At 42.1% G+C, this 72,089-nt stretch overlaps 1 protein-coding gene across 2 annotated transcripts; it reads left to right on the top strand.

The window, feature by feature from the left end:
• Positions 1-32,098: 32,098 nt before the first annotated feature.
• IGFBP3 (insulin like growth factor binding protein 3) lies at positions 32,099-63,007 on the top strand. Of its 2 annotated transcripts, none has more exons than XM_072153123.1 (5): positions 32,099-32,334; positions 32,475-32,848; positions 55,852-56,069; positions 59,127-59,246; positions 62,370-63,007. In XM_072153123.1, the coding sequence occupies exons 2-5, from the start codon at positions 32,500-32,502 to the stop codon at positions 62,493-62,495; spliced, it is 813 nt and encodes a 270-aa protein (XP_072009224.1). In that variant the 5' UTR covers positions 32,099-32,334; positions 32,475-32,499; the 3' UTR covers positions 62,496-63,007. The 2 variants fall into 2 exon arrangements, with proteins under 2 accessions (XP_072009224.1, XP_072009223.1); XM_072153122.1 differs by having other exon boundaries at positions 32,103-32,396.
• Positions 63,008-72,089: the final 9,082 nt, after the last annotated feature.

Genomic DNA, 72,089 nt, shown 5'->3' with positions numbered 1-72,089 from the left:
ATCGGATTGTGGCGCATGGGCACTGGCTTTCACGCGTCAGAAATCGAGGACGTGGTCATCGGAAAACCCGACGGATTCAGAAAAAAGCGCTGAATTTAAAATACGAAGTGTGTTGCAAAATCAAGCACTCACATGCATCGAGAAGAACCAGGTGACCCCGGCGGACCTCGGCGCAGCAGCGACACCTGGTGGACATCGGGCGCACGACCTTAGTGAATCGCCGGAAGACCCGAATCCTCGTCGGAGAACGCGCCGCTGGATCGCGACAGGACAGGGTAAGTGGTTATGAGCAGAGCAGTGCAGACAGTGAAATCTATGTTTAATTCAATCCTGGCCAACCAGAAATAGGTACCCCCTTGATCACGTGCACTAAGGGTGCAGCTAGCTCACAGCTGCCATAGATTCAAGGACACTGGGCAGTGTGCACATTGGCCCAGATATTTTAAGGTGCTTTTGCCAGTTTTTTGTCTAAAAAGAACATCTTTGGAGGTTGCACATGTATTTATGAAGTGTTTGCACCACTTCTGTGTGACAATTGCACTTTGTCTGACAGTTAAGAAAACTCTGCAATAGAGATGAGCGAGCACTAAAATGCTCGGGTGCTCGTTATTCGAGACAAACTTTTCCTGATGCTCGAGTGCTTATCTTGAATAACGAACCCCATTGAAGTCAATGGGAGACTCGTGTATTTTTCAAGGGGACCAAGGGTCTGCACAGGGAAGCTTGGCCAAACACCTGGAAACCTCAGAAAATGATGGAAACAAATGCATGGATGCCTCTGAGGCGGCTTAATCGCACCATTATGCCAAAATTATGGGCAACAGCATGGCGATGACAGAGTGACCGAATAAGGCTAGATAGCATCTAAAACATAAAAAAAATTTTGAACGAACCAAAACAATAGGGAAAAATGTATATGTTTTACTATGTATATGCGCTGTGGCTTATACTATGACCCTATGTGATTTATCACCATGTGGTTTGTTGGGAACAATGAAAACAGCCTATTGTTCTTCCTAGCTACAAGGAAGAGTTTTTAATCCAACAAAAACGAAAAGATAATAATACCAAAAAAAACTATGTAAGTAGTCAGAGATTGTAAAATCCAAAATGTTTATTAGTAAAGCAAAAGTACTGGTTAAAAAACTTGCCCCAGCGCAGGGGGACACAAGGCAAAAAAGTTGAATTCCAGACAAACAGATCAGGTAGATAAACAGCATAAGTAGATAATAAGGCTACAATAGCCGTAAACATATATGCACAGTGTGGAATGGGAAGCATAAAGAGGTAGCAACATAATTAAAAACACAATGGGGCAGATTTACTTACCCGGCCCATTCGCGATCCAGCGGCGCGTTCCCTGCACAGCATTCGGGTCCGGACGAGATTTATGAAGGTAGTTCCTCCGCCGTCCACCAGCTGCGCTGAAAATCATCTCAACGCGCCGGAATGCACCACCTCGGACCAGGTGAAGGTAAGCGCTTCCCAAGCGACACTTTTTCGGTTTTTAAATGCGGCGGTTTTTCCGAATACGTCGGGTTTTTGTTCGGCCACGCCCCCCGATTCCCGTCGCGCGCAAGCCGGCGCCGATGTGCCACAATCCGATCGCGTGCGCCAAAATCCCGGGGGAATTCAGGTACATTCGGCGCAAATCGGAAATATTCGGGTAACACGTTGGGAAAACGCGAATCGGGCCTTTAGTAAATGACCCCCAATATGTTATTATAACACTCATATGAATTTTTTATATATATGTCATATATCAGGTATTTACATCTTGTTTTGCACATAATGGATTTTTATGTATAATAATAATATAATAGTGTTCAATAACTCTATCCAACAAGATAGATCGTATTCTTTTATCCTATTCTTCACAATAGTCAAAACTACTTATGTCTCATGTCTACATTATATTTATCACTTTTATGCACTTTATTACTGTATATACTGGTTTTATATACAGCCTCTTGATGAGCATATGCATTTCTTCCCCTCTTTTTTCGCACAGGGGGTTTGATGATGCCCTGCCCCTTATGGACTTAATAGGGGAAGACATCCTGTTTTTATTCATAATAAATTTTCTATTCTAGGCACTTTAAATTGCTCATTATAACATCTGTATGTGAAATTTTCCATTGCAACAACTTACCTTTACCTACGTGTCAGCCACCCTTCGATTTCTTTCGTTCTCCCGCAATGCGCATGCGCAGCGTGCTAAGACTCGCGACACACGTGCGCCACAGAATGATCATTATCCCGGGACGACCAGACGCCTGGCCATATACGCATGCGCGGTGCGAAAACAAACACGGGACACTTTAACGATTATGGCGTGATCAATTCTTTGACTCAGTCACGTGACAACCATCATGACCCGGTCACGTGCCAACCAACTTGGATTTTCATTGGCTGCAATAAGATTTTTAATGTGGCTCGCTGCCCTGGAGACTCCAACCCCAGACGAAGGCTGTGAACCAGCCGAAACACGCTTCGGGGCTGTTGTCTTCCAGGCAGCGATCAGGTTTAAACATGGGTAAGCCACTTTTATATAAATGATTATCATATCACTGTTATTTGTTTATAATTATGTTGCTACCTCTTTATGCTTCCCATTCCACACTGTGCATATATGTTTACGGCTATTGTAGCCATATTATCTACTTATGCTGTTTATCTACCTGATCTGTTTGTCTGGAATTCAACTTTTTTGCCTTGTGTCCCCCTGCGCTGGGGCCAAGTTTTTTAACCAGTACTTTTGCTTTACTAATAAACATTTTGGATTTAACAATCTCTGACTACTTACATAGTTTTTTTGGCATTATTATCTTTTCGTTTTTTGTTGGATTAAAAACTCTTCCTTGTAGCATCTAAAACATCCAATAATTGACCCTGACACTATAGAAGACGGCATGCAGAGGCAGCGGCAGGCTAGCCTGGACTCAGGCTTCAAACCAATTTAAAAAATTCCTTTTGGCGAGGAAAACGTGTAGCACTGTATGTATCAGTATTTTGCCTGGTTAAGGCGGCAGAGAGGAACCAAAGGAGGTGAGCAAGAAGCGCTGAAATGATTTCCTATGTGAACAAAAGGTTGACAGTATATTTAGTCGATAACACAGCATGGTGGCGACATAGTGACCAAGTTCCATAACATATCTGGTGAAACACCTGAAAAATGAGCCTGACACAGCTCGTTTGCTAAGGGGACGACATGTGGAGGCAGCCATGGAGACGACTTCCATGATTAAGAGCGACAGTATGGGGCATCCACATTGCGCTGCTATGATTGAAACTTCAGGTCTCCAGCATGGCGGCGACAGATGCGCCGAGTTCCATTATGTATCTGGTGAAACACCTGAAAATTCTGCCTGACACAGCTCGTTTGATAAGGGGATGATGTGCTGTATTTCCTCTCGCGCTCCAGCGTCTTGGGTATAGACAATTGAAAGTTGCGCATGGAGACATTGGTGGACGCTATGGAAGATCATGGAGGCGAAATGGACAGGAAACAGCAGGGGCAGTATGCATGGATGCCTCTGAGGCTGCCTAAGCTTAGGATGGAGCTGGCCGTCCGCTGCCAGGTGAGCTTTCGCCTGTCCAAGCCCCTGTCTCTCGGCTCCTCCCCACCCAAAATGGGCCTGGGGGCCAGAAGCGTTTACTTTGAAAAAATTACAATTTTCAAAGCAGGCGGGGTCGTTTGAAATTTCATCTAGGAATAATGGAATAGCATAGCGGTTCTATTTTCAATTGTTTTTTCAGAAATGGTTCCATGATTAAGAGTGACAGTATGGGGCATCCATATTGCGCTGCTATGATTGAAACTTCAGGTCTCCAGCATGGCGGCGACAGATGGGCCGAGTTCCATTATGTATCTGGTGAAACACCCGAAAATTCTTCCTGACACAGCTCGTTTGATAAGGGGACAATGTATGAAGGCAGTAAAGTAGTAGTTAAAGGTGCTACAGTTAAAACTATGTTAGTTGGATCTTGGGATGGAGCTGGCGGTCCGCTGCCAGACGAGCTTTCTCCTGTCCAAGCCCCTGCCTCTCGGCTCCTCCCCACCCAAAATGGGCCTGGGGGCCAGAAGCGTTTACTTTGAAAAAATTATAATTTTCAAAGCAGGCGGGGGGTACAAACAGCACTTCTAAGAACCTTTTATATAAGATCAAGTATAGTACTGTTCTTATAAGTAATTGGCTTGGTTATGGCGGTTATTCAGGTTGAGCTTCTTTCACCTGGTGGAGAATGGAAATCCTGAGAAATCCAGGCTTTATTCATCTTGATAAGCGTCAGCCTGTCAGCGCTGTCAGTCGACAGGTGTGTACGCTTATCGGTTATGATGCCACCAGCTGCACTGAAAACCCGCTCGGACAACACGCCAGCGGCAGGGCAGGCAAGAACCTCCAAGGCGTACAGCGCCAGTTCGTGCCACATGTCCAGCTTTGAAACCCAGTAGTTGTAGGGAGCTGTGTGATCATTTAGGACGATGGTATGGTCCGCTACGTACTCCCTCACCATCTTTCTGTAAAGATCAGCCCTACTCTGCCGAGACTGGGGACAGGTGACAGTGTCTTGCTGGGGTGACATAAAACTGGCAAAGACCTTGTAAAGCGTACCCCTGCCAGTGCTGGACAAGCTGCCTGCTCTTCTACTCTCCCTCGCTACTTGTCCCGCAGAAGTACGCCCTCTGCCGCTAGCGCTGTCAGAAGGGAAATACTGTTTCAGCTTGTGCACCAGGGTCTGCTGGTATTCATGCATTCTCAGACTCCTTTCCTCTCCATGGATGAGAGTGGAAAGATTTTGCTTGTACCGTGGGTCCAGGAGAGTGAATACCCAGTAATCGGTGCTGGAATAAATTCTTTGAACGCGAGGGTCACGGGATAGGCAGCCTAGCATGAAATCTGCCATATGCGCCAGAGTACCAACGCACAAGAATTCACTCCCCTCACTGGCCTGACTCTCCATTTCCTCCTCCTCCAACTCCTCTTCTTCTGCCCATACATGCTGAACAGTGAAGGACTGAACAATGGTCCCCTCTTCTGTCTCGCCAACATTCTCCTCCTCTTCCTCCTCATCCTCCTCCACCTCGTCCGATATGCGCTGAGAAACAGACCTGAGGGTGCTTTGGCTATCAACAAGGGAATCTTCTTCCCCCGTCTCTTGTGACGAGCGCAAAGCTTCCGACTTCATGCTGACCAGAGAGTTTTTCAATAGGCCAAGCAGCGGGATGGTGAGGCTGATGATGGCGGCATCGCCACTGACCATCTGTGTTGACTTCTCAAAGTTACTCAGCACCTGACAGATATCAGACATACACGTCCACTCCTCATTGTAGACTTGAGGAAGCTGACTGACCTGACTACCAGTTCTGGTGGAAGTTGACATCTGGCAGTCTACAATCGTTCTGCGCTGCTGGTAAACTCTGGATAACATGGTTAATGTTGAATTCCACCTTGTGGGCACGTCGCACAACAGTCGGTGAGCGGTCAGTTGGAGGCGGTGCTGCACTGCCCTGAGAGTGGCAGCATCTGTGCTGGACTTCCTGAAATGTGCACAGATGTGGCGCACCTTCGTGAGCAAATCAGACAGATTGGGGTATGTCTTGAGGAACCGCTGAACTATGAGATTTAACACATGGGCCAGGCATGGCACATGTGTCAGTCTGCCGAGTTGCAGACCCGCCACACACAACAATGCCTGGCTTCAGGTTCAGCAGTGCCAGCCACAGATCAGTCTGCGCCGTGATGCCCTGTAATAGCTCTTGGGCGGTGTGCCTTTTATCGCCTAGGCTCAGCAGTTTGAGCTGGTAGTGGTGGAACCCCTGCTGATCCTGGTGTAGCACAGGTTGCACACCACAGTCCGTCGGTCATCCGGTGTTTCTTTAAAGAACCTAAAAACTTCCGAAAATCTAGCCCTCGCCACGGGAGCTTCACTACGTGAAACATTTGGCGCTGAAGCACCAGCTCTGTCCCTGCCTCGCCATCTGGCCTCACCACTGCCTCTTCCAACCTGTTCTCGTTGAGGACTCGCCTCCGTCTCAGAAGCACTGTGTTCACCCGGCCTATCAACCCAGCTTGGGTCTGTCACCTCATCATCCTCCGATCCCTCAGTCTGCTCCCCCCTCGGACTTCCTGCCCTGACAACAACTTCACCACTGTCTGACAACTGTGTCTCCTCATCGTCCGACACCTCTTTACACACTTCTTCCACTACGTCAACAATGTCATCATCACCCACAGACTGCGACCGGTGGAAAACCTGGGCATCGGGAAAGAGCTCAGCAGCAACCGGACAAGTGGTTTGTGACTCTGGGAAGGGTCCAGAAAACAGTTCCCCAGAGTATGCTGTTCAAATGCCAAATTTTCCTGGGAGGGGGCAGACTGGGGGGAAGGAGGCTGAGGTGGAGGAGCTGGAAGAGTGCTGATTTCGGTGACATGGGTGGACTGCGTGGAAGACTGACTGGTGGACAAATGGCTAGAAGCATTGTCCGCAATCCACGACATCACCTGTTCGCACTGTTCTGGTGAACAATATGAACCTGCAACTTATTGTTTTGAAGGAAAAGTATTTCTTTCCTGGATGTTACTTTCCTGGAGAAAAGTAGAGTAAAAATCAATCCCTTTAGCAAAGAAAGCTCTAGAAACACTACTCTTTCTGCCACCTCATGCCATCCAGCCAATATACAGTATGGAGAAATTGCAGTGAAGATTGCAGAGATTCATGGGATATAAATAAGGTGTAAGATAGAATTAATAATTAAATTAAACAAAATGTGCTACTAGAGGATAAACAAACAATACCATAGGAACTGTCTTTTTTGCAACCAACCATCTAGTCAAACATGGTTGAATTATCCTGGTAATTTTAAATGCGGGCACAGGCAGTGCAAAGCCTGCACCTATATTACAGTGGGTGATACTTTTAAGTCCTAAGTATCAGAATCATTAAATGATATCTGAATTACAATTCATATAATGCAATGCAATGACTGTAACATACAATATGTGGGGCATACCAGTCAACCGCTTAAAGTTAGGATCAGGAGTAATTTATTGATTATACGCGTTTCTTATACTTAAGTACTGTTGTTGGGACATGCTTTTATTGGAATGAAGTGTTAATTTTGAAGACTCCATGGAATGCATCATGAGTGCAGGATTTGTCAATTTTTTTTTATAGAGCACTTATTGGGTCTGGTACTTAATAAAGTGAGGTGGGTAGTCTAATTTATCCTCCCTTTCTTCAAAAGGGACCTCAGCAAGGAAGCTTGGACTTGGCACATGTACTGTTTGGTATGGAAGGTACTGTGAACCATAGGTACTGAGAACCATCTTTTCCTCATCCTCTTTCCCTAGCTAACTTGCTGGCCATGTGCTAATTTCAAGAAACAGTCCCTACCCTAAATAAGTGCAAAGTAATGGTAGAAAAACATACACAGACAAATGCATAAGAGCAGTCAAATAAACCAGGTCTTGACCAAGAGGGCTGCAGAAGCATAAAACATCATATAAAAGAAAAACTGGAATTCAAGGAAGAAGTTCGATGAGACAGAAAAGGCGCAGAGTCAAAAATGATCCAAGTCACAATAGGGCATACAGGATCAAATAATCTTAAAGCTAAGCTTAGAAACTCTGCAACGTCAGGAAATTGGTAGATAACCAGGAACCCCTCCACTGCCTGTGACAGGAAGAGTCAGATTGACTGACAGACTGTATACTCAATCTAGATTCTTCAGTAATTATCTGCTGTTGCCATGGCAGCTATCAGGGAATATGAAATACTGGGACTCCGGTCATAGCCCCCCCCCCCCCCCCGGTTTTACAATGAAGGGAGGGGCCCGGAAGGGCAGTATTCCAGCTCTCTGATCAATTGATTGGTGCAAAAGATTATCAGAACCTCAGCCTGTCCCATCTTTATGACCCAGGAGGTGCAGGAAAAAACATGTTTTGCTTCAGGTGCTGCTAGCAGAGTGGTCTGTAGAAGACAGTCAAGTCCTGCTACAGTAACCCCTTGATGCTTGGCATGCTTGCAATATTTATGACCATGTGATATTTTTAGTTTCGCTTGTTTAATAAATTAGCGAAAAAATCTTACCAATTTGCTGCAATGAAGCAAACAGTGAAAAATGTAAAGGCGTCTGAATACTTTCCGTACCCACTGTATATCCACTGGTCTCAGTGGATATTTTGCACACTCTGTATAACTACATTTCTTTTATTTTAGCTTTAATATTTGCATGTTTTTTTATGTATTTACTAACACATCAATTTCATTGTCTACATGCTCAGATTAATTTTCTCTTCTCAACTATTTTCTCCTCTGACTCTATTTTGTTTTAACTGGAGAAGTGGAAAATGTTCTGTTCTACATTATACTAACAATTATGAGATGTTAAAAATTCCATTGCTGAAAGGTTTGTAATATAGTTCAAATCGACAGATGTTACTATAGCAATAATGGGAAACAAACATTTATAGGGAAAAATATGTTAAAAAACAGCTAAACAGCTGCAAATCACAACATTTTGGATTAGGGGCATAACTAGAAATGACTGAGCCCCAAAGCAAAAATTTCATCTAAGCACACTCTTCCCTTACACAGGACTGCTGCTACTACGTCCATTTACAGCCTTTTACAGACAGTCTTTTGTTCTCCCCTCCAGTTATCTGTGGAGGGAGAAGCAGCAGTCCTATGTAAGTTACAGATTAAATGAAAATATGATGTTGACTGGATATCACAATTTGGGGCTCTTATGGGGTCGGGCAGTGTAGGCTTTTGCCATGAATGTAAAAGTAGACTTCAGACGAAATTTTATTAAAGTTGGAGTGCCGATCACCTTCCCTTTTTTACTTCTTCCTAATACAGCTATAATGCCCTATATTGGCAATATACTTCAATAAAATTGTACTGCAGTCTATACCACGGGACAAATTGTCTATACTAGGGAGCTAATAACATGATAATGTATATGCCACCACAGCAACTAGGCTTGGACTCCCCTCCTTTGCTCAAAAAACCCTCTGACTGATAACCCCTTCTTTTTCTCTTAAAGGGGTGATTGGAGGGGAACTGAGGAGCTTGGCTTAAAAAACAAAGAATGGCTAAACTAAATTACCGACTCCATCGCATATCAGCTCTACAGCTACTTAATAAACGCTCCACATGTCTAGCCAACTAACAAGCTTAAGAAATTAACTCTTAGACCACCTCAACATTAAAGATCCAAAACTATTCCAATATGTTAGGTTCAAATACTATGCACATGGTGAAAAGGGGAATAGGCAGAAGTCATTTTTATTGAAAAAGGATAGGGAAAACACATTTGTTCCTTTTATTACCACACCTACAGGCAACAAAACCACTAAAACAACAAAAATAGCTGAAGCTTTCCAGGTCTTCTACCAGGACTTATACAACATATCTAACACGAACAAGGAAACTACAGTTTATGGCAGAATTTTTGAACAACCTCACCCTGCCCACCTTAGATGAACAAACGAGAGCAAAACTCCTCATAAACACTGATGAAATATCTGAAATTCTTAAATCCCTACCAATGGACAAAAGCCCTGGACCCAACGGGCTATTAGCTGGATACTATAAAAAATTCTCTAAAGAGTTGCTCCCTCATTTAACTGCCTGGTGCAACTCACTGCTGGCTGGAGGTTAATTATCACGACAAGCGTTAATGGCCACTGTTACTGTCCTATCCAAGCCGGAGAAACACCCCGAACAATGCGGCAGTTACAGGCCCATCTTGTTATTAAATCTAGATATTAAAATCTATGCTAAGCTTCTTGCTAGATACCTCAGCCCTTACCTGCCAACCTTAATACAACCAGAGCAGGCAGGATTTGTCCCAGGCAGGGAGGGTAATAACAACTCCTCTAGAATAGCTCATGCTGTCCATTATGCTAACTCTAAACTGGTACCCGTAGTCTTACTCTGAACAGATGCAGAAAAAGTGTTCAACCAGGTCGACTGGTCTTACATTAAGGCCACACTATCCTCCTTTGGCACACCACCACAATTTGTAACCGCTATCATGACTTCATATACAAACCCAAGCGCCACAATTAAAGCTAACAACATACTTTCTGACCCCTTCAAAATTTTCATTGGTACGTGCCAAGGGTGCACTCTATTCCCCACCCTCTTCATTTTGGTGATGGAGACTGTACTCCAAGCCATCGGACACCATCCACATATAATAGGCCTGACAATCGGGAAACAGGCACACCTCAATGCCGCATTTGAGGACAACCTTTTATTACTACTTTTAGACCCCCTGACAGCCTTTCCACATGTAATTGACTTATTCACAGAACTCAGACTCTTCTCTAACTTTAAAGTGAATGCATCTAAATTTGAGGTACTCAACATATCCTGCCCACAATGAACCACTGAAACCCTTAAAAAGACTACCCTTTTATTTGGATATTAACTAAAATGAAATATTTAGTGATCTATGTAACTAAGAAAAGTGTTAGGTTATATAAGGAAAACTACCTACCTCTACTAGCCCAGATCACTAATTCACTGAATTCCTTAGCTCTTCTGTAGGTTTCCTGGATGGGTAGAAAAAATCTTTTAAAGACATTTATAATGCCTGAGTTGTTATACCTTTTACAAACCCTACCAATAAGGGTCCCAAGAACCATTTTCTTAAGGCTCAAATCTTTGTTTATTTCCTTTCTTTGGAAAGGTAAGAAGGCAAGAGTCCCATATGACAGGCTGAAGCTTAAAAAACTGTTTGGCGGATTCGGCCTCCCAGGCGCTTACACTTATTACAGAGCAGTACATCTTAAGTGTTGGGTGCTGCTCCATAACAATCACCTGACTGACCCACGCTTATGTCTAGAAAGGGAGTTACTGATCACAGGTCAAAAAGCCCAACTGTGGAACATAGAAACCCCTAGATACCTCTATCACCAGAGGTACTATGCAAACAATAAAAACTTTAGCACAAGATATTCGTCTTATAGGGCACCCTACCCCCTTATGCCGACTACTCCCAATTCTGCTTAGTGCGGGAAAAGGAGAACACCCTGGCAGGCACTAGAGAACACCCCAATCAGAAAATTTCATAAACAACAATTGCTGGATATCAGGGAAGCTGTACTAAGACATGCTCACACATTAAACTTTTTGAGAGGAGGAAGAACTTAAAGAGAACCCGTCATGCAAAATAACCCCCCTAAACTAAATATATTTTCATAAACTGCCATTAGAGAGCATTGCCTCTATCCCTTCATTGTCCCTCTACATGCCTGTAAACCTTAGCAATGAGGTCCTAAAGCTGTATGCAAATGACCTGTGAAATGTCCAATGAAGCATTAGCAAATTCAAGCTGTCCACTCTATTCATGAGTGGGAGGCACAGCCACACCCCCAGTGCTTGACTGACAGCCTGTATAATGGTGTGAGGCTGTATAATGATGTGCTTCCTGGTGCTGGTGGCCACGCCCCCTGCAGCCTGTGTGTGCATGTGTGTGTGTATAGGAGAGATACAGCAGCTCCAGGCAGCCATGTTACAGCAGAGCATGTCAGATTCATGTGTAGCTGATGTCTGTGTCTCTCACCTGTATATTAGGAGGATGCAGCATGTCAGCAGATGCAGCACACACACTAACTATACATTACTATACATTACACACAGACATGAGCAGGGGGGAGGAGAGGGGAGGGGTAACAGGGGTGACATCACTGCCTCTGACCATGTGACCAGCCTCATTTACATGATAAAGAATAGATGATTTTATAATGATTAATGTATGAAATAACTAGATAAAGGCTGGGATGGATCCTTGTGAGCTGCTCCAACAGGTAGAGGTGGCAGGACTAGTGGCAGAGACCTGATGACAGGTGTCCTTTAAATGAAGCCACGAAGACCTACATAAAAAGTTTCCGCTTCTACCTGAAACTACTTGGTTAGAAGGGTGCTTTTTACAAGCCACACTACCGAAAGGACTATTTTCCTTGTTCTATGACTACTTATTAGCCCAAGGACATACAGCCACCTCTGACTATATCAGAGGCTGGGAGAAAGATCTCCACATCAGCATAAGCCCCACACAAATAAAGATGATACACATCAGGTCACCTGGGTTTTCACATTGCGTTAAAATTCTGGAAAATTCATACAAGCTTATGACAAGGTGGTATAATACACCGTCTGCCCTAGTACAAAAAAGATTACTAGCGACTGACACTTGCTGGAGATGTGGCAATGATGGAGACAAACTTTGGCATATTTTCTAGAGATGTCCTAAACTAATATAATGGCGGCAAAGGAGGCAACAGAGGAAATGCTGATAAGTGAAATGGATGCGGCTTCAAAGCATGGTGAAGTACTTATCATGGGGGACTTCAATTACCCAGATATTGACTGGGGAGCAGAAACATGCAGGTCCTTCAAAGGTAGCAGGTTCTTGTCAACAACAATAGACAATTACCTGTCGCAAATAGTCCTGGAGCCAACAAGAGGGGGGGCAGTGCTGGACCTTATCCTAACCAACAGACCTGATAGGGTATCAAAACTACAGGTTGGGGGGAACCTGGGGAATAGTGATCATAATATCATTGATTTTGTACTACGGTTTACTAAGAATGTTAGGGAAGGGGCAACCAACACTCTAAACTTCAGGAGGGCAAATTTTCAGCAACTAAGGGAAGACCTTAAAGTCATAGACTGGGATAATGTTCTCAAAGACAAAAGCCCCCCCCAAAAATGGGAATTTTTCTCATATATTCTGAAAAAGTCCTGTGAGAAACACATACCTTATGGGAAAAAGCATAAGAGGAACAAGAAACAGCCAATGTGGCTAACTAGTCTTGTAAGGAAAGCAATAAGCGAGAAAGATAAGGCGTTTAAGGTGCTAAAACGTGAAGGTAGCGATGAGGCATTACAGGATTATAGAGAGAAAAATAGATCCTGTAAAAAGCAGATAAAGGCTGCAAAAATAGAGACTGAGAGAAAAATTGCCAGAGAGAGCAAAAATAATCCCAAATTATTTTCAAGTATATAAATGATAAGAAACTAAAAACAGGGAGTGTGGGTCCCCTTAGAAATAACATGGGGGTCATGTTGGAAGGAAATGAGGAAAGGGCCAGTCTACTGAATGTCGCCTTCTCAACTGTCTTTACCCAGGAAAATCCCCTGGTGGAAGACACAATGAGGAATAATGTAAATTCTTTTTGGAATGTCAACAGTTTAACCCAGGAAGAGGTACAGCGCCGCCTCGCAAGCACTAAGATAGATAAATCACCGGGGCCAGATGGCATACACCCCCGGGTTCTGCATGAACTATGTACCGTGATAGACAGACCGTTATTTTTAATATTTGAAGATTCACTGAGGACTGGTTATGTTCCACAGGACTGGCGCATAGCAAATGTGGTACCAATATACAAAAAAAGATCAAATAGCGATCCTGGAAACTACAGACCCGTGAGTCTAACTGCTGTGGTGGGGAAAATATTTGAGGAGTTTGTTAGAGATGCTATCCTGGAGTATCTCACTGTGCACAATCTTATAACCCAGCGTCAGCATGGGTTTATGAGAGATCAGTCCTGTCAGACTAATTGGTTTCTACGAGGAGGTAAGTTCAAGACTGGATCTGGGGGACGCTGTGGATGTTGCATATCTGGACTTTTCAAAGGCATTTGACACCGTGTCACATAAAAGGTTGGTATATACAGACTGCTGGGAATAGGAGAAAATCTGTGTATTTGGGTAAGTAATTGGCTTAGTGATAGAAAACAGAGGGTGTTCATTAATGGCACATTCTCAGATTGGGTTGAGGTTACTAGTGGAGTGCCACAGGGGTCAGTATTGGGGCCACTTCTTTTTAATATTTTTATTAATGACCTTGTAGTGGGTTTACACAGTCAAGTTTCAATATTTGCAGATGATACTAAGCTGTGTAAAGTAATAAATACTGAGGTCAATAGTTTAGCATTACAGAGGGATTTGTGGAAGCTTGAGGAGTGGGCAGAGAAATGGTTGATGAGATTTAATGTAGATAAATGTAAAGTTATGCACTTGGGCCATGGAAACAAACAGTATAATTATGTTCTAAACGGTCAATTACTTGGTAAAACTGGAGCTGAAAAGGACTTGGGGGTATTGGTGGATGGTAAACTTAATTTTAGTGACCAGAGCCAGGCAGCTGCTGCCAAAGCAAATAAAATTATGGGATGTATCAAGAGAGGAATAGATTCTCATGATAAAGACATAGTTTCGCCCTTATACAAATCCCTGGTCAGACCACACATGGAATATTGTGTACAGTTTTGGGCACCAGTGTATAAAAAGGATATAGTAGAGCTGGAACGGGTGCAGAGGAGAGCAACCAGGATTATTAGGGGAATGGGGGGATTAGAATACACTGACAGATTACAAAATTTGGGATTATTCAGTTTAGAAAAAAGACGACTGAGGGGAGACCTCATTACAATGTACAAATACCTGAACGGACAGTACAAGGATCTCTCAAAAGATCTTTTTATACCTAGGCCTGTGACCAGGACAAGGGGGCATCCTCTACGCTTAGAGGAGAGGCGGTTCTACAATCAACAAAGACAAAGGTTCTTTACTGTAAGAGCAGGGAGACTATGGAACTCTCTGCCGCAGGAGGTTGTTATGGCGGACTTTATGTACATGTTCAAGAGAGGCCTGGATGCCTTTCTGGAGAGCAAAAATATCACGGGTTATGGGGATAAAACATTTATTTAATTCTTAAAGATTGGACTTGATGGACTTGCGTCTTTTTCCAGCCTTATATACTATGATACTATGAACTTATTTCCACCATAACAGGAAAGACTATTAGCCCCTTAACGCCACAGCCCTTTTTCGTTTTTGCGTTTTTATTTTTCACTCCCCACCTTCAAAAATCTGTAACTTTTTTATTTTTCCATGTACAGAGCTGTGTGATGGCTTATTTTCTGTGTAACAAATTACACTTCAAAATGTTGGTATTTAATATTCCATGCCGTGTACTGGGAAGCGGGAAAAAAATTCCAAATGCAGTGAAATTGGTAAAAAAAATGCATTTGTGCCGTATTCTTTATGGCTTGGATTTTACGGATTTCACTGTGCGCCCCAAATGACATGTCTACTTTATTTTTTGGGTCGGTACGATTACGGGGATAACAGATTTATTTAGGTTTTATAATGTTTTCATACATTTAAAAAAATTAAAACCTCCTGTATAAAAAATTTTTGGGGGATTTTGCCATCTTCTGGCGCTAATAACTTTTTTTTTTTTAGGACTGTGCGACCTTTTGATCACTTTTTATAGAATTTAACATTTTTTTAAAATGGCAAAAAAGTGCCATTTTCGACTTTGGGCATGACTTTCCGTTACAGGGTTAAACGCAGTGAAAAAACGTTATCCTATTTTGATAGATCGGGCATTTTCGGACGTGGCGATACCTAATGTGTTTATGATTTTTACTGTTTATTTGTATTTATAACAGTTCTAGGGAAAGGGGGGTGATTTGAGTTATTGGGGTTTTTTTTAATATTTTTTTTTTAAACTTTTTTAAGATTTTGCCACTCACTTAGCCCAGGCATCCAAATTAACCATACCTCCTAAATGCTGCAAAAGGGCCCACCCTCCATTAGAGAAAGGCTAGAATGCCTAAACAACCTTTACTACTTAGAGGAGCTAGCAAGTTGGGAATTGAGAAACCACAACAAGTTTGATAAACTATGGCTCCCATGGCGGACATTTAGAAACTCTAACCCACCAACAGATAACCGCCAATAAGAAACAAAATCCATTAGGGAGAACGGGTCATATAATTCAAGTTCCTAACACTGGGTAGACTGCCTTACTATAATATGGTCACCATTCAACTCAACCTGGTCATTGTTGCTGATTAATAGTCTACAGATGAATAAGCAAGCACCATCTGTATACGCCAAAGATTCATACACTTTGATAGATGTGTACTCGGTTTAGTTTGACTGTTTGAATTTTGACAACATAATACCCTGATAACGATAAGCTGTACCTTTCTTGATGTACTGTATACTTGTACATTTTTGTCTTATGAAAACTGAATTATATGTCTACCGTTTTCCCTCATCAAAAAACAATAAAAAGATTTGTATATAAAACAAACCTCCCTACCCCACATGTATCACCGGTTGGGCAATACATGTGAAAGGTGATGTCAAAATTATACAATGGCATTTGATGGATCAATTGTGTGTGCGCTTGTTAGGATCAGTGGATCCTCTGGACCACCGCGGGAGATGTAACTAGCCAACACCCGGAACCGGAGCCTAGCGGCACCTGGTATTCACCAGAGCCCGCCGCAAAGCGGGTTGGACTTGCTGCGGCAGGATACCACTAGGTCGTTCCCAGGTGTGACTAGCCCACGGTGGCAGCCGAGGTCGAGGTACCTTAGCGGATGACAATCTCGTAGACAGGTCCAGGCACAGGGTCAGGGCAGGCGGCAGAGATGCAACGTCAGGTCCAAGTCCGGGGTCAGCAACAGGAGGTCCAGGCAGGTGGGAACGGGAACACAGCAACACGGAGGAACTCGGGTAACACAGGACACAGGAGCGGGAACACACAGGAATACACGGGAACGCAGGAATACACAGGAACGCAGGAATACACAGGAACGCATGAATACACAGGAACGCAGGAATAATCGCTAGGAAGCTTTCTCTAAGGCTATGAGGCACAAAGATCCGGCAGGGGACACAGGAAGAGGCAGGATTCTTAAAGGTGAGGTTCAGCCAGTGCACCAATTAGCGGTGCGCTGGCCCTTTAAATTTTCGGCAGGAGCCGCGAGCGCGCCCTAGGAGGCGGGGACGCGCGCGCACGGCAGTCCGGGGAAGAGCAGGAGCCGGGAGAGGTGAGTTCAATGACCGGCCTGCAGCGGGGGCAAACGGGGGTGCACGGATGCGCCCGCGATCCGAGACAGGGATCGCGGGAGCACCCGTGACAGTACCCCCCCCCCCCTTCGGCCTCCCTCTCTTCTTGGGCCTGAGAAAACGTTGGAGCAGGCTCTTGTCCAAGATGTTATCCTCTGGCTCCCAAGATCTCTCCTCAGGACCAAATCCCTTCCAGTCTACCAGAAACAACCGCCTACCTCTCACTGTCTTCGTATCCAGGATCTCCTTCACCTCGAAGACATAAGTAGAGTCCGCTTGTGGAGTCGGAGGGAGAGGAACTTGTTGGGTGAAGCGGTTTGACGACTGGCTTGAGGAGGGAAACGTGGAAGGAGTTGGGTATGCGCATGCTAGGAGGCAGCCGCAATTTGTAGGCTACCGGGTTGATGCGACTGAGGATTTCAAATGGACCCAAGAACCGGGGTCCCAATTTGTAGCCAGGGATCTTCAGTCGGACGTACCTTGAGGATAACCAGACCCTGTCACCAGGAGCTAAGACAGGAAAAGGCCGACGTTTCTTGTCCGCTTGATGCTTGGTCTTGGCAGAGGTTTGGAGCAATGAGGTACGGACTTGTTCCCAGATGGCTTTTAGATCCTGTACCAAGTCCTCCACAGCAGGAACATCTGCAGACACAGGTAACGGAAGAGGAGGCCGTGGGTGCAGTCCGTAATTAATAAAGAAGGGAGCAGAACCAGCAGAAGTGGAGTCCAGGGAATTGTAGGAAAACTCCGCCCATGGTAAAAGAGAAGCCCAGTCATCCTGACGAGCGGACACAAAGTGGCAGAGATAGCATCCCAAAGTCTGATTCACCCTCTCTACTTGGCCGTTGGACTGAGGATGATAGGCAGAGGAAAAGTCCAATTTCACTTGCAGCTGATTGCACAGAGATCTCCAGAACTTGGACACGAACTGAACACCTCGATCAGAAACGATGTGCCGGGGAAGGCCATGAAGCCGGAAGATGTGCTGGAAGAAGAGACTGGCAAGACGTGGGGCTGAAGGCAAACCTGGTAGAGGGACAAAATGGGACATCTTAGAGAAGCGGTCTGTTACCACCCAGATAACGGTATTGCCAGATGATGGCGGCAGATCAGTAATGAAGTCCATAGCCACGTGAGACCACGGGCAGGTAGGCACGGGTAACGGCAACAGAAGACCAGCTGGTTTTTGTCGTGAGGGCTTATTGCGAGCACAAGAGGCACAAGACTGCACAAAATCCCGAACGTCCTTGACCAAATCAGGCCACCAATAGAAACGGGAAATCAGGGCCACAGAGCGCTGCACCCCAGGGTGCCCAGCCACTCGAGAAGAATGTCCCCAGGTCAGGATCCTCTTTCGAAGTCCAGGTCGTACATAAGTCTTGCCGGGAGGTAATTGCCGAAGGTCCACCGGCGCTGCCAGCACAAGCCGCTCTGGAGGAATGATGTGTCTCGGAGCATAGTCCTCCCCCATAACATCGGAAGCACGTGACAGGGCGTCAGCCTTGATGTTTTTCTCAGCTGGGCGAAAATGGATCTGAAAGTCAAAACGGGAAAAGAATAAGGACCACCGGGCTTGACGTGGGTTCAACCGTTGAGCTGTCTGCAGGTACTGGAGGTTTTTGTGGTCCGTGAAAATGCTGACTGGAAATCGGGCTCCCTCCAGCAGATGACGCCACTCTTCCAAAGCCAGCTTGATGGCTAGAAGCTCCCGATCTCCAATGGAATAATTTCTCTCCGCAGAGGAGAAGGTTTTGGAGAAGAAACCACAAGTGAGTGTTCGTCCCCTGGGACCCTTCTGGGTAAGGACTGCCCCAGCACCCACGGAGGAGGCATCAACCTCCACCAGGAACGGCTTTTCAGTATCCGGTCGGGTAAGGACTGAAGCGGAGGAAAAAGCAGTTTTTAATTTCGTGAAGGCTTCTTCTGCTGCTGGTGGCCAGACACGGGGATTAGCACCCTTTTTCGTAAGCGCCACCATCGGCGCGACCAAAGATGAGAAGTGTGGGATAAATTGCCTATAATAGTTGGCAAAGTCCAGAAATCTTTGTATAGCTCGCAGTCCCACTGGGCGTGGCCACTGAAGAACCGCAGATAACTTGGCAGGATCCATCTGCAAACCCCTATCAGAAATTATGTAGCCGAGGAATGGAAGGCTCCTCTGATGAAAGTGGCACTTCTCCAACTTGGCATAGAGGTGGTTTGTCCTGAGGCGGCTGAGAACCTCCCGTACATGGGACTGGTGGGACTCCAGATTGGCAGAATACACAAGGATGTCGTCCAGGTACACCACGACACAACTGTACAATAAGTCCCGGAAAATATCATTTACAAACTCCTGGAAAACAGCTGGCGCATTACAAAGTCCGAAGGGCATAACTAGATATTCAAAATGCCCATCACGGGTGTTAAAGGCGGTCTTCCACTCGTCACCCTTCCTGATGCGGATGAGGTTGTAGGCCCCACGAAGATCCAATTTGGAAAAAATTCTTGCACCCCGCAGACGATCAAATAGCTCCGTGATAAGCGGCAGAGGATAGCGGTTCTTAACGGTGACCTTGTTAAGACCGCGATAGTCTATACAGGGGCGGAGAGAGCCATCCTTTTTTGTGACAAAAAAGAAACCAGCGCCAGCTGGCGAGGAGGATTTGCGGATGAAACCTCTTTGCAGATTTTCCTTAACATATTCCGACATAGCGGCAGTCTCAGGAACCGAGAGCGGATACACCCGACCCCGTGGTGGAGAAGATCCAGGCAGCAGATCAATGGGGCAATCATAGGGACGATGTGGAGGAAGGATCTCGGCTTGCTTTTTAGAAAACACGTCTGCAAAGTCCCGGTACGGAGCTGGAAGTCCCTCCAGAGGCTTGGGAGACAAGGTAGCAGTCCTGACAGGAAGCGGATGTGGAACCGTCATGCAGCGTGAGGGGCAATCCGGACCCCAACGGAGAATCTCCCCAGAAGACCAGTCCAGAACAGGGGCATGATGCTGCAACCAGGGGAGACCCAGCAGGAGAGTGGAAGTGCACTGTGGCAGCACAAAAAAGGAGAGTCTCTCTTTATGCAATGCACCAACTTGAAGGAGCAGGGGTTCAGTGCGAAACCAGATAGGCACGGAGAGAATCTGGCCACTGACTGAGGCAATGGACAAGGGCTTCTCAAGACGAACCACTGGGAAGTGATGCAGGGCGACCAGTGCAGCATCTACAAAGTTCGCTGTGGAGCCCGAATCCAGGAAAGCAGAAACCTGGACCGGAGTACCGGTGCCAATGCTGAGGAGTACAGGGAGAATCAAGCGTGGAGAAGCTTTATTCACACCTAGGGACGCTTCTCCAGAGAAGCCTAGGTGCTGGCGTTTCCCGGGCGTTGGGGACGTACAGGGCAAGTCCCGACGAAGTGCTGTGGGCTGGCACAATACATGCACAAGTTCTCCTGACGTCGTCTGGAACGCTCTTGTAGAGTGAGCCGGGTTCGGTCAACCTGCATGGGTTCCTCAACAGAAGATTCAGGCGAGACCTGGAGCGGCCTTTGGAAGACTGGCGCCAGGCGAGGAATGCGTCTAACACGGCCTAGGGGATACTCTGAGCGTAGTTCCTCAGCTCGCTCCTTAAACCGAACATCAATTCGAGTGGCCAAGGTGATGAGGTCACTCAGAGTAGATGGAAGATCCCGAGCTGCCAGTGCGTCCTTGACCTGCGCAGAGAGCCCTTTCTTAAATGTAGCGATGAGGGCTGCATCGTTCCAAGCAAGTTCAGAAGCCAGGGTGCGGAATTGAACTGCGTACTCTCCCACCGATGAGTTGCCCTGACGCAAGTTCAACAATGCAGACTCCGCAGAGGAGGCTCGTGCTGGTTCCTCGAAGACTGACCGGAACTCTGACAGAAACGCAGTGAGGCTAGACACAACCGGGTCATCTCTGTCCCAAAGCGGAGTAGCCCAGGCCAGGGCTTTCCCGGAAAGAAGGCTGAGGACAAATGCCACCTTGGACCGCTCTGTGGCAAATTGCGACGGCATGAGTTCTATGTGCAAGGAGCACTGGGTGATGAAGCCCCTGCACATCTTAGGATCTCCATCATACTTGCCGGGCAAAGAGAGGCGTAGCCTGGGTTCAGCAGCAGGAAGATAAGCCGGGGTAGCAGGAGTCGCAGCGGCCGCTTCAGGAGACTGTTGCTGATGTTGGGTCGCAAGTAGTTGTTGTAGCATGGCGGTGACTTGCTCTAGCTGATTCCGCTGTGCTGCAATCTGCCGGGACTGGTGGATCACGATGGTGGCGAGATCAGGCTGACTGGGAGAAGGAGCCTCGGCGGGATCCATGGCCGGATCTTACTGTTAGGATCAGTGGATCCTCTGGACCACCGCGGGAGATGTAACTAGCCAACACCCGGAACCGGAGCCTAGCGGCACCTGGTATTCACCAGAGCCCGCCGCAAAGCGGGTTGGACTTGCTGCGGCAGGATACCACTAGGTCGTTCCCAGGTGTGACTAGCCCACGGTGGCAGCCGAGGTCGAGGTACCTTAGCGGATGACAATCTCGTAGACAGGTCCAGGCACAGGGTCAGGGCAGGCGGCAGAGATGCAACGTCAGGTCCAAGTCCGGGGTCAGCAACAGGAGGTCCAGGCAGGTGGGAACGGGAACACAGCAACACGGAGGAACTCGGGTAACACAGGACACAGGAGCGGGAACACACAGGAATACACGGGAACGCAGGAATACACAGGAACGCAGGAATACACAGGAACGCAGGAATACACAGGAACGCAGGAATACACAGGAACGCAGGAATAATCGCTAGGAAGCTTTCTCTAAGGCTATGAGGCACAAAGATCCGGCAGGGGACACAGGAAGAGGCAGGATTCTTAAAGGTGAGGTTCAGCCAGTGCACCAATTAGCGGTGCGCTGGCCCTTTAAATTTTCGGCAGGAGCCGCGCGCGCGCCCTAGGAGGCGGGGACGCGCGCGCACGGCAGTCCGGGGAAGAGCAGGAGCCGGGAGAGGTGAGTTCAATGACCGGCCTGCAGCGGGGGCAAACGGGGGTGCACGGATGCGCCCGCGATCCGAGACAGGGATCGCGGGAGCACCCGTGACAGCGCTGATTATAAATAATTATTTTGGGGTTTTATTTAAACCATATTTTGTAATATTGTGGCCATCTTCTGTAATCTTTCTGTTAGGCCCCTTCCACACTAGCGAGTGTGATGCGATGAACTCGCATCACACTCGCAACGCAAGCTGCCGGGAACGCACGGCCCGAACCCTGCACCGCGGGAGTGAACTGACATGCTGAGTTCACTCCCGCGGTGCAGCGTTCGGGCCGTGCGTTCCCGGCAGCTTGCGTTGCGAGTGTGATGCGAGTTCATCGCATCACACTCGCTAGTGTGGAAGGGGCCTTATGCTACATATATCTTGTAACTCCTTATTCAGAGCAGTGAAGGAGATGTATCAATCTGTCTACGGCAGGAAACTAAATATAGATTAGATATAGATACGAGATAGAATTAAGACCCTGAACAAAAGGGAATCATGCTGGATTTAAAATAAATACCCTCCAACCCGCAAAGCTTAATGAAGTGATCAGTTTAACTTGTTTAGCGCTGGGGACTATACTTAGAAATACATCAAAAGAATCCAGGTACATTGGTTTTGTCTCCTTACCTGATCCGATGGTGCGGATCACACTCCGATTATGACATCAGGAGAGGTATTCTTCTTTGGTCCCGACTGGTATCCATGACAGAGGCTGTCAGTAGGCGGCGCCATGATCCGGGTACCGCTGTCACCTATTAGTCCAGGAGAAAAATGATGGGACACATATAGTACGCCAACCAGCTGACTTAGAGAACCCCTGACGGTAACTCCTATCTCAATTAGTGAGTACTACCGCGATAATGTCAAGAAGGCTTCTTTTCATATAAACAAACTAAATTGGGTACCTGATGTTTTGTATATATTTTTATGATGCATGTACTATGATTTCCTCCTAATTTTAATTATAGTGAGCATTATATGTATTTTATGTAAACAACCGGATCAGGGTGCTCACGTTACCGGAAGTGTTAACAGACATTGGTGATCGGTTACTTACGTTTTTATGTATAAATGCAGGGGGGTTCCATTTGGGGTATATATGTAACTGTCTGATGAAGGTCTCTGTCTGAGACTGAAACGCGTTGCAAATAAAATAAACGATCCATCCTGTGGAATATACAATCTCAAGCAGCATGATTGCCGTTGAGCGATTTCATCGTGTTTCATATTCACCGGACCAATTGACTTTTTCTTGTGATATATATTTTAATGTTCTTTTAAATGTAAGTCTGGTTTTAATATATTGTGTAGGCTTTCTAACAAAGATTGGAGTATACATCACCTTCTAATCCCATGACTTTTTGTAATAGGTGAATGTATTTTGGAGATAGTTTTGCACCCTTAACATGTGCCCACTACTATTGTGTTGTAGTAGTTGGGAAGAAGTTGCCCTCCTGACACTGTGAGATTAGTGGGCAGTTGGAGCAAGGTAATTTGGTTGTTGAAGAGTTTTACATCTGACCTTAAGGAAGAATGTGGGAAAAAATTAGCTCTTGCTGAGTTTGTGCATTACTACCACATTTATCTATCCAGTGCCATGTCTCCATTTTCCTAATTTTTATTGTCTGTCTTCTGATCCATCTAATAACCCTTAAGTAGATGCCATTATTTTCAAATTGAGCTCAGTTTGGGTAAAGGCTCACAAGAGCCTGATGACAGTCCAAGGCTTTATCTGTAAAGGGGGAAAACAAAGAAGGGTCTAGTGGTCCTTCCTAAAAGGAAGGAGGGCACTGTCCTGACTAAATTTGCATATTTCTCTCTTTGTTTGTTATCTGTTATGAAGAGATCCTCAGAGTAGGGAACATCAACCAGTTTCTACCAGTGCAGTGTCTAGCAAGTAGGCAGGATGAAAGGGTCTGTACATCTGTTTCTTGACAAATATCTTCTGCAAATTATAATGTCATAATACAAAGCCAAGAATACTGTGCAAAGCCTTTGCAAAAGCATTGCCCAATTTAAACAGTGAAGAAACATTATCATTAACCTTTGAAGGAAAACTATCAAAGTCTGATAAACTAGGGGCAACTTCTCTTAGATCTAGCCACTATCTATGGCTCCCTTCCTTCTAAAATCACCTTTTAAAATCAATGTGCCAGGAGGCTCTGGGGGAGGTGTTGCCGAAGTCATCCATGCTGCAGCTTCACAAGCTGTTACACTGTGCAGGTGAATATCTCCCCCTTCCTCAGCACTTCCCTCTACTACTTTCTCACCTCCAAAATAAGGGAAAATCCACTAGAGCTTAGTATGTATATTTTAGAAAAAGAAAATTTTCAGTGTCATGGCTGAAAATGGCTGTCCACCATGTTCAACAACCTGAGGGAACTGGAGAGGATCTGCAAGGAAATCCAGGTGTGAATCCAGGTGTGAAAAACTGCATCTTTCCCAATACTAATCATGGCTGTACTAGCTAAAAAGGCGCTTCTACTCAATACGGTGCAAAGGGTCTGAATACTTATGACTATGTGATATTTCAGTTCCTCTTGCTTAATAAATTTTTTAAAAAATACCTGTATTTCTGTATTTTTCTTGTCAAGATAGGATGCAGAATGTACATTAAAGAGCAAAAGAAAGAACGTTTTTGATCTTACCAATTGGCTGCAATGAAACACAGATTGAAAAATTTAAAAGGGTCTTAATACTTTGCTTACCAAACGGAAGAAAACTATATAAATGAGGTATCCCCGTAATCATAGACCCATAGAACAAAATCTCTCATTGAGCTATAGACACACCAAATAATGTATCTGAAAAATGCAATTCATCCCTCAAAAACTTAGCACTTGCATGTCCAACATCTACTAAACGGTTTGTCCCACGAACCAAGTTAGGCCCTATCCACATAATCAGTGGCGTAACAACCGCCGTAGCAGTTGCTACAGGGCCCGTGAGGTTAAGGGGCCTGGGATGCACGGACTCCGCGTGTCCCTGCAGTGTCCGTGCCTGCCGGACCGTGCCCCCGGGCCCCTACCTCTGTGTCCATTCCTAAACCCACCCCCTCCGTGAGCCGACCGCCCCCTCCGTAAGTCGTCAGCTCCCTGCACAGGACACCGTCCGCCCCCCGGCACAGGTGACCGCCCGGCCATCCCCCTGCATGCTGGCACAGCCGGCCGCTGACAGACTTCTCCCTCCTGTCCCTCCTCCCCACTCTACGGCCCGGTCTAAAACCCATCCTGCGGCCAAACAAGTAACTGCCCCACTAACCAGATCCCCCGCCCCGGCGGACATACAAGCACCTGCCCGAACAACCCCGCCCCCCCGCACACGCGGACGAACAAGCGCCCGCTCGACACCCCTCCCCCCAGGCCAAACAAGCAAAGCGAACCCCCCGGACGAACAAGCACCCATCCGATCACCCACCTACCCGCCAGAACACCCGCCTGAAGCCACGGCCGGATGTTCACCCATAAAGCCCCAAAACATCTGAAAAGGTAAGTATATACTATATACATATGTATTTATCTATGTGTATATATGTATATATTATGTATATGTGTATATGCTGTCTATATACTATGTATATGTGTATATACTGTGTATATATGCATCTACTGTGTATATACTGTGTATATATGTATATACTGTGTATATGTGTATATATGTGTATATCTGTGTAGATATTGTGTATATATGTATATATTGTGTATATATGTATATACTGTGTATTATTGTATATATGCATATACTGTGTATAAATGTATATATGTGTATATTGTGTATATATGCATCTACTGTGTATATATGTATATAGTGTGTATGTACTGTGTATGTACTGTGTATATATGTATATACTGTGTATATACTGTGTATATATGTATATACTGTGTATATACTGTGTATATATGTATATACTGTGTATATACTGTGTATATATGTAAATACTGTGTATATGTGTACATATGCATCTACTGTATTTATAGACGCACATATTTACTGTATATAAGCATATATATGTGCACATTTAAATGTATGCACTTATATGATGTATGTGTGTTTTTGCATATGCTGTGTATATGGTATTTATGTATATACTCTATATACTGAATGTGTGTGTGTATTTCCCGTGTGCGTGTGTATATGCTGTATGTACTGAATGTGTGTGTGTTTGCTGTATGTGTGTATATTCTGTATGTATATGCAGCATGTGTGTATATGGCATTTTTATACTGCATGTATGTGTATATATGGTCAGTGTATACTGTATGTGTGTTTAATATATATAGTTTATAATGTGTATGCAGTATGTGTGATGTTTATATACAGTATGTATGTATATACTTTTTGAGTTTGTATATACAGTGTAACAGAGTGCATAAATATGTGTGTATAGGTCTATACTTGTATGTATTTAGGTGCCAGTATATGAGTGTAGAAATTTATGTGTGTGTATATAAGTATATAAATGTATGTATATAGGAGTGTATAAATGTGTGTAATTGTATAAACATGTCTGTATAAAGATACATTCATAAGAACGTATGAGGGACATATACCTGGCTGCAAATTTGCTGCCGAATATACTTTCCCCATAGGCTTCTATACGCCTGGGCTCGGAACGGTGAGCACGAGTACTCACTGTTTCGAGCCGTGGCCGCAAAAGAGAGAGAGCGTGCTCTATCTATGGCCGTAAGAACGACCATGCGGCTCTATTCTCTATGGAGAGGGGAGGGGTGAGCTGCGATCACCTTTCCTCCTCTCCATCGCGCCCGACGTGTGCTTGCCATGCTATAGCCGGGCGGGTACACGTTTATGTGAATGCAGCCTAAATATGTATATATTTTTTTATGGGTAAGGGGGGCCCCATATAAAAATCTGCTATGGGGCCCAGCCTCTCCTAGTTACGCCCCTGCACATAATAGATGATGATTGGTGGGGGTCTCAGTGATGGGACCTCCATGGATCACCCATTGAGCCCCCGTCACATCCCGAGATGACCAGAGGCCTGTGACCAGGACAAGGGGACATCCTTTATGCCTAGATAAGTGGCGGTTCTACCATCGCCATAGACGCGGATACTTTACTGTAAGAGCAGTGAGACTATGGAACTCTCTGCAGCAGGAGGTTGTTATGGCATAATCTATGTACATATACAAGAGAGGCCTGGATGACTTTCTAGAGAGCAAAAATATCACAGGTTTGGGAAAAAAAAATTTGTTTAATTCTTAAAGGATGGACTTGATGTACTTGGGTCTTTTTCCAACCTATTTACTATGATATTACTAGAAGTTTGCTTATGTGGCAAGTATAATGTAGGCGGCGGAGAACTGCTGATAGTGGCAACTACATAACATGGTGAATAACTTATCAAGGGATACGTCGAATATTCCTATATAAACTGGGGGTCAGAATTCTGTAGGTCTCACATAGGCCGCAGGGTTTTGGCAATCACCTGTCAAAACTGGTACAAGACCCAACAATATCTGTAACAGTACTCAACAGTACTGTGGTGTGCTGTGCCCTTATATACAGGATTGGAGTGGTAGTACTGTGCTGTGTCTATGTATACAGGATAGGAATAGAAGTAGTTTATACAGCATAGGAGAAGAAATACTGTGCTGTGCCCTTACATACAGGACAGGAGTAGTAGTAGTGTACAGTACTGATATATACAGGATAAGAGTAGTAGTGTACTTTACTGATATATACAGGATAGGAGTAGTACTGTGCTGTGCCCATACATTCAGGATAGGAGTAGTAGTATTGTTCTGTGTCCATTTATACAGGATAGGAGAAGTAGTACTATGCTGTGCCTATATATGCAGAATAGGAGTAGTAGTAGTGTACTGTACCAATATATACAGGATAGGAGTAGTACTGTCCTGGGCCCATATATACAGGATAAGAGTAGTAGTACTGTGCTGTGCCCATATATACAGGATAGGAGTAGTGCCCTTATAGGAGTATAACATTTATAAGGACTTTTATATAAAATATTTCATAAGAGAAATAAGTAAAAACTAAAAAAACTTAAAAAAAGTGATCAGTAAAAACAGGGAGAAGTTGTCCTGCAGTTCAGTACCCAAAGGAGAAGACGTGTGACATGTGAGGTACTGAATCCCATAATTACTGATTAACTATCTAGACTTTTTCCTTAATGTCAGTGCCTAGTCTTCTTTATGTGGTGCAACAAGCTTACTTAGGAGATGAAGGGTTATTGTTAGTTATTCTTATTGGTAAGTTAGTGCTAAGCACTGACGCTTACATCCCTAATATTTATGCCATGGCATAAAATCAACAATGCAGTCACTGTGAACTCTTGTGAAATAGGGAATATTTCTAGATAGCCGTAGAGTGGGCCCCAGGCACCCCAGTTCGACCGTGGATCTACATCTGAATCTTCAGGACACTGAGTTAAGTGCAGTATTAATATATGTTCTAGACATGGGTCTGTCTTCTCTGATCCTTCAAATACTTTATGAAAGTATTACAGAACTTCCAGTAATCAAAGTATCACAGTACTTCAGCATGAAAAAAGTTTCAAGCACAACTTCTTGCATAATAATTATATTATATACTATATATAATACGTATACACAAACATTATACTGTCTGTGTACATGTTTGTGCATTTATCAGTCTACAAATAGTGTGCCTGTATTTTTTTTAATATGAAAGAAACCCATTGTTATCTAATTGCAAGTCTTTTGTAATGCAAGAATTTACAAGCAATAATGTATGTGGTTTTGCTAGACACCTAAAATACTGAGCTCCAGAGTGTACCTGAATGATCCCCTTCTTTTCCTGAATTTTACTGTAATGAGCTAAACAAAATGTACTCAGTCTGAAGAAGTTGATCAATACCTTCTTTGTAGATTGAGTTCATCATTATCAAGATGAAATCTGGAGGAAAGGCGACCCCTATTGGCAACACTTGTTCTGCAATGCACTGAATTCCAAGCTACAGTTGTGGTTAACACCTAATTATAGCTGTAATAATATTATCTTGTGTTATCAGAAAAATTAGATTCTACAGATACTTGTAAAGTTAAGATTCTACAACGTCTTCATATAATACACTCATAATACACCCATAGCCTGCAAATATAGTCATGCTGACCTTACAGTACTAAAAGTGGAGATTGTTAGATTAAAATTACAGTTAGTGCAAACATCCATGTCATATGTGACTATGACATATGTAAATATCTTTACAATCTTTAAATGTAATACATTTTTATATAAAATCTGCATGGTCATGGACATACAGAATGAAAAACTTTCTACTAAAAATAGTATCACTAAATTACCCTGGGCGTGGCTAGCAGTCAACATGGCCGGATGTCTGTGTGTGGCTTGACCGTTTGATACGCGTTGGATTGAAGGGGGTTAATGAAATCACACAATGAAATAAAGTCTGAAGTTTTATTGGAACCTGGCTGGATCATTGGAAGTTTTTTCATGCTCTGCTCCATACCCTGCATATCATGCCTAGAATCCTAACTATGATATCACCTAGGGGTGCCATGCCATATAGCCCTCACCAATACCAGGGACACAGTTGAAGCGAGCAAGAACGCTCCCCGGAATGCTCGAAGGTTTGGGGGTCAGAAGACAACACAAGGGCAGCGACGTAATCCACCACCAGTAGACAGGTACTGGGGTGACACGCCTAGACCTACACAGCCTCAAGTCCAGCTGGGATCCAGTGATTCCAGGGCGGGGGATTCCAACAGATCTTCTCTCCATCTGCAGAAGACCCTCGCCCGTGGCATCGCTCAATACTGGAATCTTGCTGCGATCACCTGGAAGTCATTCATTAGCAGCTCTTTATAACCTGCCAGGCTGGCTGGCTTTCCCTCTGTGGCCATCAGCCACACAATGTGCCTAGGCCTAGGTTAAATATAAACACCTAAGCGGCCCATACCTGTAGGGGAGATACCCTGTCCAACCTGAGGATCCCCACACACTGCAGTGCATGCCTGCTTGATATTGCAGAATGTAACACTCCAGCCAGCGTTTACAAGACTTTGCTACTATGATACAGCTTTACTTGCCTGTTTGCAAGGCCTAAAAAGCCAGGATTCTATTACAACTTCTTGGTGCGCAGATGCTTATATAATGGACCTTCCAAAGTCCGCAGCTGTGGAGAAACTGAAAGAGCATTGGTCCACTCCCTCCATGTCCTGTACACACCAGAGCCTCTATCAGTACAGATTAATCTGAAACAAACTTACAGTATAACAATATTCTTTTAACTTTAGCTCGACATGATAAATTAACAGTTTACTGATAATGTTGTGTATGCAGGTAGTTTTCCACAAAAAAATAACATCCATAATACAGACACATCTCTTAAGAAAATATATTTTGATTATATATTCAAAATTAAAACACCCCGTAAAGAGAGATACACATAGCCCTGTGTCACACAGTAATTGCATTATAGGAAACACAAATAACAACCCAGGGAAAAACCCAATATCAGGGAAAAAACTCCCCCCAACACTGAAATAAACACCTCAAAATAAAGGTGAATTTACCACCTACATGTTCAAAAGTTAATAGCTTTTTATTTCATCAAATAAAAAACCCAACAAGCTCCAATTCATTACATTTACGATGAAAATGATACCAAGATTGGTAGGGCAAACAAACAGCTAAAACTGACAGGTCTATGGCTTTAGGTTAAATCAATAGTTATCCAAATGTTCCCATCACTGACGTACACTATGACTCCTAATGTATTTTTCCACATATTATCCTAATCCATATTCAAATGTTTGTGTGGATAGCCATTACCTTGCTGTGTAGCTGCCGTCTGCCCCTCGACCCGACGCGCGTTTCGCCAATTTCTTCCTCAGGATTCAAGTCCCATTGTGTGTACATAGCATCCATTTGCAATCAATAAAGGTCTGGACATTGAAATCAACACACCCATGACCAGAATTGCAGAACAGTCTCATTTAATTCAGTTGAAGGGGTTGTCTAGCCATTTTAATTCTCTATGGATCCTGTGTGAGGAAAGTCACGTGACCTTAATTATACAAATTTTCATGCCAAATTGGCACAATTATGGCCTTGCATCATTTCTGGTGCAAAAAATGAGCAATTACAGATATATGGTTTATTGGTGCAAAAAATGCATGTCATACCAATCAGAGTTGTGATAAATTCTGTTACAAAAATAAGAAGTGTGTTTCAGGTGTTCCTTCAAATACATCCACAGATGTGTCTCTAACTAAGATGTTGCCAACAAACTTATCAGATGCTTTCAAAGACATGACATCATTATATGGGCTGTCCCATATTGTTTAAAGTCATTGTAATCTGTATGTAAACTTTTGACTTTGCAGAAAGTAATAAATCATTTTGGTAATCTTAATTCACCTAAAAAGGAAAAAGTTCATTTTGATTTCATGTCAGATAGTGATAAAAAACATGTATTATGCATGGGAGGGTACATTCCCACGTTCTGTTTTTCAGATGCAGTTTTTGAAGCTAAAAGCATCAAAAACTGCATCTGAAAATCTGAATGTAGGAACGCACCCTAAACCTCTGGTTTTAACTGTATGTCAATTGAAAAGGGTAAAATCTTTGACTAAATCTGCCATGTAATGTCTATGAACGTTGTTTTTGCATATGTTGCTTGCCATTAGTCGACTAGCACACATACCATAGTAATTTTACGGGCCAATAAACTCAGCCGTGGTGTCCATAACCCTGTGCGTGCACCAACAGCATGAGCCACAAAACTCATAGCAGGTCCTATTTGTGCCCAAGTTTGTGGCTCAGTCAGTGTAACAGACCTTACGCGTCCATGGTGTGGGGGGCTAATGCTGAGTAGAATAGTGGATTACTGAGAATATATAAAGTAGGAAAGGTTTATGTGCCTCTTCAGGCTGCTTATGATGAGGCACACCCCATACCAGACCCAGGGGGAGAATTTCACACCTCCATTAGCTGTACTGCAGGACATGTAGACACTACAGGCAAGTAGGACTCCATGTAAGGACTAGCTCCCACACAGCAGTCCTGTCCTGTCACATGTGCATGTCAGTGGACAGCGAGCACACACAGGACTGCAGGCTGAAACAAAAGGTGCCAGTGCCCCCTCTCCTCCTCCGCCGTATTAATGGGTGTTCTCTGAGGTGCACTAGAACACAAATCACATTCAGAGACTCCCCTTCTCCTCCTCCTCTGCAGGTCACCGAGGCCTGGATTGCGCCTGTCCGCCTGTAGTCGGCGGCAGGACGTTATTTACTATGCATGTGCCGGGGCGTGTCCGGGGCTCACTCTCTATATAGCCACAACTTGAATGAGAGAACAGATGGGGAAGAGAACCTGGAGAGGGGGAAGTAGAGCCGGCCTAGCGGGGACACTGCATGGGAACTCGGAGCCGCCACAGGTTGTCAGTGTAGAAGTGAGTGCCGAGACTTTGTGAGTGGAGCAGCACCATGTGCATGTGAGGGTCGCTGCGGCCAGGTGAGCCCCTGCAGCCTGCACACTGTCTCACGTGTAGCTTTATCACCTGTCATGTAATAATCGCTCCTGTTTCCGCAGCTCCCCGCATCTCCGTAGAATAGTTATGGCTGTCCTGTACGTCCTGTATGTAGCAGCGCTGTGCCTGAGCCGGCTGCCGGCGGCGGCGGCGGCGGTGGGGCCGCTAGTCCAGTGCGAGCCGTGTGACTCCAAAGCCCTGGAGCAGTGCAAGCCCCTCACTTCTGACTGTGCCGAGCTGGTACCGGAGCCCCTGTGCGGCTGCTGCTGGACCTGTGCCCTGACCGAGGGCAGCCAGTGCGGGGTGTACAGCCAGAGGTGCGGCTCCGGGCTCAAGTGTAGACCCGGACCTGATGAGTCCAAACCACTACATGCCCTACTCATGGGCCAGGGAGTCTGCACCAATGTCACCAAGGACAAGAGTCACTCCCTGGAAGGTAAGTGCCTGCTGCCAACCTACCTTTTCTATACATCTTACATGATTCTAAACTATCAGGTTGTGTTTTCAGGATTCACAGTGACATACAGCTTTCATTTTTAGTATATATACAAAATGCATGCGTAGGAATTGTATTCTAAATCCAAGGCAAAGATTACATTTACTTGGACAGCCCTGTATGGAAACGCTCCCAAGCTTGTTGATGAACCCCTCTTCCCCCACACATAATATATCCTGACATGAACCTGTTACATGTATGCCCAACCAGGGGGTGGCCTGCATGTGCACTTTTGTGGGCAGATAATGTATTGCTCTTTGAAGGAAACCTACCACTTGAAGTGGCAGGTATAAGAAGGAAATACCGAGCACCGGCTCAGGGTGAGCTGGTGCCGGAGCTTATTTTTGTTAGTGTTTTAAACCACTGTATCACGGTTTAAAACACTTTTTAAACTTTTATAGCCGAAGCTGCTTCAGCGCAGGGAGGTACGCGCTCAGCGCTTACCATGCGCGTGACGGCTACATAGGAAGTGAAGGAGAGCCGTGCGCATGGTAAGCACCGAGCGCGTACCTCCCTGCGCCGAAGCGATACCGCGGTTTAAAACACTAACAAAAATAAGCTCGGTATTTCCTTCTTATACCTGCCACTTCAAGTGGTAGGCATTCTTCAATACCCCTTGGTTGAGTTCGCGGGTGAAGATGCTCATCGTGTATCTCCTATCTATATATCTATCATCTATCTGTTTAGTTATCCATCTCCTATCATTTCTATTTCATATCTATATAACCATTTATTTAGATTTTTGCCTATTTAACTATATATTTTCTATATCTCTTCTACTGTATCTATCATCTATCTAGCTATCTCTGTACAGGCGGTCCCCTACTTAAGAACACTCTACTTACATACGACCCCTAGTTACAAACGTACCTCTGGATATTGGTAATTTATTGTACTTTAGTCCTAGGCTACAATGATCAGCTGTAACAGTAATCACTGGTGTCTGTAATGAAGCTTTAGGGTTAATATTGATTCTTATGACAACCCAACATTTTTAAAATCAAATTGTCACAGAGACCGAAAAAGGTCTAGCTGGGATTCCAATGATAAAATGCACAGTTCCAACTTACATACAAATTCAACAGGACAAACCTACAGACCCTATCTTGTATGTAACCCGGGGACTGCCTGTACTTTATATTTATACATCTATAAATCTTTTATATTTGTATTCTGTCAGTCATTAATCTACCTATCTCCTATAACATTCTGATACATCCCAGAGTTACAAAGAGTTATTATTGTGCAGGGATAAAGGGAGCCTCTTACTGAATAGTGTCAGGGGTGGAATTCAAATTGTTAACAATACTCTCTACTTTGGGAGCAAGAAGTCAGTCGTCTAATCACCACTTCCAATATTTATATTGCACTTTATATTAATATACTATTTAAAGCAACCTTTTTGTATCTGAAATGATTTAATGCAGTGATGGCAAACCTTTTAGAGACCGAGTGCCCAAACTACAACAAAGACCCGCTTATTTATCGCAAAGTGCCAACTCAGAAATTTAATTTGTGATTTAGACTCCCTTCTTTGTCACAGTTTTCATTGATAGCAGCACCCTGGGGACACCAATAAAGCAGAAAATAGTCCCAGGTAGAACTGTCACTTCAAAATAGCTCTGTGCACAGCAAGTCCTGGGCTGTCTGGGACTGCAGGAAGTTACCTGGAGTCATCTCTGGTGATGGCCTGAGTGCCCACAGAAAGGGCTCTGAGTGCCACCTCTGGCACTAGTGCCATAGGTTAACCATCACTGATTTAATGTATTAACGTATATATTTTCTGGATACACTAGTGGGGAATTTCCTGTTGTGCTCATATGCAGTGGTGAAAATAAGTATTTGATAAAATGCTGACAAATAGAGATGTCTAATTTGTATTGTACACCTCAACTGTGAGAGACAGAATCTAAGAAAAAAATCCAGAAAATCACATACTATGTTTATTTTTATAATCTTTTGAGTTTATTTTTTTAACAACGTGTCAAGTAATAAATTCTGCTAAGTTTGTAAAAATACAGGCTGCAGAGTTCCACATTTGTAACAGGTTCTACCTCTGTAGAGCTCCATATTCCAGCCTGTATGTCTAAGGGGCTGACTGCTGACTTAGATTTAATTTAACTTTGTTTGTTTATATAGTTACCTTTTCTTCCTGACTATAGTCTGCTATTGGCATTATTTTCCTACTGAAGATCTTCTCACTCCTTGCTCAGCCCTTCTTTCATTATCAAGCTGAAAGTAAGAAACGGGTAGAAAAACAATTCTATTTGAAAATACTGCTCATAGAATGCTTTAACCCCTTCCCGCTGCGGCCCTTTTTTGTTTTTTCATTTCCATTTTTCACTCCCCTTCAAAAATCTATAACTCTTTTATTTTTACATGTAGAGAGCTGTGTGAGGGCTTGTTTTCTGCGTAACAAATTGCACTTCATAGTGACAGTATTTAATATTCTATGCTCTGTACTGGGAAGCGGGGAAAATATTCCACATGCAGTAAAGTTGGTGAAAAAAACCCATTTGCACCGTTTTCTTGTGGGCTTGGATTTTAAGACTTTCACTGTGCGCCCCAAATGACATGTCTACTTTATTCCTTGGGTCGTATTTTTAGGACTGTACGGCCTTTTGATCACTTTTTATAGAATTTTTCAAAATGGCAAAAAAGTGTCATTCTCGACCTTTGGCGCTATTTTCCGTTATGGGGTAGTATACAGCTAAACCCCCAGTATACAGGTAGCATACAGCTAAACCCCCTTCAGTAGCCATGCTCCGGTCTCCGCAGCTCCTCTTCTTCTGTCTGCTGTAAAAGCCGGCAGAGCCGCGGCCATGCGATCTGCGGGCCAGCGCACACTATAATGAGGCCTCTGATGTCATAGTAATCGCCAGCTGGCAGAGCGTATTGCCGCGTTTCTACTGGCTTTTACAGAAGAGGAGCCATGGAAACCGGAGCATCAGGAAGAAGACAAAAGAGGAGCCGATCCGACATCGGGGAGCCGCGCCAAGCACGGGGCCTCCGGAAGGTAAGTATATAAGTTTTTTTTGTTTTTTAAATTGACTTGTGTATAAGCCGATGTGTGGTTTTTCAGCACATTTTTTGTGCTGAAAAACTTGGCTTATACACAAGTATATACAGTAACTTGTTTTTTACTGTTTATATTTATGACTTATAGGGAAAGGGGGGATTTGAATTTTTAGGGGTTTTTTTTTAATTTTTTACTATTTTTCAGACCCCTAGGGTATTTTAACCCTAGATTGTCTGATTCTACCATTTACATTTCTCGGAGCTCTGTAAACAGACAGGATGAGATGCATCAATCTTTCTATGCCAAGAATACTGGAGTAATTTGCTACTGAAATGGTGTTCGCCACATTTATTGAGGGTTTTAGACCCTTTAGGCAGTTTTCTGGAAAAGGGGCATGACCTAGCCCATGCACCCGAAAATTCATTATCATGGCACAGAAAACTAGACCTACTAATAGGAGGTGCAAATTTTGACTTGCCAGTCATACAGCACCAGCATCAGACACACTGCTAATTCTGCACAGCAGAAGACTAGTCTAGATCTACTCTGTGCTGGTCTAATGAGCAACACATTAATGCATATCCCCACATAGAGGAGAAACAAAAGTAGTCTACCTGGAAAATGGAGAGAGATAAAAGCTGTTAATTAGAACTGTACATGGCAGCCTGTTTCTTTATAAACTTAGGTCCCTTTCACATACATGTAGCATACCGCCGGCTGGAGAAGGGGGAGTGGTCGGCCCTCTACATCCCTCCCTTCTCCATAGCAATCTGTACAACTTGGCCGTAAGTATGGTGAAAGATAGAGCATGCCCCGTAACTAAAAGAGATTTCTGCTCTCTGTCACTGACCGTCTGTGTCCGTCACTGACCTTCTCTTTCAGTGACTGCCTCTATTTATCAGAAGCTCTACTTGGCCATGGCAACTAATCAGAGCTCAAGTTTCATTTTCCCACAGCTGTTTATAAAATTACAGCTGATCTCTGATTAGTTTCCATGGGCAACTGGAACATTTTTACCTCAGACATTTCTGATAAATCTTCCCCTATCTCTGTATCTCTATCCATGTTACCTCACACATAAGCTGTATTAGACTCCTTGCCTATAGTAAACAATCAATACTCAGAGCTCATATTAATGACCTGTGGCAGAATAGCAACCAATCACGGCTCAGCTTCTAACTGCCATAGCAGCAGCAGACAATGGCTCCTGTATATGGTGGTTAATAAGTGTATTTTGGAAAACACAGGGTGAAATTTTGGCTCAGCCTAGTCTGACTTTCCCTGATACACAGAGAGTGGCTGTGCAACATTTGGTCATTTTAAACGCTACGGTACAGATTCCTTTAGCAGACATACACACATACATACACTCATACATACAATATATACACACTGATACATACAATATATACAAACTCATAAAGTTTATAAAAAGTGTCCCAAACACTGAGTGTGCCAGTTTTCAGGGGTAGTTTACATGTAAGTACATGTGCTAACTGTATTTATGAAGTGCTTGCACCAGTTTTGTGTTGTGGCTTCACTATGTCGGCTGCAACAGGAAAATCTGCACCTGGTGAATACCTCATTAAGCTCATCAAGAGAATGCCAGAACTGTGCAAAGCGTAATATAAGACATTTCAGTTGTTTCACACTTTTTTTTGTTAAGTATATAATTCCACATGTTTTCATAGTTTTGATGCCTCCAGTGTGAATCTACAATTTTTATAGTCATGAAAATAAAGAAAACTCTATATTGTATTGTATATAGATACTTGGACATACAATATATACACACATACTGCATATTTATACATGTAGCATATACACAAATACATACAGAATATAGACGTCATACATACAGTGTACACACACCATACATCATATAAATTCATACAGCATATGGACAGCATGTTCACACACAGATTCACCATAACTTACAAAAAGATGTATCCTCTCTGTATCTGCGTTGGTGTTGTCTCTGCCACGCTCCACACATCAATGCTTATGTTGCGCCATGGGGTCATGTGACCAGATTGCGAGCGGACGAGGACGAGTGCGGACATGGTGGATGAGTGCGTGGGCCTGCTAATTACTAAGGCTGTGACTTACCAAGGAAGGTGCGCAGGCAGCGCAACATAGCGAGGCAGGGGCCTGAGCAACTCCCTCCAACTCTTTGGGCCCCTGTTATGAAGATGTACCACAGCGCATGATAGTGATAGTGGACCTTGAGGGCCCTATAGCAGCTGCTATGGTTGTAGTTATGCCCTGGAGAGCATTCTTTATCAGTAAGTGTTCTCTTGCTGTACTGTGCACAATCCACTTCTATGGCAGCCATATGCAAGCTGCTGTTCATACGGCTAGCATATGGCTGCCATACCTATCTGCAATGACCTCCTACTGATGACCCAGTTGACATTAAGTGTTCTCAGTGCAGCTGGCATACATAGAGTGCAGTTGAACAAGGAGCTATCTTATGCAGAGTGTGTTTCTATAGGGTGAAAGAGGATATCCTCCAAGCGCCCTGGAAGCTGGGTCCCATGCAGTTCCAGGAATCTCAAGTTCAACTTCTTCCAGATTTCATTTGCCTTACATTCTCCAGATCAGGTCACTGAGCTGGCAAAGTTCCTGGATGTGGCAATGTTGCCCTCCACTCCCTGCTACCATTGCCTCCGCATGGTTCATTGACAAGCCAGACATTAGTTTCTGCTGAATGGTAGACAAGTGGCAATACCGTTTTGGTATATCTTGGACCGTTATTGTGACATTATTTTTTGCTATCAGAAGATGTCAGAAGTGCCTACACGCTGAAAGAGTAGTACAGCCACTTTGATTCTCCAACGTTCATCCTATCTTGGCTACTGTGTTTGACCAAGGCTGTTGTGAAATATCACGCTTGGTAAGAATAAATTGCACACTTCGAGTAAAACAATCTAAAAAGCTGTCACGCTAAAAAGTTGTCTTTACATAAAATGCTACAATAACGCGTTTTGGACATACGCCCTTCCTCATATAAGCATTAATTCCTTTACAACATGTGGTGTAATAGTTCTTCAGAGTGCCATTATAGGAGTATGGAAAGGGCTCAAGGGATTTTGCCCTCTCCATATAAGCAGGTGTTTGCAAACACCCAGTGTTAACACCCGCAATTGGCACTGGCACCAATCGCATGTGTCAACATGAAGGAGCAACAGCTCTATTGCAGTATATGTCAGGAACCATCAGACACCTTAGGGGTAAAGTACCCTAGGGGGCTGTAAATACAGTAAGAATTTTTTTTTTAAAACCCTAAAAAATTTGAATGCCCTCCCCTAGAAATTATATAAAAATCTATTTAAAAAAAAAAAATCATAAACCTGTTAGGTATAGCCCACCCTGATATATCAAAAATTATAGTTATTCACAGCAGTGAACCATGTAACAGAAAACGGCACCCAAATGTCATCAAAGTATGAGAAAGTTATTAGTGTCATAATATCATGAAACAAAGACTTCATATGGCAAAACAAAGGCTTCTTTCTTAAGAACACATATTTTTTGTCGTGTGCTAGTTGTTGCTTCTACAGCTAGCACACATCCCCATTTACTTCTTAGCGCTCATACACAATCCATGTTATTATGTGGCCTATTGTGTATGACCTTTTCTCTGCATGTGTTTTAAGTGCTTATTCACTCAAGGCTTGTCTGTTAAAAGCGATCCATTTTTTTTTCCATGTCTGTATGGCATCCGTTATGGGCCTTTCTTCTTTAACTTTCGTAAGAAGGCATAATGCCAGGTTCCCCAGAATGAGCGCAAAAAAACTCAGTAAAAAAAAAAAACGTTTCAGAGTCAAACAACAGTTTTTGTTGTCTGTGAACTGTCTGTGAAAAAAAGACTGGCTTTACAGCGGACCATGGATCCATTGGATCATGGACATCAGATAATGTAGGCATGGACCTCAAGGGGACCAGAGTACAAAAAAAAATGAGCTGGTGTTTTAACTGCTGGGCCAAGTATGCAACTGTTTTCCAGAATAAACCTGTCTGTTTGCACATGCATTATTCTACACTTACACACATAAAATTGGGATTTAATGATGTATTACAAGTGATCAGTTCAAGATTTAGCTATGCCTTGGCTTGGAGTTTGATGAATGTTTATATTTGTGTGTAGCAAAAAGGCGGCTAAGGTCAGCAAATAGTGGCTAACCCAAATTCATAAAGCGTGCCAATTCAGTTTAACAAACCCAATAAATGAGAAGAAGGAAAAGTAAGGAAAGTATAAAGGATACATTGCTAGTCGCGGCAGAATATGTATACTGTTTGTCTATCATTCTGGAAAATGTAGCCAACATGAATGGAGAAAAATGTTCCATCAGATTTAAATGGTTGCATTTTACAATATTATGGAACGCTATTTTATGTGACCATGTGCTCTGCTGAGATTATGCCACTGCTATTTACTTTGAGCCTCCCGTATAAGATGCTGTTATTAAGTCTTCAGTACACTTGACTCATGAGTTTTACTAAAGGTATTTTGAGGTAAAGTCATCACCACTTTTATAGGATATTAACTTGGAACTCTTGTATATGTCATGGGTAATGCCAGACTCTGGGTAGAGCTATGTTCTGCATAATACCAATAATGCCCTGGCATTAGTGAATAATTGCACTTATTGAAGGATTAAGGGTACATTTCTGCTGCTTATGTAAGAACTGATTCATATATCATTTATAACCTTCAAACTATTTTGCTAAACATTTAGAAAAATCTTGGCAACCAATTTTTTTATTATGTATTTAATTAAAATTGTTAAGAAAGTTAGAGGGACCTAGTCTGCCAACAAAGTCATCCAGAATAGATTCTGATCCTACCACATGACATTCACAGCAGATCCCATGGCAAAGGGATCCCAGAGACCCCTACAAACACAGGTTCTGGTAATTTTACTTGGCGTTGTGATTATTGAGAACTGTTAAAGCTATGTGCTGTTTGCATCCCATTATATCACTGGAATCATCAGCAGAAATCCTTTATTAGAAAAATGAATGCAACACTTACTATGTACTTTGGAAAAGTAGGTTGGAGCCTTTGTTTGATTCTCTTGCAAATATTAAGTACATATCCAAGGTGCCACTTGGCATTCATTGCAAAACTACATCAGTATGGGGAGATTTAAACTGACAGACAAAATTCAGTAGTCTTATCTTGTGCCAAAAAACACTTGCAGATACTTTAGCAACTAGTGCACTGAAAGGAGTGTGTAACAACTAATATGAGGTGTAAAGTTGGACTAGACAGTCTTAAAGGGGTTGGTCACTTTTTAATAACTCTCATTTCATGTGTCTCAACTTGTATATGTACCTTTGCCTATTTTGAGACAATGTGGTTACATTATTAGGGTACAGGTTTATATACACTTTCATTTACCTTCTGAACATTGTACTAGTATCTGACACATAGAAAAAGAGATGAGACAGATCATAGTTGAGCTGATGAGATGCATATTACACACTGTCCGCTATGCTACATATTTGTTCTCACACTATGAGTACTTCTGTGCCTCCCTTCCCCTCCCAAGATAAACTTAACTGACTGTAGCTTGCAGCTTCTCTCTCCTTGTGATGTGGTTTTCTGTGAGCTTTGTCCTGGAAGCCTGGGGGAGAGAGGGTTGGAGGATGGGAGCAGATCAGCTCATGCACTGTCAGACAGAAAACCATGATAGTTACCCCCACCCCAAGTCAGAAGATACAGGGTTGAAAACCTGGGGCAACTGAAATTGTGTGCACCAGCACTGATAGAGACAGGTTGAAATTATATCTGTTAAAATGCTGTATTTTTGTTAATAACTTCGAATTAAATATGTTTCTTTTGTTATCCTGAGCATATTTAAGCAACTTGTCTTTATGGGCAGTAAAGGCACATGTACAACAGTGGCCAACCCTTTTAACCCCTTCCCGACATTTGACGTAGTACTGCATCGCGGGAGGTGCGTTCCTGCAAAATGCAGTACTATTACGTCAAACTTCTGGCCCCAGCTCCTGAACGGAGCCGGGGCCAGAAGCTGCGGGTGTCAGCTATATATTATAGCCGACACCTTCCTCTAACACCAGTGATCGGAGATTGTTAGGGGCATTTAAAGTGAATCGGACCCCCCCACGGCGCTTACCGGGGGGTCCGCTGCTTTGATCGCAGCCCCGGGACTGCGCGATCCTCCTCCGGGAGCCGGGTCCTGCCTTCTGATAGGACCCGGCTGTAACACACCGAGCATGCGCAGCATGCTCGGTGTGTTACATTACACAGTGTAATACATCTGTAATGTGAAGAAGAGCTTGAACAAGCAATCAGTGGATCGCTTGTTCAAGCTAACTTGTAAAAGTAAATAAAAAAAGTTAAAAACATTACAAACATTTTTTAATAAAAAGAATTAATTAAATAAAGTTAAAGTCCCCTAAACACAAATATTCCCTATACACTTGCAATAAAGTGAAAAAAAACCCACAAAAATCGCCAAAAAACCCCACATATTTGGTATCACGGCGTCTGTAACAATCCGTACAATAACTCAGAAACATTATTGGACCCGCTTGGTGAACGCCGTAAAAACAAAACCCGAAAAACACGTACAAAAAATGTACATTTTTCATAAAATCTCTGCACAAAAATGTTCTAAAAAGTGATCAAAAAAAGTTATGTGCTCCAAAATGGTACCACTGAAAAGAACAACTCAACACGTAAAGAATAAGCCCTAAACTAGCTCTTTCAACCAAAAAATATTAAAGTTACGTCTCCGAAAAGATTTCCTCTATATTAGTTTTTATCCAGTAAAATTGTAAAAGATAAATGAAAAGCTATATAAATTAGGTAGCACCGTAATCGTAGTGATCTGTAGAATAAAGATAATATAATATTTTTAGTGTACTGTGTACGACAACCAAAAACAACCAAAAGAAAGTAAACCAAAAGTGACAATTTTCTTTTCACCCATACATTCAAGAGTTAATAAAATCTTATCAATAAGCTAATGAGCCACTAAAATGAAGTGTTTGTAAAGTGCATCTCATGTCGCAAAAAATAAGCCCTTATATGTCCAAATTGCCAAAAAAATTATTGTATAGCCAATAAAGTGACAATGCATAATCTTCTCTGAATGGCGCAGTTTCCCCTCAATGCCCTGGCGTGTGCCCATACAGCAGGTTACCACCACATATGGGATATTGTTATACGCGGGAGGGATTGGGTATTAAATTTTGTGGAGCGTTTTGGTATTTTATCCACTGAAAATTTGTACATTTTTTGAAAAACACATTCATTTAGCCAAAAAAATGTTACTTTCAAAATTGCATCCGATTTAGTTTTAACCCCTGTAAAACAATTAAAGGGTTAACAAACTTCATAAAAGTTGTTTTACGTACGTTGAGGGGTGTAGTTTCTATAATGGGGTTTTACTTTTATTTAGGTCTCTCAAAGTGATTTGAAACCTGAGCAGGTCCCTCAATAGCAGGATTTTGCGTTTTTTATGAAAATGTGAAAAATCGCACATAACGTTCAAACCCCCATATCTGATTTTCTCATAAATAAATGCAAAACATACCACCAAAATTTTTCAACTAACATGAAGTACAAAGTGTCACGAGAAAACAATTTTAAAATCACTTGGATATGCTAAAGCGTTCTGAAGTAATAACCACTTATAGTGACACAGGGCAGATTTGAAAAAATGGGCCGTGTCAGGAAGGTGAAAAGTGGCTTCGGCATTAAGGGGTTAAACTGCGACCAGATTTATCATCCAGAATCAGGCACCCTGGTAAGTCTGGTGCAGTACAAGTCTGTCCTTCTTACTTTTAAAACACCTTTTATAAATATAACCCTATACTATCACTACCTCAAATTAATTTGCCATGAAATTTTGCCTCTAAGGCTAAGCTCTTATTTATTTAATCTGAAACTTCCAAAAATACAAGATGTTTAAAGCATGATTGTTTTTTAATATTGTGTTGGAGTGTGTTTTTGTAATATAATTTAACATCCTGTTTGTTCACAAATTAAGCTGAATTTTAAGTCCTCCTCAGCCACAGAGTAATTGACTGTTGGTAGGAGAGCCTGTATAGTTTACATTTATGCAGTGGTTTGTCCTACTTCTTGGTCTCTCCATCTACTGTAGTTGAAATTGAGAGCTGGAATAAGTAGATATGGTGTTGTGTTAGCAGACAGTAAGAGAGCAGGGGGAAAACATGTAGGCCAGGTAGTGCTGGAACAGAGTCTCCTTTGCCTTTGAAGCCTGTATTTATCCTGCATAGAGGTACATTATGCAGGATTCATAGAGCCGAGCTGCCTTGTTCAGTCACAGTGCTGTGATGCAGCTTCAAATTGTGTCACTGTATCTCTGGCCCCCATTTGGTCATGTGCATGGGGCCTAAGAAAGTGATGCAGTGCTATAGGATTATAGATGTAGATATAGATACTTTGAAAAAAAAATGGAGACTGAAAGTCTTATTTCCAAGGGAAGTATAAATAATCCCAAATTATTTTTCAAATGTATAACCTAAAAACCTGAGTGTCCTGGTGGAGGGATATTGGGAAATGGCTAAACTATTGAATTTCAACTACTCTGACTGATGGCATGTAATCTACTTCTATAATGTAAATCCTCTAATAAATCAGCTGTTTAACCCAGGTAGAAATGCGCCCTTAAAACCACTACAATAGACAATGGATAAATCGCCAGGCGCCAGACATATTTTTAATATTTGAACATTCCATAAGGACAGGTTCTGTTCCAGAGGACTGGCGCACATCAAATGTGATACCAACATTCACAAAAAGGTCAAAGTGATCCTGAAAACTACAGACCTGTTTTGTGGGAAAAATATTTGAGGGGTTTGTTGCTATTCTGGAGTAACTCTATGTACACGACCTTCTAACACAGCATCAGCTTGGGCTCATGAGAGATCGTTCCTGGCATACGAACTTAAAGGGAACCTGTTACCGCTGTTTGAAAAAAATTAAGCTAATAAAATCACTAATAAAAAAAATTAACATTTATTCTCTGCCTGGTAATGGGCGGATACATACATTCGATTCTGGCGGCTTACTCACACCTCCTTTCCCCAATTCATCCGGCTGTCAGCTGAATTATAACACATAAGCAGGAAGCTAAGCAGTAAAGCCGCGTAGGCAAATGTGTTATGCCAGCCGACAGCTGGATGACGTAGGGAAACGAGGTGGGAGCAAGCCGTGGGACTCGCACGTATGTATCCGCCCACCTAGACTCGCTAGAATCTCTGCCTAGTTACCAGGCAGAGAATAAATGTAAACATTTTTTTCTTTTCTGCGAAGCGAAGAAAGGTTGCCTTTACCTATAAGGGCTCTATGGGAACCTGCCCACAACTAAATTTTTTCAAACAACGGTGTCAGGTTCCCAGTAATCAACTTCTATGAAGTGGTTAATTCTAGACTGGACCTGGGGGAGGCTGTGGATGTTGTGTATCTAGACTTTCCCATTACATTTGATATGTATTGAAAAAAAAGTTTGTTACGCAAAATGAGACCACTGGCACTAGCGGAAAATATGTGTACCTGGGTTAGCAATTGGTTTAGTGATAGAAATCTGGGGGTGTTCAGAGTGGGTTCTTAAAGGAGTCTGTATTGGGACTGCTTCTTTAATATACTTATTAATGACTTCATAGAAGATTTAAAGTAGGGCCGCACTATTAGCTAAAACCCTAGATGCCCCAAAAACCATAGTACAGAGTAAACAAGAAACCACTACTGCAAAATACTGCATTTGTATAATAAGTAACATAGACCTCAGAGCAGACTACAACACAGTGGACAACAAGGCTATATTAATGATGGTGGAAATTGTCTGAACCCATGCAGGAGGTAATTGTGAATAACTGGCTCCACACAATTCTAGCCTTTTTGGTGCCTGAGGTGAAAAGAATATAACTACTTTAATACTGCCCCTATGTACAAGAATAGAACTACTATAATACTGCCCCCTATGTATAAGAATAGAATTACTATAATACTGCCCCTATGGACAAGAATATAACTACTATAAAACTGTTCTTCTCTCTCCTCACTCAGACAGGCCCTCCTGCCCCTAGTTCTAGTTCCCAAAAAGTGGGAGGGGGCGGTCTGCCTGAAATGCATGAGTTTCCTATGAAACGCATGCGTTTCATTGCAAACGCTTATGCGATTTGGCCAACCCCCCCTCCCACTTTCGTTTTGGATGTGTTTAAAAATGTGAGAAAAATGCCACGCGTGAGGGCACCCTCTGCCTCCAGTAATAGTTATTCCTCCTTACTGTGACCGTACAGGTCCTGCAGCACTGTGCTTACCGCAAATCAAGGCATAAATTAAATAAAATCACAGCCCTGCTGCACTGGAAGTTGCAGACAGTGGGGGTGCAACCTGAGGGTCTGTGAACCGTGGGTTGTTTACCCCTGGGCTAGGGAAACAAAATGTACAATTATGTTCTAAACGGTCAATTACTACATAAATCTGCAGCAGAAAAAGACTTGGAAGGGTGGACAGTGAACTTTATTTTAGTGAGCAAGATAGCTGCTAATAAGGCACATAATCTATTCCATATATATATTTATATGATTTTTATTTTTTGTTTTTATATCAGTTTATCTAAAAAGTGGGCAATTTGATTTTAGGTTTATTTAATTTTTTTTTTTTAGACCCCCAAGGGTACATTAACCCTAGGAGTCTGATTGATCCTACTGCTAAAGCCGAGTAACTCCTGTTCCATTCTCACTTTGGAGGGGTTCATATAATGCTGCTCTGTTGAGCTAGCATGAGAGACTTTTGTCTTCAGCTGTGTGCAAAAATCTGCTGCAAAAACTATTGAGGCAGGAGGCTCCCCTGTTCCCCAATCAGTCCCACCAACCCAGTATGTGATTCAACATAACTTGCTGTCTTCCTTCACCTCATAGTTTCATAGTTTATACGGTTGAAAAAAGACACTTGTCCATCAAGTTCAACCAAGGAAGGGAAGGGATTGGATGAGGAAGGGATTTAGGGGAAACAATTCTATATAACATAACCATCAATGTTATTTAGGTGTAAAAAGGCATCTAGACCCTTCTTAAAGCTCTCTGCTGTCCCTGCTGTGACCCGTGCCTGAGGCAGGCTATTCCACAGATTGACCGTTCTCATAGTAAAAAAGCCCTGTCGCCTCCGGTGATTAAACCTTGATTTCTCCAAACGGAGACAGTGCCCCCTCGTCTTTTGATTTGATCTAATCTGAAACAACTTACCACCATATTTTTTGTATGGACCATTCATATATTTAAATAAATTAATCATGTCCCCTCGTAGTCGTCTCTTTTCCAGACTAAATAAATCTAGTTGTTTTAATCTTTCCTCATAACCAAGACCCTCCATACCCCTTATTTTTGTGGCTCTACGTTGAACCCTCTCCAGCTCCAGGGCATCCTTTTTATGGACCGGTGCCCAGAACTGGACAGCATATTCCAGATGAGGCCGAACCAATGCCTTGTATAGTGATAATATTACATCCCTATCACGAGAGTCCATACCACTTTTGATACATGACAAGATCCTACTAGCTTTAGAGGCAGCTGTTATTCAATTTATGATCTACTAGTACCCCCAGGTCCTTCTCAACAAGGGACTCTCCCAGATTTACTCCCCCAAGGACATATTTTGCCTTTGGATGATTGGCCCCCAGGTGCATAACCTTACATTTATCCACATTAAACCTCATTTGCCAAGTGGATGACCAAACATTCAGTTTGTCCAAGTCACCCTGCAGCCTATGAACATCCTCCATAGACTGTATTACACTACACAGTTTGGTGTCATCTGCAAAAATAGACACAGTGCTATTAATTCCTACCTCTATATCATTAATAAATATATTAAATAGTAGTGGGCCAAGCACAGAACCCTGAGGTACACCACTCATAACTGGTGACCATTCCGAGTATGAATCATTGACCACAACTCTCTGGATACGATCCTTCAGCCAGTTTTCAATCCAATTGCAAATGATTTCTGCCAAACCAATAGCCCTAATTTTACCCATCAGACGTCTATGAGGGACAGTGTCAAATGCCTTTGCAAAGTCCAAGAACACAATATCCACAGCTGCTCCTCCATCCAGGCATCTGCTCACCTCTTCATAAAAGCAGATAAGGTTAGTTTGACAACTTCTATTCTTAGTAAACCCATGCTGGCTGTCACTTATTATTCTATTTGATGTCACATACTCCAGTATATAGTCTTTTACTAACCCTTCCAATACTTTCCCCACAATGGAAGTTAAGCTTACAGGCCTGTAATTGCCTGGCGAAGTTCTAGAGCCCTTTTTATATATTGGCACCACATTTGCCTTGCGCCAGTCACTTGGCACCACACCAGACATTATGGAGTCCCTGAAGATTTTAGACAGTGGTACAGCAATAACAGAACTGAGTTCTTTAAGAACTCTGGGGTGTAACCCATCTGGTCCAGGAGCTTTGTACACATTGATTTTATTGAGCTTAGATTGGATAATGTCTACATTTAGCCAGTCTAGTATATTACAGGGTACATGACCTGCACTGGCACCACCCACGTCAGAAGTTCTCTCTTCTATTGTATAAACGGAGCTAAAAAACCTATTAAGTAACTCCGCCTTCTCTTGGCCTCCAGTCACCGATGCCCCGTTTTCAGAATAAAGGGGTCCAACCTGTTCTGACCCATTTTTTTTTGCGTTGATATACCTAAAAAATTTCTTGGGATTTGTTTTGCTATCTTTAGCCACCTGTGTTTCATTTTGTATTTTGGCTGATTTGATTTCTTTTTTACAGATTTTCGTAAGTTTTTTGTAAGTATTGAAAGCCTCTGGTGACCCGTCAGATTTATATTTTTTAAATCCCCTCTTTTTCTCATTAATTGCTCTTTTAACTGTAGCTGTAAGCCACGCTGGGTGTAATCTAGCCCGTCTATACTTGTTACCTATTGGAATAAATTTAGAAGTATAAAAACCCAGGATAGATTTGAATTTCTCCCATTTATCATTAGTATCATCATTTGACAGAATCTGATCCCAGTCCATATCCTGTATTGCAGCCCTGAATTTTTGGAAATTAGCCCTCTTAAAATTCAAAGTTTTTGATTTTCCCACCTGTTTCTGCTTTCGAAAGTTTAAGAGGAAAATAATTATATCATGATCGCTGTTCCCAAGGGGTTCCCTGATACTGACATTTTGGACAATCTCCTCATTGTTAGAAATCACAAGGTCCAACAATGCGTCACCTCTTGTGGGATCTTCTACAAGCTGCACCATAAAATTATCCTGAAGAATGTTCATAAAATGTCTCCCCTTCACAGATGAAGACGAGCCCTGACCCCAATTTATATTTGGAAAGTTAAAGTCTCCCATTATCACTACGGTCCCCTCCTGTGCTGCCCGCTCCATCTGTTTATATAGGTGACCATCTATTTCCTCAGAGATGTTAGGGGGTCTATAAATTACACCAAAAATAATTTTCTCAAAGCTCTCGTGGCTTTGAATTTCAACCCACAAATTTTCAGCCCCCTCACACTCTTCTGAGACCACTGACTCATTCACAATCGCTTTTAAGTCTCTTCTGACATACAGACATACACCACCTCCCCTCCTATTTGCCCTGTCTTTCCGAAAGAGTGTAAAACCTTGAATATTAACAACCCAATCATGCGAGGCATCAAGCCATGTTTCTACTACACCAACAACATCTAACTGTTCCTCTAATATCAGAGCCTCAAGCTCGCCCATTTTGCCTGTGATACTTCTGGCATTTGTGAACATACAATTTAATTTTCCACAGTTATTTATCTGATTTAAAGTAATTTTACTGGCACATATATCCTCACCACTGTTCTGCAACTTGTGGATCTCATTATCCACCGCCTTGGTCCCACATACACCGCCCACCTCACCACCCACCAACATAACCTGCCCCCTCTCTGACCTGTCTACCCCTTCAGTGTTTTCCTTTTCCTCCTCCCCTGATCCTAGTTTAAATACTCCGCCACCCCTGCTAGGATCTTCTCCCCCAGCACAGCAGCCCCCTTCCACTTAAGTGCAAGTTATCTGCAGAAAACAGCTTGTACCCCAGTGAAAAGTCAGCCCAATGCTCTAGAAACCCAAATCCCTCTGCTCTACACCAGGATCTGAGCCATGCATTTAACTCCCTGAGCTCCCGCTGTCTGCTCTGTGTAGCGCATGGCACAGGTAGGATTCCGGAGAGGTCCTTTCCTTAAGCTTTGAACCTAGTTCTTTAAAATTATTCTTCAGGCTCCTCCACCTACCATCTATTCTGTCATTGGTACCAACATGGACCACGACAGCTGGGTCATCCCCAGCCCCTCCCATTAATTTATCCACCCTTTCCACCACATGCCGAACCCTGGCACCAGGGAGACGGCAAACCATTCGGTTGAGGCGGTCTTGGTGACAAATTATTCTACCCGTCTTCCTGATTATAGAGTCCCCTACAACCACTAGCTGCCTTGGCTTGCCTGCACTCCCATCCACCCTACTACTAGCTGGTCTGCTCCCCCGGCTGTGAGGGAGAGCAGGATCCGCTAGGGCTGCCATTTCTGACACTGACGTCCTTACATCATTGCACAATTTTGCAATTTTGCTTGGTTGTTCAGAGTCAGAGTTGGCATTCCTTTTCTTTGACCCCTTCCTACCCCCTCTATTTATAGTAACCCAGCTACCCACCTGGTCCAATTGCTTTCAAAGAGCATGAGTTTAGTGGGGGGGGGGGGGAGTGAAGAGTCTAACACATAATAAAAACAGGAAAACTTTTAACCCTTAATGTTTACACAGCACAGATTGTACACTTCGTGTAATTACTTCACAGTTTCTATGTCTTATTCTATGCTCCTCCATGTGATGAAAGTTGCTAAGCTAGTCACTATATAGATACTGTGGAGGAGATTTATTATACAGCGGTGCTCATGCTCCCGTCTCATAATGTATCCGGCGGCGAGTCTGTGCAGCGTCTATTTCTACGCCAGGTTCTACCATACCGTCCCCCCCCCCCCCCTGCCTTGCTGACTTCATGCCCTTCCATGCCCCCTTGGCTTGAAGGTGGGAATAATCGTAATTGCTGGCAGTTTGCTGCCAATTGCAATTATGTCAGGGCTTCTGCACCAGTGTGAGGTCATAGAAGCCCTGATCAATGTCTCCTTTATGTACACACTATGCTGAAATCGGTGGATTTACTAGTTGGAATCTCTTTATTTGCTAATTCATGAGTTCACAAAGCATCTTTGGACTTATGGCAGGATGTAACTGACTGGGCTCATGGCAAAGACAGAAAAAGGTTAATCTGACTGAGGAAAATTTCTAAAAAATTGAACAACACCGCATGGGTGTCGTTCTGTTTTGATAGGGGGAATCACAAATGACAATCATCATTATTTTCCCAATTTACATTTTAAAGTTGCTTTACTGTTTTTCTATGGCCTTTCCTTTGGCTGCAGCGGGGTTCTGGTAAAAATCACAGGCCACAGTGGTGACCTTCACACTCACGGCACTTAACTGACTTGCCGCACTGTGGTAATACTCAGGAGGTCATAATAACCACCATTAACCCCTTAATGACTGCCTTATCAGCTTTTTATGGCGTTCCTTAAGGTATTCTTTTGACGCAACTCCTTTCTACGGCGGCGTGTCAGAAGAAGATTTCGGGACACTGGGTCTCGCTGGTGCCTGTGTCGGGCTCTTATGTCACAGCACAGACCTGGCACTAACCCCTTACACGCCGCGGTCATGCTTGACCGGTCATGCTTGATGCAATCGGATGAACGCTTGTTCAAGCCTAAATATGGAATTTGTAAAAATGTTTAAAAAGTAAAAATCATTTTATAATAATAAATAAAAATAAAAGTCCCATAATCTCCACAGTTGCACATAAAATGCAAATAAAGTATATAAAACACAAAAACACCAAAAACTTTATTTGGTATCACTGCGCTTCCGTATTAAACTGTACAATAAATATAAATCAACATTAAACCCGCTCGGTGAACGACGTAAAAATAAACACAAAAAACTTCCCGAAATATACCATTTTTTATCAAACACAAACACATAAAATGTTCTAAAAAGTTGTGTGCTTTAATGTAACTCTTTTCGCAAAAAGTAAGCCCTCAACCAGATCTGTCAACAGAAAATTACAGAAGTTATGGCCCTGAAAAGTTGTCGATAGTAAAAACAATGCGATTTTCTAAAATATTGCTTTTGCTTAGTAAAATTGAGCAAAGATAAGAAAAACTATATAAATGAGGTATCCCCTTAATCGTAGTGAACCAGAGAATAAAGATATGATATTAGTTTTACGTTACGATATTAGTTTTACGTTACGTGTTAAAAATCCAAAATAAAAATGTATGATTTTGTTATAGCTATAAGCTATAGACTCCCAAAATGAATTATTTTTACAAGTGTTTCTCACCCCGCAAATAATAAGACTCATATATTCACATTACCATAGAAAATTTTATAGCCTGTACATTGTGACAATACAAATCTGCTGTGAATGGCGCTGCTTCCATTCTATACCTAGCCGTGCGCCAGTACAGGACATATTGGGTATCACTACACTCGGGAGAAATTGGGCATCAAACTTTGTTGAGCGTTTCATCATTTGATTCAGTTTTGGCCTAAATTAATACATTTTCCAAAAAATTTAAAATTTAAAGTTTCTAAATCGCAGGTTCATATTGTTTGAACCCATGAGAAACACTTAATGGGTTAATAGACTTAATAGAAGTTGTTTTACATACATTTAGGGGTGGAGTTTCTAAAGTGGAGTAATTTATGGGGTTTTACTATTATTTAGGCCTTTGAAAGTCACTTGGAAGCTGAGTTGTCCCTCAAAATGTGAGTTTTGGCGATTTTCATGAAAATGAGAAAAATTGCGCCTCATAACATCCTAGAAAAAGAAGCATAAAATGTCAACGCAACATAAAGCAGACATTCCGTTAATGATAATTATCAAGCTTTTTGGGTAGGTTTTTTTTCCTGTCTGGAAAGCACAACATTTTAAAATTTGAAAATGGAGAAATTTTACACACTTTTGCCAAATTAGATTTTTTTTTTTCAAAACGAAACACAAAACTTATCACTTAAATTTTACAACTAAAGTGAAGTACAATGTGTCACGGGAAAACAATCTCAAAATCACCTGGATATGTTAAAGCGTTCCAAAGTTGTAACCAATTATGGTGATACATGTCATATTCGAAAAATCGAGTCTGGTCATTTAGCTGAAAACTAGTGTCGTTGATAAGGGGTTAAAGTGGAGCTGTCGTCTGTCCTGGCACAGCTTTTTAGAAATATTTTATGCCCAAAGAAGCTGCACACATGACATATGCTGAAAATATGTCAATCACCATCCTTGGAACCCGAATGCACTGGAGTATCAGGCCCCTGCTCATCGGAAATTGTACTATACTATAACTGTACTGTATATTCTGCTGTATTGTAACCTATCTGTATCTGGGAAAGCTGTATGACTCCATAAATAATTGTGATAGGAGTCATTTTGTAGGGTTTGTTTAGGCATATCACATAATTTTTAGATCGGTGCTGAAGGGATGCTGCTGTCCACCTACTTCAATTTGATTCCTTAGAGGCATGTTCACGTGGTACTATTGCAAACACACCACAAGGGTGGACTATTGGGAATAAGGTGCTGCATCCATGGCTGCAACCATGTTCTGGGAAAAAAATGTTGTTTATCATACGCATTAAATATATACACCTGGAGGAAGGGAGAGTCGGTGAAGAAAATAATAGATACCTGCCAGGGTTGCCTATGCACTGCCTCTTGTAACTGTTACTCCTTACTGTAGACCACACTTTTGTTACTGATACTGGGTTTAGAATATAAATACCAAAACAATATTTAGTCACGGAAAAAAATAAAATAAACTTTGGGCATCTCCATACCATAGAGCAGTGATGGCAAACCTTTTAGAGGCCGAGTGCCCAAACTACAACAAAGATCTGCTTATTTATCGCAAGGTGCCAACACAGAAATTTCATTTGATTTTATATTGCCTTCTCTGTCACAGTTTTCATTGAAACTAGCACCCTGAGGACACCTATAAAGCCAAAAACAGTCCCAGGTAGCACTGTCACTTTAAAATACTTCTGTGCACAGCAAGTCCTGGGCTGTCTGGGACTGCAGGAAGATATCTGGAGTCATCTCTGGTGATGGCCCGGGTGCCCACAGAAAGGGCAGAACCCGTGCCATAGGTTAGACATCACTGCCATAGAGCATTGGGTGCAGGATTATACCTAAGTGGTAATCCTTCAGCAAGCTGGTTTCTGATGCATACAATGCGCCAGGGCATAGAGCTTAACCTTCCGCATTAGCATCCGCAGGTATAAGTGATATTTCTTTTGAAGATAAGAGACATATCTGTTGTAGTAAGGCCATTCCACTGAAGTTTTTTTTTTTTCTGCAGTGTGTATGGGATTGTCATAATCCCCATACATTACTCTGCTAATTTATTTTTCTGTGGAAATGCTGCGAAACAAATCTGTACTGAAAGGGGTATTCTCATCTGGGCATTTACATTTAATTTCATTTATCTGACATATATATACATTTCTTTTGATGTTATTAAAAAAATGTACCTGTGTGAAGATTATTTCTCATAAATGTAGTCGTTTGGACCCTTAGAAACAAGACTGTGCCCTTGGATACTGCCACCTCTGTTGGAGGAATTGCACAAAGAAGCAAAATGTTTTTGTATATGAAATGCCCGGGAGTTACTACTTGTCCCGCAGCCGTCCTGTGGAAATAAATGCTGAATCCAGGAGGTTAGGCAGGGCTCAATAGCACATGTCTGGCCACCGCTAAAATAGTGCAGGTGGTCGTAACTGAGGAAGCTATCTCGTTTATAAGGAACAACAAAGCTACATTTGTGGGAAATTATCTTCACACAGGAACATTTTTTTAACAACCTCCAATTGAAGAAATGTTTACATATGACTAATGAATTAAATGTGAATGTACAGATGGGAATACCTCTTTAATATGCAACATGCGCAGAAACCCTTCACAATGAGATTTAGTTTTTAGATGCCAGCCTTTAATTTAAAATTTACTGCCATCAACAATGCAATTGCACATGTTTTCTTGACACTATTTGCCAATTACAATATATCTAAAAAAATTTTAAAAAAATTCTGTATTGTAAAGGTTTTATTTTGTTTACCTTACATTTTCATGAATTAAACTTAAATTGTATTAATTTATGCTTTATAAAAGAAAATACTTTAAAAGAAATCTGGCATTAAAATCCATCATGATAAACCAGAGACACTTACTCATAGTTCCATGCACTGTGACTGTGGTTATTTTAGATTTTTTTTATGAATGATCTCCTTCCTTTGAAATAAATCTTTCACAATTATGCTAATGAGTTTGAAGGGTCCTTGGGGCAAAACTAGAGCCCCTCTGTACTGCAACTGTAGGACAGAGGGGGGGGGGTGCTGCTGAGGGAGCAGGAGGGAAGGTGAGACAGTGTAATAGTTTGTGAAGCTACAGCAAGGAGGGAATTCTCAGCATTCAAGAACAGTTTTAAGCTTTCAAGTATTAAAACAATATCAAAGTTTCAATGCATCATAAAACTTTGCTCCAAACTAGGCCCAATGTTGTCAAGTTGCCGTTGTAGCCACAACTGCTGATACACTTCCAGTCTGGCCAGGAGTGTCAACAGGGACCTGAAGCAAATTTGTCTGGTTTTGTTTGTGGCGTGTGGTGTATTCTGTTTGATTTTTCTTTTCTGCTCCCAAATATGCAAGGGATTTTCACTGAAAAATCTTAGTTTTATTTAAAGTACAAATCTTGCACTCAAACATATTGACAGTCATGAATTATTGTTACCTGTTAATACTTCTTGTGTTCATAGGGAATGTCAGCAAATCGAATGAGGACATGCTTCCTGACAGCACTGACACCCAAGCGCCATCTAACACACAGAGAATGTTGTATAGTAATCCTCAGACCAAAATAGAAATCATCAGGAAGGAACAAGCCAAAAATACTCAGCGATATAAAGTTGACTATGATCCACAAAGCACAGACTCCTTAAATTACTTTATAGAATCTAAGCAAGATATGGAGTATGTAAGTATGATTTCACAAATTTAATTGCATAGCTTGTTATATTCATATATGCATGAATCCTTAGTAAGGCCTGATTCACAGGACCATATTTGTGGCCGATCACGGCCTCCATTGACTTCTATGTCAGCCGGTCATGGTCCGGACAAAAAACATAATTTCTAAAAAGTAGCTTTTATTAGTATTTGACGTTATAAAATAACTGTGGAATAACCACTGCGTGCTCAGCTAGAGAAGTGTATTTAAAACACAAATGCCCAAGGTTAAGTGGCTTTCAAGGGAGAGAGTAGTTACTCGTAAAGTCCTAATTGGGATAGCATTTAGATTCCCCCTGTGGGTAGATTGAGCCTAAGTAGCACCAAATCAGGGTGCAGGGATTCAGTCACAGGCTAGCAGAGTTAGCAGACATATAGTTTGAATGTAAATGCAATGGATTATTATCTTCTAAACCCATGCATTAGTTTCTGTAGCATGAGATCGTAAACGATCCCAGTTATGTACAGAAACCTGTCCCTCTGCTTGAATGTAAACAGTCGTACAGTACAATAATAAGACCTAGATACTTCCAGCAATATCTATTGCCATCCAGCCCTAAGCTAGATACAGTACTCGGATATAGCCTTAGCCAAAAGGTCAGCACATACACCACACGCCCCAGGCGGTTTCGTGAAAAATTGTCTTCAAATCCCTGCCGTGACAATAGGTCCAATGTTTAGGAAAGTCTAATATGCAGATAACGCCCAGGCTATGTGGAGAGGGCTCAGCCTGTGAGCCCTCTCTATACTCCCTTAACAGCCTTTTGACAAACTATTATCCAACAGGTCATTAAGGAGATATCTTCTGGTAGCTTTTTTAAAGAATTTTTTTTTTTTCTGTCCTTTTTATGACATTTCTGAGAAATTTCCAAAACCGATACCAGCATATTAGTACTGATCACTAATCACACAGGAACGTAACCATATAAAAGCTGCCATCGCACATAATTAATGATGCTCGGGTAAGCCTGATTGCAGGCAGAGAAGTGATGAGATTAAAATACTGAACATGTGACATGCACAGATGTGCGATTTAGGTTTGGCAAGGGTTTACCATCAAGGAAAAAAAAGGTAAATAAGTACCGTACTTCATTAAGCCGTACTTCATTAAGCAGACAGTACAACTCATTACACAGAAAACAAGCAATCATACAGCTTTGAAAATGTCAAAATAAAAAAAAATATATGGATCATGTAAAGAGAGGAGCACACTATTGAAACACAAAATGGAAAAGGGGGATCTTACGCAAGTTGTCAAATGACCTGTCTCTTCTTATCAATTCCTCACTTAGATCTGTCTGTAGGAAGTTTCCTGTGGATAAAACCAGTCTGTGGTGAAGTATTGATTACATTATACAGTATTGTGCCAGTTGTTGCTCATGTGGTGACCCAAATGTGTGGTGTTTTTGTGATTACACACTTTGACCCACATTTATTAAATTGTTTGCACCAGTTTCCTGTCCGACTTTGCACTAGAAAGAACGGGCAAAGAGCTTGCACATGTATTTAGAAAGTGTCTGCGCCAGTTTTGTGTCGCGGCTGCACTGTGTGTGACAAGACAGAAAAAATGTGCACCATAGGGAGGTGTGTTAGTGCTTAGTGCGTTAAACTGCGTGCCACAATTCTGTCACAAAAAAATCTCCTGCTTATCTAATGGAGAGAACAGTGGTCTAGATGGGACCATGGTACAAGCAGGGGACAAGGACGTTAGCATAAGGATTGAAATGGGAATTTCTATAAATGGCGTAATGGACAGAAATCCCAACATGCTTCTCTACAATATGCTGCCAGAAAATTATAATGCTTAGGTCGATGGTAGACTTGCGCATGTGTACAGATAACCTAAAGTTACATACTCGCCATGTTTTTCATAAAAGGACATCACAGCCAAATGCTGTCTGCTGCTGTTTTCAGTGGGAAGGATCAGGATTAGTTATCTCACTGTAGGTGCACATAGTGGTAAACGCCTTAGCCCACTGTTGTAAGGATGAATTCTGATGTATCCTTACAACCAACAAGTACGTGATACAAATCTAGCTTTCTCATGTTTTTAATTAACCCCTTCACAACTGCCATTCGGCTACATATATCTTATTTGCACTGGCTCTTTGCAGATAGTACGTATAGTGTGAATACGGAAAGTATTCAGACCCCTTTAAATTTTTAATTCTGTTTCAATGCAGCCAATTGGTAACATCAAAAAAGTTCTTTGTTTTTCTCACTAATGTACACTCTGCGCTCCGTGTTGACAGAATAAAAAAAAGTAGATATTTTTTGCTAATTTATTAAACAAGAAAAAAGAAACCGGAGCCGGCACCAGAAGCTGCTGGTGTCGGCCATATATTAAAGCCAATACCACGATTGGAGATTCCTCTGATCGCGGGTGTAAACGCTTTACACTCTGCAGTCACGCCTGACCGGGGTGTGTAAGGGCCATTTCACGGGAATCTGACTCCACCGCTGCACATACCCGGGGGGGGTCCGCTACTCCGAACGCAGCCCCGGGGTCTGCCATTGTCAGCCCTGGGGGCTGCGCGATCCTCTTCCGGAGTTAGGTCCTGCCTTCTAGCAGGACCCGGCTGTAAAACACTGAGTATGCGCTGTAATTTTATTTTACTTTAATTTTAAGATTGGATATCTCTGGGTCAGTTTCACTTCCGAAACACAATCCTGATATTGTATTAGTATTGAAGGCAGAAAGCATAAAGGAGCTGCAAAAGTACATGCACACTCTGCCCGGCGGAAAATAGTGATGGTTTGACACTGTACATATTTTTAACATATTTGGTAAATATTTATACAATTTATGTATAAAAGTATAAATGATGTTCTCCCAGTGTGGACCAAGATCGGTCAGATAACTGTAAAGTTGAGTAGTTATTTAGAACACTTAACATTTGGTGTGTTGTGAAGCAGTGAGATGTCAAAATTACAAATGACAGGATGCAGGTAGGCAGTACACCTAGTTTTATGGTAAACTCTATACTGATACAGCAGCAATAATTCTATATTGTTGTCTTTTCAGGGTCCATGTCGAAGAGAAATGGAAAGTATTTTAAATCACTTAAAGATCATGAATGTCTTGAGCCCTAGAGGATTTCATATTCCAAACTGTGATAAGAAAGGATTTTACAAGAAAAAACAAGTGGGTAACTCTAATGTATCATGCTTTTATCATCTAAATTCAGTGAAACTTACAGTGAAAAGAGGTGTTCCCATCTGGACATTCACATTTATTTAATTCATCTGCTATGTATATGCATTTCTTAAATTGCATGTTATTAAAAACTTACCTGTGTGAAGATAATTTCCCATAAATGTATCCTTGTTGTCCCTTAGAAACAAGATAGGAGTGCTTGGATATGACCACCCCCGCACCCTGGCAGCAGTGGCCAGACGTGCACTATTGTTGCCTACTTAGCAATCCTGCAGTAACTCCGGGACATGGAAAAACAATTGTTTTTGTGCAGATCCTCCTGCTACGGTGGTGGTATCCAAGGACAACAATCTCATTTCTAAGGGACAACATGGCTGAAATGTACTTTGACACAGGTACATTTTTTTAATAACATCCAATTGAAGAAATGTATGTATATAGCAGATTAAGTATGTCAATGTGAAATTAGGAATGTGAATGGCCAGATAAGAATACCTCGGATTACATACGAATTCAACTTCAAACCTATTTTGTATGCAAGTCGGAACAGGTATATTTTGTAATTGTAACTCCAAACCAAGTTTTTTATTTATTTATTTTTGTCCCTGGGACAATTGGATTTTTAAAGTTTTTGGTTGTCATGGGAACAAGTATTAAAAATAAACCTTCATTGCAGATACCTTTGATAACGCTTACAGTAGATAATTGCAGCCTGAGGCTAAGGTACAGTAAATTTCTGGCATCCAGAGATCTGTCTGCAACTTGGAGTCATCTGTAAGTCGAGTGTCAGAGCTCAGAGCTTCATCATACCTCATCAGTCATTGTTGGCACAAATTTTAATACCAGTCTCCATTATTGTAGAACCAGGAGGCATTCACCATATGACAGGGATAGATCAGTTCCTTAAATTGTAACTGGCTGTTTCAGTTCCTAGAAACACTTGTGTGTATCTTGTTACCAATAGAAATATGAGCAAGCCATTAATCTTGGTATATGGCTTAAAATATGCCAGTTACATGTATAGAAGTAAATTTCTGTTAACATGCGTTCATAGTTTTAAAAAGTTAGTAATGTGCCAAATCATTCATTCTAGCATCAAAAGTGTTTTGTCTACTGCTTTGTCTTTATTGAGGTGAATGGGGCAGAGCTTCAATATTGAGTATAGTCGCCAAGAGTTTCCATTACACTAACAGGATCTGTCATGTTGTCTTATGCTAACCTGATGAAATCTGTTACTGTTGCCATTTATTTAGATTCAAGTTATTTCATACATAAAACGTCTGGACAGTTTTTTTATTTTGGCACTAAACAGACATTTCATTTTAAATCCTCAGGACATGCTGACCTTTTTAGTTACATTCTTGGCAAGGAACTTGGGTATATAGGCTTACTTAGTCAGCATGGACAATTTGTGCTGTTTTTCTCTTGATGGGAAAAAAAATCTTGGCAATAAATTTTAATAATCATTGCCATTTTAAATATGTGATATGCCAACGCCTTATTACAGTAGCGTACTTGTCCTTGAAGGCGTATTATCATTTAGGCATTGATATTAAATATAATTCACCTGCCATATACATACTTTTCTTCAGTTGGATGTTATTATTTTTTTTTTTTAAATGCACCTGCGTTATGACAATTTCCCATAAATGTCTTAAGTTTTTGCATATGAAATGTCCAGGAGTTACTGCATGTCCCACACTGCTGGACGAGTGCTGTGGAGGTCATATCCAAGGACAACTATCTTGTTTTTAAGGGACAACATGACTACATTTATGGGAAATTATCTTTACACATACATTATTATTAATAACATGCAATGGAAGATACGTATGTATATGTCAGATAAATTAAATGTGACTGTCCAGATGAGAATACCCCTTCAAATATGATTACTTTCAGGGAAGGGGTCTCCAGGATATGAACTGCTTTTTCAGGTTTTGCTTAATCTTGGGTTATTTAAAGAGAGATTTTAAATAATTTTTATGGCCACCGAGCATAACAATAAACTGACACTTGCTAATTTTGTAAAACTTAAAAAAAAAAGTTATTTTACTTTTACTATTATAACTTTTTGACAACAAGTCTCATGGCAGTGGACAGAAAAGGACATCTTTAATTCTAATGTTTCACATGTTCGTAATGAGAATGCTGGATCCATCATTCACAATAGGTTTTCCTGACAGCTCTCCCCTCCACTCTCTGTACAGGTCCGAGATCACTCAAAGAAAAATCTCCTATAAAACAGTTAGTATCCTTTTGTCAAGCACATAAAAAAAAGTAAAAAAAAATGATTTTTTTTTTTTTACCCAAAATAGTCAGTGAAAAAACAGTGACTATATCCAATTCACTGTGACTTTGTTCAGTTGGTTTAAAACATATATTTCTTTTTGTCTCCGTACCCCATGGTGTTGTGAGCCAGCTCAATTATTATTGTTAAAAAATGGCTCCTGCTTTTATGATGGCAAGTCTTTACGTGCAGTACAATAAGCTACAATAACCCCAGATTCTCCGGTGATGTACCATGAAGCCATCGGCTACTTTTTTGTATGAATCTCATCTCAAAGAATATTGATGGGTGGAAGTCACTTTACTAGGAGTAGGAGTTCTCCTTCTGGAGAGTTTGCCAATTAAAGCCACCTTATAGGCATGTGGAAAATTAAAGTCGTAGATGATCCACTAGGGAATTCTGGGAAGAATGCAAATATGTTTTCCAAGGTGTTAAAAGGAAAACAATTCCTCCTTTTTCTACCTTGAAAGGAAGCCCCCTAAACACCAAGTATGATATATTGTTTTGGCTTAATCCCACATTGTATATCTATTCCAGAAGGAACAGACTCCTCTTATTAAGAATCAGTGTATCAGCCATCCAACATACATATACAGATGCTGTTGTGTCAGAAGCCTCATATCACAAACATCACATGCAAATGTGTTTGACATTTGCATTACAATGCTGTCAATGCTATCAAGTCAAATCAGATGGAAATGTGTGTGTATAATATAAAACAATAGTGAATGTCGAAGACATAAATTGATTTAGAGTGCTTGAAGTCACCTCAATAGAAACGAAAATATTGAGTAAAACTATATTTTTTTTTTTGTCTGCAGTGTCGTCCATCAAAAGGCAGAAAAAGAGGAAGTTGTTGGTGTGTGGATAAATATGGACAGCCGCTTCCAGGATACAATATAAATAATCGGGGCGACGCCAACTGCTATAATGTGGAAAGCAAATGAGTAAACTAAGTGATCACACATTTTTTGGTATAAAACGAGATGTCAAAAGAAGAAAACCGCAAACGATAAATACTTGACCTGAAGCTGCAAACAAACTTTACATCAAATATGAATATTTTATTCTATTGTGGACATGGCTGCTGAAATCTGCCACTGATAATCTTGTAACTTCAGCTCCTAATTTCCATACTATTCTGCACTATGGACTATAAAAAAGGGACTTGAAAGGGGTTTAAAGAATAAAAGCACTAAACAATGGATTCAGGGAAAAGACTTGTCATAGACGCCTGTGACCAATTCAGTTTTGTTCTAGTGACAGATCAAGCAAATATTTTACACTTCCTGCATTTGCCTCCCACCCCCTCCGATTACGAAGATCATCCAATTTTTTGGGAATTTTATCTGCACGGGTAATCTTTTTGTCTTATGAGGACTTGCTATTTTAAGTATATTATGAATATTGTTAGTCTGTATTTAATATATTTTTATATAAACTTTATTTAAACAAATTATACTTTGACACTATTTTTTTTTCTTTTATGATGTTTCTACTTATTTAGTGGGTAAAGAAATGTTTCAGGTGGTGACATTCCTTGTTTGGTATTTTCATATGCTGCATGCGCATTTTTAATCCATGAGGATGCATAAATGGCACACAACTTTCTGATTTCTGTTGCCTGTGTGGACATATAGAAGGCACACACAACTAATTATATTCTTTTTTCTTTTTTTTCCCCCTTAAATATCAACCTAAATGTGATTTGATTACTAAAGAAAATAGAAAAGTTGTGTGGACCAGTTGTAGATGTCCACACCAGGAGTTGAGTGAAAACAGAGGAGGAACAGCTTCACTCGGGGTGCGCTCACACATGGTGTTCTGACTCATGTGTCAGAACGCAATCCTCTTAAACACAGGCATTTTCAGGTTACTATACATTTGGCTGCTTGAAAGCAACCAAATTGTGTAGTAACATGAAAAGGCATATGTTTTAGACATATACCCTTCAGCCATTTGCAGAACATTTACCATATATACCCGAGTATAAGCCTAGTTTTTCAGCACAAAAAATGTGCTGAAAACCCAAACTCGGCTTATACTCGAATAAAAAATATATAGGTTTTGCCAGGTTTTTGTGCTAAAATTTGGGGTCTCAGCTTATACTCGGGTCGGCTTATATTCGAGTATATACGGTATAATTGGGACAAATCATATATTTAGTCTCCAGTAGATTTAAAGGAGTTGCACCAACTAGTTAATTTATTTCCTATCCACTGCATAAGGTGTTGGATGGGGTGGCAGGTTGTATGCGTGTACCACTGCTCCACCCATTAGTGCAAATAGGACCCATGTTCTCTGCATGCCGGGTGGTCCTAGCAGGCAGACCCTCATTGATTCTCTTGTTATACCCTATCCACTATGTAAGGGGTCAGTTAAATAGTTATTACAATCCCTTTGATGCAAAAATTGTGTGATCTATATATTAAAATAGGGTAGGTAATAATCCATGTACCATATTTTCCAGCGTATAAGACGACCAGTTAAGGTATAGTTTGGGTTATACTCGCCATATAAAGCTAACACTCTTCTAATGCAAAATGGTAAAAATAAAAAAAAACTGATTTTATTTCAATATGGTAATTTTAATTAATTAAAATCTTATCTACAAAAAAAAAATCTAGCGCAAATAACTTTTACATACTGATACAGATGTCATTTTTGCGACATGGGAACATTTTCTTGCTTTCATTTTGAGGACAGTACAGCTTCTTGACCACTTTTTACAAAATTTTTTATAGGTTGCAAAATGGCGAGAAAGTGGAGCTTCTGACATTTGTGCGCAATTTACATTAGACAAATAACTGCTAAATTTTTTTACTATTTTTCAGACACCCAGAATCCTCCCCCCCCCCCCCCAGGGTTACTGTCATTAGGAGCCCTTTTTCCGGCTCCCCCATTAACCCACATGCATGTTTACGATTAAAAAAAAAATAATATGGAAGTTTACCTTTCTCTGCAGAGCAGTGTCCGTGTCCAATGGGAGTGGCCAGTGAAAAGTGCCCCCCCACCCTTGTGAAACTGCTGCGTCATGCCTCTATTTCAAATTAAAAAAACACTCATATCACTCCCATTTGAAATAGATGCATGACTGGGCAGTTTCCTGGCCACTCCCCTGGGGCACAGGACACTGCTCTGAAGAGAGAAAGATACATTTTTATCTAACTTTTGTTTTTATCGGAAAAAGGCAGATCTATTATAAAACACTCTGGCAATGTGCTCACTATTCTCTATGGGGAGATGGGGAACCAGAAAAATGGCTCCTGATGACAGGTTACCTTTAACCCTAGGTTGTCTGATCCTAGCATATACTGCCATACTACTGTATGGTAGTATATGGGGATTTTACCGATCGTTTATTACAATGAGCTACTATGAAGACTATGAAGTATCAACTATACTTGTAGCATGTTGCTGAAGACGCTCAGCCCCCTTGGACCCAGAGTGGCTCATGATCCTCAGCAACAGTAGCCAGAGTCCCATGTATGATATCACGTCCGGAGGCCACTAAAACCTCCACCACCACCTCCTGCAGCAGCACCCGATCCTCCCATTGGCTGAGACACATTCATATGCAAGGTGTCCCCTCACTCCTCACCTGGCATATAAGACGACCCCTGACTTGAGAGGTAAGGGCTAAAGAGTTATTTACTATTCTTACTCATAATGTACAGGGGCTAAATGCACCAACCAAAAGAAAAATGGCTTTCAGGTCCTATAAGACCCTGAAAGCAGATGTTTTATTTTTACAGGAACTACATTTCTCAAGGTCATCATGTCCAAAATATATTGCAGCTAATTATCCTATTTCGTATCTAGCACTGGCCAAAGAAAAGAAGAGAGGAGTGGGAATTTTCATGTCAAAAGCGGTGCCATTTATCCATCGTATCACAATAGCAGACTCTGAAGGTCGATACATCTTGGTCGCAGGTACCATCCATGAGCAAAAGGTATCGTTCCTTAACTATTATGCCCCTAATGTTGAACAGGTGCGGTTTTTCCAGGGAATGTTTTCAAAACTGTCGGCTCACCTACAGGGAGCTGTATTTGTGGGGGGAGATTCTAATTTAGCCCTGGATGAAGTCCTAGATAGATCCACTCCTAGGTCTACAGTTCGTGCTCCTTCTCAGCATAGCACTGATTTTGCCACCTTACTACATTCATACAATCTAATAGATTCATGGAGATCTAGTCACCCAAATGAACGTGACTACACGTACTTCTCGGTATCACATGGTACCTATTCTAGAATAGACCATTTATTTGTTGGCCCTCATCTGATTCCTAAGATTAGAAAAGCCAATATATCCCCTACCTCATGGTCTGACCATGATCCAGTAGTAATATCAATGGACCCTATTTGGTTTAGATCTCCTCACTTTATATGGAGATTGAATGAATACATGTTGACTGATCCTTCCAAGGGAGAAGAACTGATGGAAGCAGTTAAAACATACTTTAAGGAAAAAGAATCAGATGAGTCATCCAGGGTGTCCTTTTGGGAATCCCATAAATTAATTATTAGAGGGAAACTAATGGAGATGGGTGCGAGATTTAAAAAACAAAAAGATGCCATACTGAGAGATAAAGAAAAAGCCTATATTGACTTAATTCAAAAAAGTAAAGCTGATCCTAAGGGGGATTTTAATAAGGAAATAGAAGCGGCAAGAACGGAGTTGAACGTCTGTCTCACTGCTTCAGCAGAAAGGAGCCTGAGATGGTCTCAATTCCGTTTCTTTTCCCAAAGTAACAAACCAGGGACGCTTTTAGCCAGAAACCTCAACCCATTGCCTCGAACATACACAGTACCGAGGTTGCGCCTTCCTTCGGGAGAAATGTCCCAACACCCGAATATAGTGACAGCAGAATTCGCAAAGTTTTATTCTAAACTTTACGATAAAAATAAGAAATTTGACGTCCTGAAAGCTGAGGAAATGTTTAGAAACATCTCGATCCCCTCGTTGTCGGAAGTCCATAGAGAGAAAATAGATAGCCCAATCACAGTACAGGAAGTAGAAGAGGCAATTAAAGCCCTCAAACCTTCTAAGGCACCGGGCCCAGACGGATTTTCGGGGTTATATTTTAAAAAATATGGGGCAATTTTGAGTCCTCATCTGGCAAGGTATTATAACCAACTATTTGAAGGCCGGCTACCATTACCGGAGTCGCTACAAGCGACAATTTCCGTAATACCGAAGCCGGATAGAGACCACTCCTCTTGCCAAAATTTTAGGCCTATATCATTAATTAATGTTGACATCAAAATATTGACAAAGATTATAGCTACCAGGATTAACGCATTCATAGCACACTATATCCACCCAGACCAGGTGGGCTTTATTCCTGGTAGGCAGACGGGAGACCAAACACGTAGATTAATCGATCTAATATCCCTAGCAAAATATGGATGGGGAAAGAAGCCTTTAAATAATATTATGTGTCTGTCGCTCGATATACATAAGGCCTTTGATTCTATTGACTGGGAATACTTACAATTCACGTTAAGTAAATGGGGGTTTGGCAATAAGGTCCTAGGTCTGCTTGATGTCCTATACTCCTCCCCATCTGCAAGGGTCAATGTGGCGGGATATCTTTCATCTCCTTTCCAGATACAGAGAGGTACACGGCAAGGATGCCCTTTATCCCCCATACTTTTTATTTTTGCAATAGAACCCTTAGCCCACATGATTAGGTCAAATGAGAACGTGAAGGGCGTTGAGGTCGATGGTGTGTCACACAAGTGTGCTTTATTTGCAGATGACATTTTATTGACGCTATCTTCCCCCCTTACCTCGCTCCCCAACTTATTTCAGATACTAAGTAAGTTTTCGGCAATATCGGGCTTGAAAGTCAATCATAGTAAATCCGTGGCCTTAAACATCTCCGTACCTCCCCCAATGGCTAAATTGTTGCAGACAAATTTTAAGTTTCAATGGAAAGAAGATAAACTTCCATATTTGGGTATGTTTTTGACCACTTCCATTGATAATCTATTTTCGGCTAACTTTAAACCATTATTTCACATGCTGAGAAGAGATATGAATAGGTGGGCGAACTTGAATCTTTCGTGGCTGGGCCGTATAGCGGCTATAAAGATGACTTTACTACCGAAATTGCTTTATTGCTTTCAGACGGTTCCGATCGATATACCTACTGATAGTCTAAAAGCGTTACAAAGAGATATAAATAAATTTATATGGGGACCAAGAAGGAGTATAATCTCGTCAAACACACTATACACGTCCAAAACACAAGGAGGTCTAGGAGCGGTTAACTTAATTAGATATTATTATGCATCTAGATTGTCTCACTTGGTGACTCTGCATAAGAAAGGAAATTTACCCCATTGGATACAAATTGAACAGTCAGCTTGTCCGCAGCTGCCGATCGACGCTTTGCCTTGGATGAGACCCAGGGAGAGACCCTTGATCATGAGCCCACTCCTCTCTTCTATGCTATCACTCTGGGATAGAGTCAAACGTAGCTTTAGGCTACAGTCACCTCACAGTCCAGTTGCTAGAATACTGAACAATCCTAGATTTATCCCTGGCCAACAACCCCGGCAATTCAAATGGTGGACAGATAAAGGTTTATACCGTATAGGGGACTTTTATGATAGACTAGGCCTTAGGTCGCTGGAATATTATAAATCCAAATATGATATACCTGAAAAAGAAGTGTTCAGATTTCAGCAGATCCACCATTTCCTACAGAAGTTGAAAGACTCATGCCCTGACATCACCATACATACGGTCTTTGAAGGTATATGTCTGACGCAAGCTGGACTTCCCCATACTCTTTCTACCATCTATAAAATTCTTAATGACCAGTCAGAGAAATTGGGTTATATGTTAGCATGGGAAAAAGATTTACATATGTCTTTTTCTTTAAGAGAATGGCAAGACATGGCAGAAAACACAGCGAAAATTTCTATTAATATGGCACTAGTGGAAGCTAATTATAAAGTACTACTCCGATGGTATATGGTCCCAGCTCGCATAGCGCAAGCAGTTCCCACCTATTCTCCATTGTGTTTCAGAGGCTGTGGTAGTAGGGGTACCCATTTTCATATATGGTGGGAATGTCCTAAAATTCGAAGATACTGGAGGAGACTTTATAATATGTTATATTCCATAACAATGATAAACCTGACTCTGTCACCCAGCCAGGCACTGTTGAATGAAAAAATCCCGGGAATTTCAGCTTCTGTAAGGAGGTTTATATCATTTTTTTTTCTAGCAGCTAAAATTGCGATTGCATTCTCCTGGAAGAGAGCCACAGTCCCTATAGATCTGATCAAACATAAACTAATGTGGATAATGGTAAATGATAACCTTTATTGCTCAGTACAGGATAAAATGACATTATTCAATGAAACATGGCAGATGTGGATAACATACCAATCAAGAGTTTAACCTCAATGATGATAAAATGCACTCGATAGGATCCCCCCATCCCCCCTCGGTCTTCCTATTTCCTCTTTTCCTTGATGTCCTTCCCTTTCCCTTCTGTCTTAAAAAAATGATAAATGTTATTATAGAAATACAATGCATTCGGCAGGTCTCTTTTTTTTTTTGTATTCATATGATAACGTTGCCTAACCGGCCGTGGTTCAGTTATTGAAATGTGCGATGCTTGTATACGATACCCCCCACTCCCCCCCATTCTTTTTTGTTTCTGTACCCTTCACCCCCCAAAAAATTTATGGAAAAATTAATAAAAACATTGTGAACCAAAAACCCAATGGTACAAACTCTGTTCTGGAAATCAATGTACGACTAAAGAGCAGTTGACATCCAGATGCCTAGTATAGCAGGGCAAACATTTTGGGATCTATATTTACCTCAAATTCCTTCTGAATGGGGCAGATTTAATTACCCAGTCCTGTCGCAATCCTGCGGTGAGTTGTCCAACGAGGATTCGGGTCTGCTGCGATTCACTAAGCTCGTGCGGCCAAGTTCCTCTGCTTCTTCCAGGTGCATGTGAGTGCTTGATCTTGCAACACAATTCCTTTTTTAAATTCCACTGTTTGTCCGAATTCCTCGGGTTGGCCGACGGCCCACCCCCCCGATTTCTGTTGCTTGCAAGCTGGCGCCAATGTGGCAAAATCCGATCGCATGCGCCAAAATTCCGGGACAATTCGGCGCAAAAGGGAAATTGTCGGGAAACGCAACGAAAATCCGTCCGACGCACCCTTAGTAAATGAGCCATTTTAGGGCTAAATCAAAATAATCTTATTAAAAAATTTTAATTTAAAAATTTTCAATACATTTTTGTTTGCTTCCAGAGAAAGATTTAAAGGGTTAACAGACATCTCAAATGCTGATTTGAATAGTTTGTTATGTTAGGTTCATAAAATGGTGTTACTTGTGGGGGTTTATAGTACATTAGCCTTTGTAGGACACTTCCAAACTAAAACTTGAAACTTTCTCAGATCCATAAAAAAAATGGAAATGTAAAACAAAAAAAAAATTGTGGTATGACTTTTTGTGATACTTCTGGCATTTGTGAACATACACTTTAATTTTCCACAGTTATTAATCTGATTTAAAGTAATTTTACTGGCACATATATCTGCACACAGTACTGGTTAATGGGAAACTCCCTGCTATCACATTCCCTTTACATATAAATAGTTTTATTCCTGTATATTGTCCCCAAACATGCATACATGCACCTATATGCATTTTCCAAACTAGGTCATGTAAAATTGGACATTAATACTGGACATTAATTCTACACATTGCCCCCCCCCCCCCAACTTTACATGGGTTAATGTTAATAGGTCCCCCTCAATGAATTTTACATAGAGCCCTCTCATCATACACTGAGCCCCCCTATGAATTTTACATTGGGCCCCCTCATACACACTGCCCCCCTTATTATACACCCCCCCCCAAAGATTTTAATATTTGGCGACATCCAGATTATAAACAGCCCCACAAAACACACTGCCCCTCCAGATCTTAGTAAAGCCCCCCATACATATTGCCATCCCCCCTCCAGATGCTAGTAAGACCCCCCCCCCCCAATACACATTGCCATCCACCCTCCAGATTCTAGTAAGGCCCCCCATACACATTTCCACCCCCCTTCATATTGTAGTAACCCCCCCCCATAAATATTTCTACCCCCCTTCATATTGTAGTTAGGCCCCCATACACATTTACACCCCCCTTCATATTGTAGCTAGGCCCCCCATACACATTTCAGCCCCCCTTTATATTGTAGTCAGGCCCCCCCCCCATACACATTTTCACCCCCATTTATATTGTAGTTAGCCCCCCCCCATACATATTTCCACCCCCCTTCATATTGTAGTTAGGCCCCCATACACATTTCCACCCTCCTTCATGTTGTAGCCAGGCCCCCCATACACATTTTAACCCCCCTTTATATTGTAGTCAGGGCCCCCCCATACACATTTCCACCCCCTTCATATTGTAGTCAGGGCCCCCATACACATTTCCACCCCCTTCATAGTGTAGTCAGGGCCCCCATACACATTTCAACCCCCCTTCAAATTGTAGTAAAGCCCCCCCATGCACATTTCAACCCCCCTTCATATTGTAGTAAAGCCCCCCCATGCACATTTACACCCCACCTTCATATTGTAGTCAGGGCCCCCATACACATTTCCACCCCCTTCATATTGTAGTTAGGCCCCCCATACACTTTTCCACCCCCCTTCATATTGTAGTTAGGCCGCCCCCCATACACATTTCCACCCCCCTTCATATTGTAGTTAGGCCCCCCCATACACATTTCCACCCCCCCCCCCTTCATATTGTAGTAAGGCCCCCCCATAAATATTTCCACCTTCCTTCATATTGTAGTCAGGGCCCCCCCTTACACATTACCCCCCCCCCCTTCATATTGTAGTCAGGGCCCCCATACACATTTCCACCCCCTTCATAGTGTAGTCAGGGCCCCCATACACATTTCAACCCCCCTTCAAATTGTAGTAAAGCCCCCCCATGCACATTTCAACCCCCCTTCAAATTGTAGTAAAGCCCCCCCATGCACATTTCAACCCCCCTTCATATTGTAGTAAAGCCCCCCCCATGGACATTTCCACCCCCTTCATATTGTAGTCAGGGCCCCCATACACATTTCCACCCCCTTCATATTGTAGTTAGGCCCCCATACCCATTTATGCCACCCCCCTCTCCCTGCCATACACATTCATCGCCTCCTCTGGCGGGCCAGACGGACCCTATATGTATATGCTAATCTTGAGATGGATTAAGGAAATATGTGCCCAACATGCCAAGCATGTTGTATAAAGGATTGTTTGTAGTGGTCTTAAAAATGTTTTATGTATATACTGTATATGTATATCAAAAATATACAGGCATTTCCTACATGAACATCTTTCCAGGGTAAAGCTTTGGAGATGTGTTTACTGGCTGGTCCCTCTTATAATAACTGGCACAAATGATGTGGTTTATTGTATTTCATGCATGTGATACAAATCACAGCCTTGGTTACATGAACAAACTCATATATATATATATCAACCAATACTCTGTGCAGAG

Source organism: Engystomops pustulosus, chromosome 5 (genome assembly GCF_040894005.1).
Source record: "Engystomops pustulosus chromosome 5, aEngPut4.maternal, whole genome shotgun sequence".
Taxonomy (NCBI): domain Eukaryota; kingdom Metazoa; phylum Chordata; class Amphibia; order Anura; family Leptodactylidae; genus Engystomops; species Engystomops pustulosus.
Note: the sequence above shows the minus strand (reverse complement) of the source record. Positions and strands in the feature narration are given on the sequence as shown.

Excerpts from the sequence above, each read along its gene's own strand:
- IGFBP3 (XM_072153123.1), top strand. The coding sequence starts at position 32,500 with ATGGCTGTCCTGTACGTCCTGTATGTAGCAGCGCTGTGCCTGAGCCGG. Across the intron at positions 32,849-55,851 it reads CAAGAGTCACTCCCTGGAAG|GGAATGTCAGCAAATCGAAT; the intron begins GTAAGTGCCTGC and ends TTGTGTTCATAG. Across the intron at positions 59,247-62,369 it reads GATTTTACAAGAAAAAACAA|TGTCGTCCATCAAAAGGCAG; the intron begins GTGGGTAACTCT and ends TTTTGTCTGCAG.